At 42.2% G+C, this 60,948-nt stretch overlaps 2 protein-coding genes and 1 long non-coding RNA gene across 5 annotated transcripts; 2 read left to right on the top strand and 1 right to left on the bottom strand.

Annotated features, from left to right (window-relative positions):
• Positions 1–260: 260 nt before the first annotated feature.
• Positions 261–5,374, bottom strand: TMEM11 (transmembrane protein 11). Of its 2 annotated transcripts, XM_075179902.1 has the most exons (3): positions 5,232–5,320; positions 4,530–4,575; positions 261–1,103 (listed from the first exon to the last, which is right to left on the bottom strand). In XM_075179902.1, coding segments are annotated over exons 2-3 (519 nt in total). In that variant the 5' UTR covers positions 4,532–4,575; positions 5,232–5,320; the 3' UTR covers positions 261–586. The 2 variants fall into 2 exon arrangements, with proteins under 2 accessions (XP_075036003.1, XP_075036002.1); XM_075179901.1 differs by lacking the exon at positions 4,530–4,575 and having other exon boundaries at positions 5,232–5,374.
• Positions 5,369–43,515, top strand: LOC142097773 (uncharacterized). 2 transcript variants are annotated; one of them, XR_012678239.1, is made up of 4 exons: positions 5,369–5,475; positions 10,179–10,375; positions 41,310–41,426; positions 41,825–43,515. It is a non-coding gene; the product is annotated as an uncharacterized LOC142097773 (long non-coding RNA). The 2 variants fall into 2 exon arrangements; XR_012678238.1 differs by lacking the exons at positions 41,310–41,426; positions 41,825–43,515 and having other exon boundaries at positions 5,371–5,475; positions 10,179–10,748.
• On the top strand, positions 32,708–33,883 carry LOC142096957 (uncharacterized). Its single transcript, XM_075178583.1, has one exon. It carries the CDS (start codon positions 32,839–32,841, stop codon positions 33,754–33,756), a length of 918 nt encoding a protein of 305 aa, XP_075034684.1. The 5' UTR covers positions 32,708–32,838; the 3' UTR covers positions 33,757–33,883.
• Positions 43,516–60,948: the final 17,433 nt, after the last annotated feature.

Genomic DNA, 60,948 nt, shown 5'->3' with positions numbered 1-60,948 from the left:
ATACGTTACCATTTTAAAATATATCAATTAAGTAAAACTTATTTCTGATGTAATATACATCTCTGTATATAGTAAAAGGAACACAGATTTATACCCTTTCTGGAACTGGTGGCTACACTGAATACACCAGTCAGGCCCTATCTAGTTGCAATATATGAAAAAGCACTTTTATTATAAAAGTTAGACAACATGACACTTTTTTCATGATTATTTGCCATTTTAATTTTCTCAGTCCACAATAGGAAAGCAAGAAAAGCCAATAGGTTTGTTTATATTTTAATAGTCACATGGACTTCTGGCTGGTTAAGTATGGTACAACAAATACTCAAGTGTCTATGTTAAAAAACAAAAAATTCCCAACAAACTCCCCCATACCCCCTTGTAAAGATATTCCATGTTGTGTTATAACTTTCATCTTGGGTATACTGGCTTGACAGCAGGTCCTCATCATCCTAGTATAAAGCTCAGAAAATAATAAGTGCAGTAGCACCGAAATATTCTTTTTTTCCATTGAAGAAATTCTTTAATCTCTATCAAATTTCACAAAAAAATGTGTTATTGTTGCATCCTCAGCATTCTGTGGAAATCATACAACATAAATTTCGTACAGCTTCTTAACACAGTATGCTAGTGCAGCAAGAGCTATTGTGTTATGTAGTCTCTTTCTATGGACATCGTCCTTTCTTACAAGCACCACTGGCGTGGAGGAGGTAAGAGTGTGTAGTGGCAGTCTTGATAATTTATAGGCATCATACTCCACTTGGTATTTGCAGCAAGGATCAAACTGCCAGGAGATTCCATAAAGAGTAGAGCAGGCCAAGCTGATTATACCAGCTGGCAGAGACAAGTAGGGTGAATACTCTGAAGGCAAAATTAGAGGGGTGAGGAGGCAGACTGTACCGGAAAGTACTGCTGTCTTGTGCAGGCAGTTTCCCACGCTGATCCAGCGTGCTGTTTCATCTCCAATGCGGGTTGGTTCAATTACTATGTATTTGTACTGAGCTTCAAGTGCTTGCTCCAGTTCATACTCAAACTGGTCCTGTGCATTCTCACCATTGTAAATCTCATGCACGATGTACCACTCGCCCGTAGAAAAGGGCGCCCTAACAAAGAAAAAAAAATCTTTAGAAATCTGCAACATATGTATAATCAGGATATTGTACATTGTGTCTACTGGTTCTCTTTTTCCCCACTAGGCCTCTCTCACACCCACACAGGCACAACTAGTAAGATGCCAGCAACCTCAACATATGGCATATAGTGGAGAATTCCGTTTGCCATGTTATTGTCAACAATAACGAGACTGGCGCACCATTACTGTTAATACGGTAATTTTAACCTAGATTTCTCAGACCTGCAAGCAGTAATCGATATTAAACATTACCGTACTAAGGGTAATAATGCGCACTATTACTTTTGGCAGTAACATGGCTAGTTGAATTCCCACATACTGTAGTCTGTAAAATTTGTGTATTTAATATCTATTACAAATGTAATTTTCACCCCTAATGGGGGTACATTCAAATCAGATGACATAGCAGCTCAACACAGACAGGCAGTGGACTCAGGTTTAGTAGGGCTGAGTTCTGCAGCAGATTTTAAATCAGCTTGCACTATGGTGCTCTAACGGAGGCAAGTGTGCCTGCCTCAGATTCAGAACCACTACTCAAGAACAACTGCAGACAGTTTCTTACCAGGGATACAATTGTGTAAAAATGTGCTTTGTGGTTTTAAGGTGTAACGGAGGTTAATGAAAAAAAAATATGAAACTGAGGTTTGTCTTTGTCAGTCAAGTTGAAGGTCAACTCCATTTTCAGAAAATTCTATTGTCCAGGCAGATTTATTTATTTTCATTTCTGTTAGTTTTAACAGATCAGCTGTGTAGATACAACTGAGTAAAATGCACAATATGTTATATTCAAACACAACATAAATTAAGAAATCTTGTGGACCACAGAATTCTCTGAAGGTGCCAATTCGGTCACCCACATGGCCCAATCACCAATTTGCTAGGTGTAGGCAAATTTTAGTTGGCGATATATATTATAATTCCATTCACACAATAAGCATAGTTCTGCTTACCTAGGCTGTAAAACATCAGCTAATTAGTAAATATGACTACCACTAAAAGATGTAGCTTCCAACAATAAGACTAAAAATTAAGATGTGTAAAATGGTTTCCAAACAAAATAGATAATAGCATCCTTACTTACACGTGGAAAGGCAAATTGTTAACTTTATCCAATGTTTTGGTCTAGAAAGTAGTAGTAGAGTCAACATTGTGGGATTATATAAATATAAATGGTTTAACCGCAACACCTTATAAATGTGCTTTTATTAGTTATTGGGGCTCCTGTAATCTCACCAAATGTGTATCTTGAAGCCATTGAAATATATTTGTGGGAAATGTGTATAATATTTTAATTCTAGGTTTGTGAAACATGGTTGCTACCTGTTCATGCAATGATTAAAGTACACACTTGGTTGTAACAGTTGAGTTCAAATCATTCTCCCATTTACATTTATTTGATATAGGTATATAGTATCTCAAAAGATCAGTAAACCTCCCACATTTGGTGTAGTTTTAGAGTCTGGAACAGAGAAGACCTATAGTTTAGAATACAGACTAACACTCTGCGACACAAAATGTGGTGGCTACATTTACAGCAAAGTAGGAAAAACAGACACAGGATCATTTTTGAAGTTAGAGTCCCTTTATGTATTGTATGTAGTACAGATTTCCTTCTTTCTGTATCTTACAGCAATAAAAATAATCCTGCTTATATAAAACAAATTCACATGATTTTTATAGTGTTTGGTAAAAGTTGCAGAAGGGTAAGAAAAATGCAATGCTTTCAAGTGATATAAAAGGTGTAACCACCCCCACCCCCTTCACTCCACTTACAGACTAAGTATAATTTAATTTCCAGCCCATACCAAGGACACTTGACCAAGTGAAGTTGCCAGGAGAGTACTTTTCATGCAGCCAATTCCAAATCTCTTAAAATGCTGGTTAAAAAAAATAACTGTCTCACTATAACAAATCATCATCATCATCATCATCATTTATTTATATAGCGCCACTAATTCCGCAGCGCTGTACAGAGAACTCATTCACATCAGTCCCTGCCCCATTGGAGCTTACAGTCTAAATTCCCTACTATAGACACACACTCACACACAGAGACAGACAGACAGACAGAGAGGGAGAGACTAGGGTCAATTTTTTTGATTGCAGCCAATTACCCTACCAGTATGTTTTTGGAGTGTGGGAGGAAACCGGAGCATCCGGAGGAAACCCACGCAAACACAGGGAGAACATACAAACTCCACACAGATAAGGCCATGGTCGGGAATCGAACTCATGACCCCAGTGCTGTGAGGCAGACGTGCTAACCACTAGGCCACTGTGCTGCCCACTATAACAAATGCCTATTAAGTTGGGACAGCCACTGCCATAAATCCTAAAACCAGCACTATATCTTGTATAAAAATTGTTATATTAAAGGGGCTTTTGTTTGCTCTCTCTAGAAAAAAAAAAAAAAAAAAAGTGCAATTATAGCACTGATGAACAGAGAAGTTAGTCTCCCAAAACCCCTTCAGTTATACTGATTTCCTGGCAAACTGCAGTTTGATTGAAACAGAGGTGGTCCCCGCAACATGGATGTCAATATGTTACAAGACAGTCTACAATTTGGTAGTTGCTAAATATGCCAGTGCCTACTCCTCCATCAGCTGGTTTGTATTCACAGCCACTGAACAGAATCTCTCCCACTTCCATAGAAACTTGATTATCGTCAAAAGAGGACATTGGTAAATGTGAGTGCCAAGACCCTGCTGAATACAATGATACAGGGGAGGGGCCCTCGTTACTTTACTTATTACAGGAAAAGATAGAGGATTAAGGCAAAACAATTAAAGTGGAATGCATTTATAGAGTGCAGAAACAAAACCATACATTTTCAATCTTAATTTTTCCCCCTGATGGTATGATGAGTGTGTGACTCAGACCTGAAGTTCTGGGCAGAGAAATTGAAAAAGCAGTGTTATTTTTTCTTTTCATGGTATATTTATTAATTTTTTTCCAGTTTTCACAAAACACCCATTATCACTGCACCAAAATACATTCCTACATGGTGTTGAACACAAGCTGTAATACAAAGTTTAGCAAACAGTTGGCTGAGAACAAAATCTAATCCTTCTCACCTCTTTGTCTGTTTTACCCAGTTTGTTTATTAGTTTATTACGTTTGTCCCCAATTGTAAAGCGCTACGGAATATGTTGGCGCTATATAAATAAATGATGATGATGATGATGATGATGATGAGAACAAAATCTAATCCTGTCCATCTCACTGTATACACAGGCTGTCACTGAAAGAATATTACTATACAACTACCTGTCAATGGATGGGATGCATATAATTAGGGTATAGGTAAACTTCCTAACCTAAGGTATTAGTTACACTAGAGAAAGTACTGTGCAACAAGAAAGTTTAGATATTTAAGTTAATTTGCTATATCACATACATTAATCAGCATAATCACCTTACTGGCTGCAATTTGTTGCTGTTGGCTGAGGGAGGGGAAAGTGAAAAAAATGCTTATGTCATACAAGAGAAAAAAAAAACCAACAGCGTTACATATATGTGCACTTTATATGACAGGATGTTAATGTGCTGGTCAAGATATAAAATATATATCCTCACACAAACTTTTTAGTGTATGTTCTCCAATATGCTAAAGTTATAGGGCAGCATTATTCTGAATTTATTTTCCAGGAAAATACAGTACTCCACATTGAGTAACTTAAATATTTGTTTACACAAACTGGGCATTTTTTTAATTCATCAATCTCATTAGAACGGAATCTTAATTGCATGCATAACAACGTACATTATGTGTTGGACTAGACATTTCTACAGCACTGTAGGAAAATCCATAATCCCCAACTCAGCATTCCATACTGTATCTAGCGAGCCCTAAATTAAGCAAATAAAGAGGACGACAGTTGTTTACCATGTACCCCGGGCCAGGTGTGGTCAAACACGTGTAAAATGCCCACGACACCCTCCGCAGGCTTCTCCTGACCTCGGGCCTGTCACCGCACAGAAGCCCACACACATGTAATCTAACAGCACAGAGGACGCAGCGGCCTTCTTAGGGAATCGCGATATGTACTAACCAGGACTATTCAAATTCGAGTCACCCACCCGAGGGATCGATGCTCACCTATCTCTGCCTCCCAGCCCAGCGCGCCTCCTTCCCCAAGTGGCCATCTTGGAGACTTGGCTCACGGTAGCGGCTAAATCCCCTTCAGCTTCGGTACCTTCACACGTCCCTATGACATCACAGGGTCATGTGACCGCAGCGGTCACATGGTACACAGTGTAGGCGGGCTGCTGGAATTCTATGGCAGGCAGTGCAGGAGCTGCAGCATTTCTTTCTGTTCATGAAGTCCCTCCTGTAGAAAAAGGTAAGAGGAAAGGGTAATATGATGGGGAGCTAAACTCACACTTGTGAGTCAAATGTGTGATTGAATTTGCTTTGGCATAGGGGGGCATGTGTGATTGAAGCTCCAGGGTTTAGGGGGACATGTGTGGCCAAAGGTGCTGTGCAGAGGGGGGCATGTTTGCTACAGATGCTGGACGGAAATGGGCATGTGTGACTAAAGGTGTAGGGCAGAGATGGGGCATGTGTGACTAAAGGTGTAGGGCAGAGATGGGGCATGTGTGACTAAAGCTGCAAGGCAGAGAAGGGGCATGTGTGACTAAAGCTGCAAGGCAGAGAAGGGGCATGTGTGACTGAAGCAGCAGGGCAGAGAGGGGGCATGTGTGATTGAAGCTGCAGGGCACAGAGGGGGCATGTGTGACTGAGGCAGCAGGGCACAGAGGGGGCATGTGTGACTGAGGCAGCAGGGCACAGAGGGGGCAAGTGTGACTGAAGCTGCAGGGCAGAGAGAGGGAGCATGTGTGACTGAAGCAGCAGGGCAGAGAGAGGGAGCATGTGTGACTGAAGCTGCAGGGCAGAGAGAGGGGGCATGTGTGACTGAAGCTGCAGGGCAGAGAGAGGGGGGCATGTGTGACTGAAGCTGCAGGGCAGAGAGGGAGCATGTGGGGGAGAAGCCTCTTCCCTACATGGCCCTTCCTCAACCAACAGTACCCTGACAACACTCGCCAGCTTTTCTCTGATATTCCCTATGACAAGTGTTCATTCTCTTTTCCATCACATTCCCTGCTGCCTCAATCCTGACACCTCTCTTACTTCACAATGAAAAGAGTCACCTTTTATTTGAAAAAAGAGTAGAGCCTTACCAGCAAATGAGATAATAATACAGAGACCGTTATTGTGATAGATGTCGTGGTTTTGTTTTTTAAAAATATTGTATCTAGTCACATTTTACTCAGATGATATTCTAATTACAAGCCATTAATGTAATTGCTTTTGTCATAACACTGTAAATAATACTTTTCTCAATTATCTCACAAAAATAACTATACATCTAGTTTTATACACACTTTTTTTTTAGATGACATACTTCAGCTTTCTCGCTTATCCATAACTTTTAGATTTTGGTATTTTTCAGGCATTCATTGTTGGACACAGGAACCATTGGAGGATAGTGTTGGGACCAGGTGAGAGGGCAACTTAAAACATCCTAAAAGTTCACGGACACTTCTCCTGCTCTATACCCTCTCCTATTAGGCCTTCAGTTTAGATTAATTGCCCAGCATGGCAGGGCATATTTTTTTATTACTATGGTGGTCTCCAAAGTCTGCGACTTTATTGTCACAGCGCAGATGACTGTGTAACACTCTGAGAAGGAGATCGGAGATAATGAGGTGTGCTTCCGCTAATACTCCCACTCACAATGCTTGATTCATCTGCAGGACCTTGCCATAGTTGCTACAGGGGTTCCCAGGCAGTGATTGCAGGAATGGCAGTCACTGCGTCACAGTGCTCTGTAGGATGGCAAGACTGTGAGTGTTAACTTTTCCCACCACAGTGCTGGAAGATAGGTTTAGCAAGTTGATGTGGAACACAGGAATGGGTACCTCTTAGTTGGGGCAGGCTTCATGTTTCCTTAAGTGGCCTGGGTCAGGTGGGAGATACTTGGTATATCTCGGTATAACTAGGCACTGGACTTGTGAAGGGTATGTCCTTTTGAACAGCTACCAATGCATTTCTGGAGGAAGGTGCTTCTTTCCTTTTCCTGCACTTTCTCTCCGGTGGTCTGTCACTCCATGTGTGCAGTCACCAGAATAGCAGCCATCTTGGATCACTAGCACTCCTTTTCTCAGTTCCTTTTAAGGTGATAGGTTTTTCGAGTTTTACTAAGTGGTTAGTCCCAAAGATTTATTGGGCTCTTGTGCTGCCTTGCAGACTCACTTTTTTGTGTGTGATTGTGTGCTGCTTCTGTCTGTTCTTGCATTTTTTCTTCTATCTGTGCTTATGTCAGATTGGGGGTTGATCCTTGAGGGCTATGGCTGGGGTAACTTATATGACGAAGTTTACCTGTTCCAGCTGAAATTCTAAATGCCTGGAATAGGTCACTAGGCAACCCTGTGGCTTAGATTACTCAGCTAGTAATTTCCCTTTGGCTCTTCAGGGAGTCTGGCTTGTTCAGTGTCTGTATTGTTGGGCCAAGGTCCTGAGGGTCCTGTGGCGGCAGCCTGGTTTTGGTTTCCTCCATTTTGGAGAGGATGTTGGAATCCGCTAAGTGTAAGTGCAGGAGGGTTGTGACACCCCAACCTGAGAATGAGTTAGACTCTGACTGTTCTCCCCATAGGGAAGGCAAAGTGCTAGATATGTAGGATTCCTACTTTGGGTAGGAAGTCACCACTTACTGTCAGGGGGTGAAAAAGCTGGTACATGCTGTGCGCCATATGTTAGACATCCCAGAGATAGCAGTCCCTGAGACTGCAAAGCCTTCTCTGTTTAAGCGGAGGTCGAAAAGCACAGGTTTTTGTCCTTTTTCTTCCACTGGAGGATTTGTTGGGTGAGGTTTGTAACTTGCTGAACTGGAAGTTCCAGGTTGCCCCGAAGGTTACAGTTCTGTTTACTTCTTCCCTCTGTGGATATTTGTAAATGCGAAACACTTCCTAAGGTGGGCGCACCTGTAGCGTGGTTGTCCAGTGCAACTACCATCCCAAGTCCTAATGCAGCCATGCTTAAAAGGATGGTGCGAACCATAAGGTTGAGGGCAACCTTAAGTACTTTTGTTGCGGCAGCAGGAGCCTCCTTAAGGCCCACTTTAGCCTCTGCTTGGCTGACCAAGGTTGTGGAATGCTGGTCCGAGCAGCTTACTTAGGGCTTCTTAGCTGGCAATCTGTGATCTGAATTGCTCTTGTTGATGGAGCAGATTCAGCAAGCTGCGGAGTATCTCGGAGAGGTTGTCCTGGACAATGGATTGATTGGGGGCATGGATCTGCCTCTGTGATTTTGGCTTGTTGTACTCTCTGGCTTTAGTCCTTGTAAGCTGATATAGAGTCTAAGAAGACTCTTGAGACACTTCCTTTTTCTGTGGGTGTCCTGTTTGGGCCGTAGCTAGACAATATTATTATTTAGGCGACGGGAGGATTTCCTTCCCGTTAAGGTGCCAAAAGCTAAGGTGCCAAGGTTTCTCTCCTTTTGTTTCTCTCGTCTGCTAGGAGCCTGCTGATAAGAAATTGGCATGATGGTGTACTGCCCACCCACGATCGCTGACGTTTGAGCCTGTCTACTCCTCTTCAGGGTTAATCATAAATTTAAGGCCTATCGGGAGAGTGGTATAGAAGGGTAGAGCTACAGTGAACTTCTAGGATGTCTTAAAGTGTCCGCATGACTGGTCCCTACACTATACCCCAATGTTTCCTAGAGTCTCCTAGTGGACTAAGATAAAAGGATTTATCGGATATATAAAAATCCTATTATTGCTTCTGTGTTTTCTTTCCCTGATTACTCTTTCAGAAATAAAAGATTTTTTCTTGTACTAAAAAGCAATTTTTGTTACATACTGTCCTGACTGCTGCAACCTCCATCTTGCTGTGATGATATATTGGTCCCCTACAATCCATTCAAATGGCCGCTGCAGGAATTATTATTATTATCATTTATTTGTTGGGCGCCACAAGGTTTCCGCAGCGCCGTACACAGTACAAACAGTAGACCAAAACAGGGTGACAAAATACAGAACAATAAACACAAAGTACCAATGCTTCAGGAACTCCAGGGAGACATATGAAGTAAAGACAGAATAGAAGAACTGGTATGGAGACAGGAGGTGAGGGAGGGAGGGAGGGAGGAGCCCTGCTCATAAAAACTTACATCCTAAGGGAGGGTGAAACAAAAACAGGCACGAAAGGGAGCCAGTGAAGCAAGGGGGAGAGAAGAGTGGGGCTAGGGCTGAGGGGGAGAACAAGAAGAGTGGATGAGGCGTTAGGTGGATGGTTGGTAGACTTTAAGGAACAGGTGGGTTTTAAGTGCCTGTTTGAAGAAGCACAGGTTGGGAGAGAGACGGATGGAGTGAGGGAGGTCATTCCAGTGGGAAGAGATAATCAGAGTGGAGGAGAGGCGACGGTCATTGGCCGAGTGCATGGAGCGGGCAGGAGTGTGAATGGTGATGAGGTTGGAGATATAGGGGGCAGTAGACTGGGAGAGAGCTTTGTAAGTGGTGGTGAGGAGTTTGAAAAGGATCCTGTAGGGGAAGGGGAGCCAGTGTAAGGTGTGGTAGAGAGGGGAGGCAAAAGTGGAGCGGCGTGAGAGAAAGATGAGTCGAGCAGCCGTATTGAGAAAGGAGCGGAGGGGGGCGAGATGGGAGAGGGGGAGGCCGTTGAGGAGAAGGTTGCAGTAGTGGAGGCGGGAGATGATGAGTGAGTGGATGATTGTTTTGGTGGCATCTTGTGAGAGGAAGGGCTGGATGCAGGCGATGTTGCGCAGTTGGAAGCGACAGGCTTGGTCAAGGGATTGGACATGGGAGGCAAAGGAGAGAGAGGAGTTAAGGGTGACACCCAGGCATCTACTCTCCATCATTAATTACTGTTGTCCTACTGAAATCATCTTGTTTTCCATTTTAATTATCTTTTTCACTACAAAAGTATTTAGTGCTGTCCTATCCATTTCCACTTGTTATATCTATTATCACAATCTCTCTACATGCCAACCCTCTGCTCGCGCTGACGGGTTTTTTTTTCCTCCCAGGTTACCTCCGCTCTCAGGACTACGACCCTTCTTGAATGTTGCCCCTGGAAATCTTCAACAGAATGTCAAGTATTGTCTCTAACTGCAGGATCCTGCTGAAAACTCATCTGTTTATGGAAGAGTTTAAATACTGCTTGTGACTTGCTTCTCCCAGAGCTGCGCTCCAGAGGGTAAAAGGACACTTTCTGGAGGTGACTGTTATGGGTTTTCTTTTTTAAAGTGTCTGTTCATCAAGCAATACTAACAAAAGAAAGCAAGAAACCTAATACAGACAGTTTATTAATTATTTTATTTCTACTCTCGAACTTCATGTTATTATCCCACCTGATAATGCCTGATGTATTTAACGCGAAGAGTGATAGTTATGTTGTCACTTGTTATGATGAGGACCAGCAGGTGGAATATATTACCTGATATTGTAAATGGATGTTATCAGGCATTTGTGTGTGCTGTTACATATTAGACAGCTAAACTTAGTTATATACTGTATATTTGAATATCTTGTAGCTTTTTTTTTGTGTATTTGAGAGGTAAGGGTTGTAATAAACTAGTTATTTCTTTGACCATTAACATTACTACAGCTTTATTGTTGTTTTGCCTGCTATACTTTCTCAAAAAAAAATCTCAATTTTTAGTATATCAAGTCTGTACTTTACCTGTAATTGCTATGCCAACCAAGGTTCCCCTCCCCCCCAGCAATGGAGGACCCAGGAGTGGGTGACTGATCCGGGCAACTGGCTGCACCAGCACATTTATGGGGGTAAATTTATTAAACTACGGCTTTGAAAAGGGGAAGTGTTGCCTATAGCAACCATTTATTTAGTACATTCTACAAAATGACAGCTAGAATCTGGTTGCTAAAGGCAACATCAGGGCCATCTTTTCCATTGGGCCCGGGGGCCCCATAGGCAGGGCTCTTAATTAGAATAAATAATCCTGCAAAAGAAAAAAAAAACCTGCAAAAAAACCTTCAAGGGTCACTGAGCAAGTACACCTATCTATCTCTAACTCTATATATCTGTATCTCTATACATTATATATATATATATATATATATATATATATATATATATATATATATATATTTTATTTTATTTTTTCAAAATACAAGATACAACAGATGGCGCTTGTAACAAATCACCAATAGTCCAGTATAAAGTCTATGTTCTTCTCAATAAACACTCCCCATGTGCAGGTGGCTGCCAATCCTCCTTACCAAGCGGTGTAGCATGGAAATGACCTATAAAAGAAAAATGGAGGAGGAGGCGCACAATAGTGTAGTATGTTGGTATAATATTGGGATCACACAAGAACCCACAATAGGACCGGAAACACCAGTGGAGAAGAAACCAGGAAACAAATACTGTAATATAACACCCAATATAAAGGTGTAAAATATAAGTTGCAGCTTAGTCTCAAACAAAATCACAGTGGCTGAACTCGCAGTATTTACATATATGTAAAACACCCAGGGCACATTAGTGCAGATATATGCGTACCAGATAACAACACTTTTCAGCTTGTTTATGTAGATATCCTGCAGCTGATCGGACAGGTCACACGGCTGGATACATAACTGTCAGCCTCAGAAAATAGGGCACACAAGGGACCATAGATGTGATATTAATAGTACACTTTAATAATAAAAAATGTAACTTACAAATCAAGTAGCAAACACAGGGATCAGCTCCCAGTGCAATAGGGATAGTAGTAACAGCTTCTCAACGCATTTGGTCTGTCTCCACAGACTTCATCAGGAGAAAAAAGGACAATGCTAGCCCTCATATCGGCAGTTATATATATATATATAGTGCGCCACGCCATTTTGCGCGTGCGCACATAGACTCTAATCATAAGCCCATTGCGCATGCGTCAATCGTCGCAATATAACTTGTAAACATACAGGCAAAAGCTAATACCCTCTAACAGGCTGATTGGATGTAGCATTAGCTGTATTGGCAGCATGAGAAAACACTTTATCTCCCACAAATTAGTGACAATAAGATACACAAATGTGACACATTTGCCTATTGCGCATGTGCCAATCGGCACAATAAAACTTATAGGCACACATACACAATCTAGTGCCCTCTAACAGGCTAGTTGGATACAGCCTTAACTCTATTGGCCGCAGGACAATGTATTTCCCACATACAAAAGGCAATACATATAAAGCACTTATACATGCGCAGACACGGCTAAACCAACATCTTATTGCGCATGTCTGAAAAAGTTGAGTTAAAGTTAAGTATTTGACCTTATAGATCCCATTATAAAAATAGCGCCAATCTAAATTGCGGCACAAATTTAAAAGAACCATGATAAAAAACATATTTACAATATATAAAATATATAAAAATAATATATATACATTATACATATATAAGTCACTGTCTCAATAAACCTACACAGATTAAAGTCGGCCCATCACCAGCCGCTCATCAAGTATAGTAATAGCAAAATTACAAGCTGTAGACTAAAATTGTCAACAGTTAATCTAAAGTGCGCTCAAAATGATCTAAAAACTCAATAATAACAGGCTCAATTCTAAAACACAGACTCAATTATAAAAAAGGCGCAACCTCGAACCCCTAATTTAATCCATATGGTGACAATGTGTTCAGCGTATAAATCCAATACATTTCCCGCTGTGCAAGCTTCTTAGCCAGATCACCTCCCCTTGGACCTAGGGTCACATGTTCTATGGCTAAAAATTTAAGACAATTCAGGTCTGATTGATGTACATCCAAGAAGTGTCTAGGTACAGAATGGTTAATTAGTTTGTTTTTAATGTTCCTCACATGCACCTGTATGCGCAGCTTGAGCATTCTTTTTGTTTTGCCTACATATCTCAATCCGCAGGAGCATTCTAACAAATAAATCACTGATGACGTTGTACAGTTCATGAGGCTATTAATGGTATAGCTCTTATCAACATTGCGGTTTAAAAATGTTTTGTTGTTCTTATTCATGTATCTACATATATTACAGTGTTTACATTTTATGCTTCCTTTCGAGCTTAAAAAGGTAGAAGGGGTACTAGTATTCTCCTTAAGCATAGTAGGAGCTATCATATCTTTAAGATTGCGGCTCTTTTTAAAGATTATATCTGGTCTATCAGGTAAAATATCACTTAAAACAGGATCTCTCTTAAGAATGTTCCAATGTTTTGAAAACACTATTTAATTTTGCTTTCACCATTGCTATAACTCGTGATGAAAGAAACTCCCTCTCTATTTGTTCTTTGTTCTTTCTTAGTGTAGTTCAACAGTAATGATCTATCCACATTTTCAACCTTATTAAGAGCTCCTGCAAGTAAATTCTTTGGGTACCCTCTCTCCAGAAATCTATCTTGATATACCGCCAGTTGTTCACTACATACTGAGGAATCACTGCAGTTTCTCTTGATGCGACTATATTGTGAAAACGGTATATTTGTTTTCCATTTACGTAAATGGCAATTCTTGAAATGCAAATAACTGTTTGCATCCACTTCTTTAAAAAAGTTTTTTGTAGTGACCCTACCATTATTTTGCATTAAAATGAGGTCCAAAAATTCAACTTGTAAAGGATCAAACTTAGCTGTAAATCTTAAATTAAGATCATTATTATCAAGATAGCTTAAAAATTCTTCCAACAATGCAGTACTACCTTCCCATACCATAACTATATCGTCTATATACCTTTTGTAAAATTTTATATTATCTTTGAATTTTTCAGATTGATATATACACCTCTTCTCCCATTGTCCCAAAAATAGATTAACAAAGCTAGGGGCAAAGACAGTCCCCATAGCAGTGCCACACGTCTGCAAATAAAATTGGTCTAAAAATTTAAAATAATTATGAGTCAAGATAAAATCTATTAAGATGCAAATTAAGTCCTTATGGGCATCTGTTAGATCATTATCCCTATTCAGAAAGTATCTAGAGACCTCAATACCTTTTTGATGACCTATTGACGTGTAAAGAGCCTGGACATCAATTGTCACCCATAGATAGTCAGGATGCCATAGAAAATCTTTAAATAATTGAAGGACACTAGTAGTGTCCTTCAAATAAGACCGTAATTGTATAACGTACTTCTGTAAAAACAAATCCACATATTGTGAGGCCCGAGAGGTAATGGAATCTATTCCGGCCACTATCGGCCGACCTGGTGGATTCACCAGGTTCTTGTGAATCTTAGGCAAAAAGTAAAATATAGGCACTACTGGATAATTCGTTATTAGGAACTGATATTCATCTCTGACAATAATCCCATTATGTAATGCTACAGTGAGTATGTCCCTTAATTCTGAAACAAAGCCATCAGTAGGATCTTTAGTTAATTTATGATAAGAGGATGTGTCATTTAGAAGACGTAGGGCTTCCCCTACATAAGCCTCTCTGTTCATAATCACTAGTCCCCCTCCCTTGTCAGCTTGTTTTATAACCAAATCCTGATTAGTTTGTAGTTCCTTAAGAGCTTTTGCTTCTTGTGGTTTCAAATTATTAGAACCATAGTTACTTTTGGGACCATGCTCATTGGAATCCATATTACACAAATCCTCGACTACTAAAGTCTGGAACATTTCAATGAAGCTGCTTTTGGACTTCGAAGGTATTCTAAACCCTGATTTTGAAATCCCTTCATAATTAGTCAAAACTGCCTCATCTTTTCTTAGAAAATGCCTTTTTAACGTCAGTTTCCTGACGAATTTATTGATATCAATATATAATTCGAATTTACTAGGCCTCTTAGTTGGGGCAAAGGACAAACCTTTTCCTAAAACTGAAATTTCTGAGTTAGTAAGTACATGTGAAGAAAGATTGAAGATGCCGTGCATCTTCAAATTCACCCCTCTATCTAAGCTAACCTTCTTTTCTGAGGTTTTGCGACCCCCTCGCTTACCTCTTCGTCTATCCATCTGCGTTTTAATGGGGAAGCTCGCCTGGTATTTTCCTGTAACGGGTAATTGGGCTTTTCCCGTGCGGCTGGGTCCGGGGACAAAAAATCCTCTATATCGCTTTCAGCCCTATCCAAAGCGGAAAAACGATTCCTATATGTATTGGCATTTATTTGTCTCCTAGTTGGAATATTCCTTGGGGTAAAGGGTCTCCTTCTTTGTGGAATATTATATATAAATATATATATATATATATATATATATATATAATGTGTGTATGGGGACCTGGTGCACAGCTTTGCCCGGGGGCCCATAATGTTGTTAAGATGGCCCTGGGCAACATCTCCACTTTTTCAAGCCTGCAGTCTAGCAAATATACCCCATTGTCTTGCACTGCAACTGATCTAATTATTTCACTAATCTAGTGCTGATACCATGCCACAAGCCTCTCCGTGAAAATGGTGCACAATAATACACAATGTACAGTAACTTACACAGGTAGGACTACTGGCCACAACTTGGACAGACACACTGCTTTTTATGTAGCACATTTTCTTTTGTTTACAATCCATCAGACCTGGAAGATAAGTTTTGACTCAACCCCCCCCCCCCCCCCTCTCCGTGTATGTTAGATATTGGTATATGTCTATATGTGACCCGTGTGGAAGAGATCTTCATGCTTTACTCTTGTGTCCTAAAAGCCTGTCAAAATATCAGATAAATGCATAAAGTATACCCGCTGTACATTGTAAAACAAATAATATACTTCTATCTGTTCTTTTAATTATCTTTTTTAACAAAAGTAATGACATAATTTGCCTATATATTATGAGAACCATGTGCCGCATATTAGGATTGTTTTATTGAATGCCTAAATTTCTTTTCGTCTGACAATCATTACATATTCACAGTGGTTATGATTAAAAAATGTTCAAATTTGGGAAAAAATGCATCTAGCACCAAGTCTATTACACCACATCTGATTATATGAAGGGTCCCTGCATAATAAACTTAATTTTGCACCTATGTCAGCAAGAAGTAACTTGTAATTCGATGTGCAATTGATCCATCATAATCCCACCTGCGCTTGTATAGTGTGTCACTAACTACATCTTTTTTCAGAGCAGGTAATTTTAAGTTAGGTGTGTGTCTGAGTCTAAATTGGCTGTGCACAAATGTCTTGCACTCTAATTTTCATTGTGCATTGTGCCCACCACAATAAATCCTGAGAGGCAAAAGCTGTGGCATTAAAAGAAAGATAATTCTGCAAATAATCTTAAGAATAAAGATCCTGTTTTATTAATTACTAGCTGAAGTACCTGGCATTGCCTGGGTTTAAATCTTCAAGCTATTAAGTTATCAATGAGTTGGATATAACTGTCAACCTTTTAAAAATAATTAGCAGTTTAGCAGGTCTTCCAACAAACCCATTTGGTGACTACCCAGTGTCGTTTTTGTTTGTATATTAAATGTCATTGAAATCCATCTAGAGGAAGGCCTAGAACAGGCTCGCCAGATCTAAGTTCTGCCCAGCGTACACCAACGGGAGGTTCTACTGGGACTCTAACCCCCCTAAAACCTAGCCACGATCCAACTGGACTATCTCGGATTGGTTTCATCCCAATTGGTGCAGGGGTGTCCGAATGCATAACCGAATAGACAAGCAGACCAATGATTTTTATATATAAGATTTTATTGTGATAGGGCATCCTCAGAATCATTCTTTCTCTTGTCTGCCTTACATTGTTCAGCATTCTGCGCTCTTGTTATGATAATTGTTATACCTACTCCCAGTGTCCTTCTTGAATATGGTTCCAGTTGGATTAAGGATAGGGATGAGGTATCCAGTACATGGATAGGAGACATTGACCAGGGAGTTACCAGACCCATTGTGGGTAATAATGCCACATAAGTACCCCTTGAGCAAAATATACACCATGGGTATATCCAAGTACTTCTTAACTTAAAATGTTAACACTAAAATCTGTACATATTCTGGAGGGGTGGTTAAGTGTATGAACGGAGCGGGGAATTGTGTCACTTTGACACCGCCCCCAACGATGCATTTATGCAGCAGCGTCAATATGATCCAGGAGGTAAAGCCTATATTACGCAGTTTGCAGTAACTCGTGTCATGGAGGACCCCATCCTGCCCATTTCACTAGAAAGTGGCAGGATGCGGGAAAGCCAACTGCTTTCCTGGGAGTGTGGGATATCTATGCAAAATTAGGGAGTCTCCCAGACAAAATGGGAGAGTGGGCAAGTATGATTAAAACATGTAGATTTGCTTACAAGAGTTGACTATTATACTTGTATGCTTTGTAGTGGATGCTTTAGGTTAATAGGCAACCACAAGTGAAATTAACTCTTAAAAGGTTGTCCCCAATATGTACATTTTGTCAATAAAAAATAAATGGCTTAATAAATATTATTTTTTGGGGTGACTTGGAAACAGATTGACAAAATTCACATATTATACTTTGCATTTTCACGTTATTTAGTTCTGATACTACAATCACCAAAAACAACCTCAGTAATATAAGACAAGTGTGGCTAAGAGCTAGCTAAATCCTATTTCCCATGCAGTGAATGTAATAGGTACCTACACTGAAGGGGATTTAGACACATCACTGTGAGCTGGCTAAATCCCCTTCCAATTCAGGAACAGCCAACAAGGAGTCAAAAAGGTACCTTCAGTGAAGGGGATTAGCTGACTCACACTAGGGGCTAGATTTACTAAGCTGCGGGTTTGAAAAAGTGGGGATGTTGCCTATAGCAACCAATCAGATTCTAGCTTTCAGTTATTTAGTACCTTCTACAAAATGACAGCTAGGATCTGATTGGTTGCTATAGGCAAAATCCCCACTTTTTCAAACCTGCAGCTTAGTAAATCTAGCCCTAGGTGTGCTATTTCCCATGCAGTGTATGTACCAGGTACCTACGCTGAAGAAAAACTAGAGACATAAGTCCAAGCTGGCTCAATCCCATCACTCAGAATGACCTGTGCTTTGTTGTAAAATAGCACAATTTAAATTAATAAGTCATTATGGAGGTAATTTTAGTGTGAGGTAACTAAATCCCATCACTAAAAATGACTGTAGGTGTCTGAGGCAAACTGATATAAATGGAAAAGGTGATTCTAGAAGTAAGGAAATAGCCATTTTCATGTGGGCTGGCTAAATCCCTTTAACACACAATTATGTCAGCACTCTGGGGTACATTGGTACAATATAAATGTAAAAGATGAGTTTGTATTGTCCTATTCAGAGACATTATTCATGTTTACAGTACCGACCCCCTAGAGCCCGGCGCACTAGGCACTGTCTCACTTCCTAATGATAGCTTTATTAATATTTGGATATAAAGAATTCAGGCACCACTCATGTATGAGGTTTAATATATCCTGTGGTGTTGTTGCACTGCAATCTGGGACGATGGAACCTGCTTGAAGTTTGAAACTTTCGATCTCTGTCACTATTTCAATGGCATTGAGTACTTTAGTGCTAGGTCAGTAACACACTTCTTCATATCATTCAGTGGCATTTTTAAGATGAAGGGGTAGATAGAATATTAAATGTCAGGTCCCCAAATAAAATATTAAATTGATAAAAGGAAATGAACATGTTTTCTTTTAAAGCAATTGGTCAATTAGCTCAGTGGGGGGTAATTAGGTTCAGCAGACATTATGTCAGAAAACTAATTAAGATATGCAGATCACAGCCATGTATTGCCTTTTGATCCTGTATTTCCTATTTAGAGGAGATGGTCAAATAAGGCATTGTAAGAAACAAAGTACCCCTTAGGTGTGAGGGGTAAATCAGGGGAAAGCTAGGTGTGACAGGATGGACTGCCTACTCCACCCTGTCTGTTGCTGCTGGGAAGCGGCTGGGCTTAATTTGCCACCGTTCCCTTTCGTTATCCCAAATGCCCCCATCTTGCTGCAGTAGGAAGGGCTTACAAATGCTGCCACCACTGGACTCCTTACCAGCATCCAGATCCAGGTTTCTTCTGGGCGACAGACGCTGCGAGTGTACCCTGTTACTGGTGTACCTGGGCTGGTACTCCTGACCTCTTCTTATAGATCAGGGTTGCTGTGGATGGATCCTCCCTGGTCTATCACACTGACCAGGGTTGCAGGGTAGCAGACAGAGCGGCGGTACCGGAAAAGCTGGTTCCAACCTCAGAAACAGCCGGAGAACGGATTAGATTTAGGGTCTAATCTGCAGGTCACATGAATACAACAATATTGAAGATGTTTTCAAGCAAGTTTTTGAACCAAGTGATTTTTATTTGCTCTCACACTGGTTGGAGGTACCAGTGCTAAGGTCAGATGAAATCAGAAGAACAACTTTTTCAATACAAGCCAGTGCCTTTTATACAGTTTGGACACAGGCTATTTTTAGAATCAGGAAGTAATGTGTTTACACAAACATGGATTTACATGCATTGCAAAGCCAACAATATTTACACTTATCTATGAAATTCTAGAGACACTGTGATGTCCTGCATCACATGCTGTTTACAATGTTCAGAAAGGTTTGAACACTCTGACAAAAGGCCACACAGTAACGACCCCCTGCTGAACACTTCATCAAAAAACTTAGTTAGCAATTCCTGTTATCAGGCTCCCTCCCCATATGCCTAATTGGAGGTTTCCACTAGCAACCTTACAAACCCCAAAAAATGACACGTCCATACAAAACACATCCCAATACACAAAGGCTCTGTCAGGCACCGCCTGTGAGATCGGGACGGATGTCCCGCTGTGACGCTCAGCTAGGCAACCAGACGCGTCACTTCCGCCCCCGCTCGACCGCCCGGCTACAAGTTCAGAAAGCATTCCCGTTGCTAGGCAACGGAACGCTGCATGTAGGAAGCGCTGCGGCGCTAGTGTTATGACGGCGCTGAGCCTTATTGGCTACCAGAAGTATTTAAGCCTCTCTGGATCCCACCTCCGGTGCCAGAGTTACAGGTCCTCCTGTCCTCCAGCGTTTCCAGTGTATTCCTGTGATAACCTATCTCCTGACCTTTTGCCTGCCTCCTGATTATTGCCGTTTGCCTGTGACCCTTGTGACCCGAATTGCCTTGACTATCCTTTTGGATCTCCCTTTTGTACCTCGCTGCCAGAACGCTACCGACCCGGCTTGACTCACCAACCCTTCGGATTCTCCTTGTGTACCTGCATTGCCCGCACCATTGCTGAACCGGCCAGTCTGACATTTCTCTCATGCTTCACTATCTGACTCGTGGAAGGACCGCGACCTGCGTGTTCCCTGCAGCTGAGTCCATACCTCCTTGCGGATGGTCCCTGGTGAACACCAGGGGCACGTTAGACTCCGCACCTTCCTCCGAGTAGTGCCAACGATAGCAGGTATGCTATACTCAGACGTGACAGGCTCATTTTATCAGATATATAAATCAGAAATAAGGCATTTCTTTTAGAAAGGTTAAAACAGAAAAACAAATTTTCTACCCTGGTCTCTGAAATAACGATTTCCTATCTCAAAATATACACAATATCAAAAAAAAGGGCATGTGCAATTATATAAATTAGCGCCCTGTGCTATTTCCTTTAAATAAATTTATACCAGAAGTTATTTATCAGTGATCCAGTCACACTATGTGATAGAGGAACTGTTTAGTCCAATACAAAATATAGAAATATATAAACTTAAAGTAAAATGCCTTCATATTTTATATTTGGGAAATCAGTATACACTCTGTGCTCGGGGGCAAAAACCACACAAGAGTTGTTGTCACTCACCGGACTGTGAGTGCTTCTTCCCGGACATTTAGGAACCGTGGACGTCCTCTATCCTGAGGGACTGCGCATGCGCAGCCCTTTCCAAACCTTCAGTGTATGTTCCTTTAACTTAATTGGCAGATCAGGCAACCTCCCTATATTAAGCACCTGTGGTCAACACCACGTTGCCTGATCTTGGAGTCTCATTCCCCATGAGTCTCTGAAGGTGTTCCTGTGTTTCCTTGTTTATTCAGCTCTGCTGATTCCTGTGGTTTCCAAACCACTTCTACCTCTGTGGTTTCCAAACCACTTCTGCTACTGTGGTTCCCATACCACTTCTACCATCTACTGAATCATCGTGACTGTGAGCTGATTCCTATCCGCTGCCTCCGTGCACTACAGTCTTCTAATCACTTCAACTCTACCATGTATCATTGGGACTGTTAGCTGATGCCTATCCGCTGCCTCCGTGCATTACAGGCTTCAACCACATCCACTCACCTGTTCATGATTGTGACTGCCAGCTGATTCCTATCCGCTGCCTCCGTGCACTACAGGCTTCAACCTGCAACTCGTCTGTGTTTCATCATCGTGACTGCTAGCTGATTCCTATCCGCTGCCTCCGTGCACTACAGTCTTCAACCTGCAACCCGTCTGTGTTTCATCGTGACTGTTTGGCTGATTCCTATCCGCTGCCTCTGTGCGCTTCAGTCTTCAGTCCTTGTCAACGCTCCCGTGTTTTCTTGAGTCTGCCTCCACTATTGCTACCCGCTATTCTCCGTGATCAACAGTGCCTGTTCAACTCTGCTCTCCCGTGTCCCATCGTTACTGCACCTGCTGGTTGCTATTGGCTACCTCCGTGTTCCCGCAGAGACCCGCTGCTGCTACTCCTCAGCACTACTCATCCATCTACTGCTGATCCGCTCTCCACGCTTTCCTGTGTTCCCTGCTGGTCTACCTTCCCGTGCGCTGCACCTACTAGACCACCGCTTCACCCATCCAGGGACTTCGCATCCTGCCGGCCTCCTGCCGTTCAGGTATCTCTGCACTCCTGTCTGACTGCCTCCTGAACCACGGTATGCATACTTCTCATTGACTGTGCTGTGTATTGCATACCTTGCTGGACTGTGTTGGTTCTCCTCTGGAGTGTGCTATCCGCTGAGTCTATTGCCATCATTGACTGTGTTATCTTATGCTGGACTACTTCAAGAGACTTTCTATATTGGCAGTATTGTTCAGTCATTTATACATTTATATTGTGCATATTACTGTGGATCAAAGTCAAGGTGCCCTGTATATATTGTGTTGCAGTCTCTCCTCGTGCACCTCCTCACATATATATTCAGTAGTACAACTTGCTAGTGGCAGACCACTGACTCCTGTTTACAGTTTCACCTGTTCCAGTATCCTCTCACATAGCAGTGGTACAACTTGCTAACGCAGACCACTGACTCCCCGGATATCTCCACTTGGATTCCATTCCTTCACTCAGACAGCGGTACAACTTGCTATCCGCAGACCGCTGACTCTCATCACCTCCTCGTTTCTGTTGGACATTCCTCCTCACTATAGCAGTGGTACAACTTGCTACCGCAGACCACTGACTACCTTCACGTGTCCTTTGTCCATACAGTTCCTCGTGTATTACTACCTCCATATTGCCAGTGCTGCTAGTCATAGACTTTCCTGAGCATCTCATCATCTGCTATTTCCTGTTCCGTGATCACCCTGCTACCAGAGTACCATATTACCACCTATACTGCTCTGGTAAGCCTATCACCTGGTGATCCCTGGGTAAAGACTCCTAGTGCCCGTGACAGTAAGATCAGGCCATGACAGACCCAGATACGGAACCTACTGCTAAAGAGATGCTGCAGCATCTGGTCAGCCGTGTGGAGCAACAGGATGCTCGCCAACAGCTGTTACTTCAATGTTACCAATCTTTAACCTCCCAAGGAACATCTGGACAGACTGTTACAGCTAGTATTGAAGCTCCTGTGCTTTCCTCCGTTTCCCCAGTGCCATCCCAGGTGTCTACAGCTCCTACGCTTCACCTGCCTACTCCGTCAAAATATGACGGGGACCCCAAAACTTGTAGAGGTTTCCTTAACCAATGTTCAGTCCATTTTGAACTCCAACCTCAAAATTTTTCTACCCATCGTTCCAGAGTGGCCTATCTTATCTCATTGTTTTCTGGACAAGCCCTGGCTTGGGCCTCCCCTCTGTGGGAAAGAAACGATCCAATTCTACAAGATAGTGCCAAATTCATTTCCACGTTCCGAAGTGTGTTCGATGAACCAGGTCGTGTGACCTCCGCTGCTTCCAGCATTCTTCGTTTGCGACAAGGCTCCCATACAGTAGGACAGTATGTCATTCAATTTAGGATCTTAGCCTCTGAACTTCAGTGGAACACTGAAGCATTAGTTGCCGCCTTCTGGCAGGGGCTCTCCGATAAAATTAAAGATGCACTGACTACCCAAGAGCTTCCTTCGTCACTAGAAGATTTGATCTCTCTTTGCCATCGTGTAGACATGAGATTTCGTGAAAGAGAATCTGAGAAAACTACTTCTGCTAAAGCACCTCTTCGTTTAAACCCTCAATTTCGTCCAGTTTCACCTTCTGTGATTCCCATGGAGATAGGACGTTCCAAATTATCTTTAGAAGAGAGGAAACGAAGAGTAAAGAATAGACTCTGTATCTATTGTGCTGATTCCACACATATGCTCAGTTCTTGCCCTAAGAAATCGGGAAATGCCAGGCCCTAACTAGTTCTGGAGAGGTGAAGTTAGGGTCCCTGGAGTCCTCTCCATTGTCTATGAAATCTAAAGTCTGCGCTTTCGATGTTACGATTTCCTTTGCTACTAAATCCTTTGAGTCACAGGCATTGATTGATTCCGGAGCAGCAGGAAATTTCATTTCTAAATCACTAGTGAATCAATGGTCCCTACCAGTGATCACTTTAAAAACACCCATTACTGTGACGGCTATAGATGGATCACGTCTCATCAATGGTCTCATCACCCAGAGTACGTCTCCAGTAACCCTTCAGATTGGTGTACTACACCATGAAGAAATTTCGTTTTTAATTCTTCCTGTTACGACAAGTCCGATTGTCTTAGGCCTTCCATGGCTTCAATGTCACTCTCCCCAGATTGACTGGCGCACCCCTCAAGTTACGTCTTGGGGGCCTGAATGTCACCATCGTTGTCTCTCTCAAGTTATTCCTCTTAAAGTACAGCAATCTTCCATCTCATCTTCCTCCCCGGGACTCCCTCCTCAGTATGCTTCATTTGCCGATGTGTTTGATAAAGCTCAGTCTGAACGTCTTCCTCCTCATCGTTCTTGGGATTGTCCGATCGACCTTCTACCTGGCAAGACTCCTCCCAGGGGTCGGGTCTATCCTCTCTCGTTACCTGAAACTCAAGCCACATCTGAGTACATACAGGAGAATCTCCAGCGTGGGTTCATTCGACCTTCCACCTCTCCCGCTGGAGCTGGGTTCTTCTTCGTCAAAAAGAAGGATGGATCATTACGCCCTTGTATAGATTTTCGTGGACTCAACGCCATTACTATCAAGAATCGGTATCCCATTCCGCTGATCACTGAGCTATTTGATCGCATCAAGGGAGCTCGGATATTTACTAAGTTGGATCTTCGTGGTGCCTACAATTTAATTAGAATCCGTTCCGGTGACGAATGGAAGACCGCGTTTAACACCAGAGATGGGCATTACGAATATTTAGTAATGCCCTTCGGGCTGTGTAATGCCCCCGCGGTTTTCCAGGGTTTCATCAATGAGATCTTTCGGGACTTATTATATGTATGTGTCGTTGTCTACCTGGACGACATATTGATCTTCTCACAGGACCTGCCTTCTCATCACCAACATGTGGCAGAGGTCCTCTCCAGACTACGGAAAAACTCATTGTTCTGTAAATTGGAAAAATGTTCATTCGAGTTACCCCAGATTCCATTCTTGGGGTATATAGTTTCCGGAGTTGGCCTGAAGATGGATCCAGACAAAGTAAATGCTGTACTACATTGGCCTCAGCCAACTACTCTTCGTGCCATCCAGCGTTTTTTAGGTTTTGCCAATTACTATAGACGCTTCATTCAAGACTTCTCATCCATTGCATCTCCCATTGTGGCCTTAACTCGGAAAGGGGCTAATACTAAGCAATGGTCATCTGAGGCTCTCCAAGCCTTTCAAATCCTCAAAGAGTCCTTCTCGTCTGCTCCCATTCTGCGACAACCTGATGTGACACTCCCCTTCTTCCTAGAAGTAGATGCCTCTAATGTGGGCTTAGGAGCTATTCTCTCCCAACGCTCGGAGCAACAAAAATTACATCCTTGTGCCTTCTACTCTCGGGGTCTTCTGCCCGCAGAGAAAAACTATACTATCGGGGACAAGGAGTTGCTGGCCATCAAAGCTGCATTAGAGGAATGGAGATACTTGTTGGAAGGAGCTCGCCATCCGGTGACGATCTTCACGGATCATAAGAACTTGTCATATTTGCAATCTGCTCAATGCTTGAACCCTCGTCAAGCAAGATGGTCTCTTTTCTTTTCCCGTTTTGAATTAATTATAACCTTCAAACCAGCTGCTAAGAACAAGAAAGCTGACGCTCTATCTCGAGCTTTTGTGACGTCCTCTGATGTAGAAGAGGTTCCCAACCATGCTATTCTAGACCCCAAATGTATTTCTCTGGCTGCTTCATCCACCAAAATGCTACCATTTGGGAAGACCCTCGTGCCTCCTACTCTGAGGAGGAAAATCCTTTCGTGGTTCCATGCCTCTCGTTTTTCTGGACACGCCGGTGAACATAAGACCTTTGAGATTCTCTCTCGTAGTTACTGGTGGCCTTCAATGAGGAGAGACGTCAAAGAGTTTATTGCTTCCTGTGATTTATGTTCTCAGTTCAAATCCTCCCGCAGAACTCCAGCAGGGTTGCTGCGACCACTACCCATTCCGTCCAAGCCTTGGACCCATATTAGTATGGATTTCGTTACTGATTTGCCACCAAGTAAGAATCACAATACTATTTGGGTAGTGGTAGACAGATTTTCGAAGATGGCTCATTTCGTCCCTCTGTCCGGTTTACCTTCCTCGTCTACTCTGGCTGAACATTTCATTAAAGAAATCTTCCGCATCCATGGATGTCCGTCTGAGATTGTGTCAGATAGAGGAGTACAATTCGTTTCCAGATTCTGGCGGGCCCTTTGTAAAACCTTGGGCATACGATTAGCACTCTCATCGTCTTACCATCCGCAATCTAACGGACAAACGGAACGAGTCAATCAAGATCTTGAGACTTTTATTAGGATGTTCTCTTCAGCCAACCAAGACAACTGGGTAGAATTGCTCCCTTGGGCTGAATTCGCCCATAACAACATGTACCATGAGTCATCATCCAAAACTCCATTCTTTGTGGTCTACGGTCACCATCCGTCTTTTCCGGAATTTCCTGCCCTCCCGCCCACCCAAGTTCCTGCTGTGGAGACTGCTTGTCAGACCTTCAAAAATATCTGGTCTCAGGTCAAAACCTGTTTAAAGAAGACATCTAACAAATATAAGTCTTTCGCAGATAAGAAGAGGCGGGCTATTCCACCACTAAAAATTGGAGATCGTGTCTGGTTATCTACCAAAAATATTCGTTTGAAGGTTCCATCTATGAAATTCGCCCCTCGTTTTATTGGTCCATATAGGATCATTCAAGTTATCAATCCAGTATGTGTTAAACTTCTTCTTCCTAAGAATCTTCGGATCTCCAATGCCTTCCATGTGTCCTTGCTCAAACCTCTCATCATCAACCGTTTCTCGACTCCTTCCTCAGCACCGCAGCCAGTTCAAGTTCATCAGGAGGAGGATTTCGAGATTACTGAGGTATTGGATGCAAAAATTTCGCGAGGAGTCCTCCGTTTCCTCGTTCATTGGAAGGGCTTTGGTCCTGAAGAGCGTTCATGGATCAAAGCTGAAGATCTTAATGCTCCTGCCCTTCTGAAGAAGTTTTATTCCAAAAATCCGGACAAGCCCGGTTCCAGGCGTTCTGTGCCCACCTTTAAAAGGGGGGGTACTGTCACTCACCGGACTGTGAGTGCTTCTTCCCGGACATTTAGGAACCGTGGACGTCCTCTATCCTGAGGGACTGCGCATGCGCAGCCCTTTCCAAACCTTCAGTGTATGTTCCTTTAACTTAATTGGCAGATCAGGCAACCTCCCTATATTAAGCACCTGTGGTCAACACCACGTTGCCTGATCTTGGAGTCTCATTCCCCATGAGTCTCTGAAGGTGTTCCTGTGTTTCCTTGTTTATTCAGCTCTGCTGATTCCTGTGGTTTCCAAACCACTTCTACCTCTGTGGTTTCCAAACCACTTCTGCTACTGTGGTTCCCATACCACTTCTACCATCTACTGAATCATCGTGACTGTGAGCTGATTCCTATCCGCTGCCTCCGTGCACTACAGTCTTCTAATCACTTCAACTCTACCATGTATCATTGGGACTGTTAGCTGATGCCTATCCGCTGCCTCCGTGCATTACAGGCTTCAACCACATCCACTCACCTGTTCATGATTGTGACTGCCAGCTGATTCCTATCCGCTGCCTCCGTGCACTACAGGCTTCAACCTGCAACTCGTCTGTGTTTCATCATCGTGACTGCTAGCTGATTCCTATCCGCTGCCTCCGTGCACTACAGTCTTCAACCTGCAACCCGTCTGTGTTTCATCGTGACTGTTTGGCTGATTCCTATCCGCTGCCTCTGTGCGCTTCAGTCTTCAGTCCTTGTCAACGCTCCCGTGTTTTCTTGAGTCTGCCTCCACTATTGCTACCCGCTATTCTCCGTGATCAACAGTGCCTGTTCAACTCTGCTCTCCCGTGTCCCATCGTTACTGCACCTGCTGGTTGCTATTGGCTACCTCCGTGTTCCCGCAGAGACCCGCTGCTGCTACTCCTCAGCACTACTCATCCATCTACTGCTGATCCGCTCTCCACGCTTTCCTGTGTTCCCTGCTGGTCTACCTTCCCGTGCGCTGCACCTACTAGACCACCGCTTCACCCATCCAGGGACTTCGCATCCTGCCGGCCTCCTGCCGTTCAGGTATCTCTGCACTCCTGTCTGACTGCCTCCTGAACCACGGTATGCATACTTCTCATTGACTGTGCTGTGTATTGCATACCTTGCTGGACTGTGTTGGTTCTCCTCTGGAGTGTGCTATCCGCTGAGTCTATTGCCATCATTGACTGTGTTATCTTATGCTGGACTACTTCAAGAGACTTTCTATATTGGCAGTATTGTTCAGTCATTTATACATTTATATTGTGCATATTACTGTGGATCAAAGTCAAGGTGCCCTGTATATATTGTGTTGCAGTCTCTCCTCGTGCACCTCCTCACATATATATTCAGTAGTACAACTTGCTAGTGGCAGACCACTGACTCCTGTTTACAGTTTCACCTGTTCCAGTATCCTCTCACATAGCAGTGGTACAACTTGCTAACGCAGACCACTGACTCCCCGGATATCTCCACTTGGATTCCATTCCTTCACTCAGACAGCGGTACAACTTGCTATCCGCAGACCGCTGACTCTCATCACCTCCTCGTTTCTGTTGGACATTCCTCCTCACTATAGCAGTGGTACAACTTGCTACCGCAGACCACTGACTACCTTCACGTGTCCTTTGTCCATACAGTTCCTCGTGTATTACTACCTCCATATTGCCAGTGCTGCTAGTCATAGACTTTCCTGAGCATCTCATCATCTGCTATTTCCTGTTCCGTGATCACCCTGCTACCAGAGTACCATATTACCACCTATACTGCTCTGGTAAGCCTATCACCTGGTGATCCCTGGGTAAAGACTCCTAGTGCCCGTGACAGTTGTGAAGCATAGATACAAACTATACAGGGAACAGCCGTAGCTACATGTCTTTCGGAATGAGATCTGATATTGTTGTTTAAATGTGCAGGAGATTATGACCGTTTTCTTTAAATTGTGGCTCTGGAATATATCTGGGAAAAGTTAAGAAACGTCAAAACTTTAGGAATATTTTTGAGCAAACCATAGTTGACACCCAGGGGATATTTTTGCCCCTACATTAGCATCTCTTTACACACGCCGCTCACCCACGGCTGCCACCCGGTAACCTGAGCATCATTCAATACTCATTCTCTGCTTCTTCCCGGCTGTCAGGCCGGCAATCGACTCTGCACATGCGCAGGTAATCATCTCACTTGTCCCATTCATCCATTGGTTACCTCTCGTTTATAAGGCTCCTCCCAGCTCCTTTTAGTGCTGGTTCTTCTCGTCGGACTCCTGGCCTGGAAGCCGCTCATGCACTCTGCTGCAATCACCTACTACCTGCTCCACTCGTTAGTGGTAACTCCTGCAGTTCATCGCTGTCATCTCCAAGCGTGCTACTGCAATCACCTACTACCTGCTCCACTCGTTAGTGGTAACTCCTGCAGATCATTGCTGTCATCTCTCCAAGCGTACTACTGCAATCTCCTACTGTCTGCTCCACTCGTTAGTGGTAACTCCTGCAGATCATCGCTACCATCTCTACTTGTACTGCTGCAAATTACCTATTACCTGCTCCAATCGTTAGTGGTAGCTACTGCAGATTATCGCTACCATCTCTTCAAGACTGCTGCTGCAAATCACCTATTACCTGCTCCACTCGTTAGTGGTCATTACTGCAGATTATCGCTATCATCTCTCCAAGTGTACTGCTGCAAATTATCTATTATCTCTCTGTGGACTATCGCTGAGCATCACTCAGTACTCCTGCTCATTTGTGGCTATCTAGTGCCTACATTCTTCTCCGTACTCGGTTATCACTGTGATCTCCCCTAGAGGACCGCGACCTGCAGGGTGGAAGCTGCCAAGCCCAAATTCCCTTGCGGGAATCTCTGATGAAAGCCTACCACTTTGTTAGATTCCGTGCCTCTGGGTGAAGTACCACCAATCCCAGGCAGAACAGAAGGATCCCACTCATTCTAGTGAATCCTGACAGTAAGAACCAGTCATGACGGATACCGATACAGAACCTTCAGCTAAAGGTCTAATCCAACATCTCATTGGAAGGTTAGAATGGCAAGATACTATACAAGTGCAAGTATTATAATTTTTGCAATCTCTGGCCACCCACTTGGACGCCCTTCAAGTAACTCCTCCACCTCCAGTCACAGTTCAAGTTCCGATTCGGCCTCTCGTATTCGAGGCATCTCCTTCTTCCTCCATGTTACGCCGCCCCACTCCTTCCAAATTTGATGGGGACCCCAAATTCTGTAGGGGATTCTTGAAGCAATGTTCAATTCAATTTGAGCTCCTTCCGCAGACATTTCCTACCTCTAGGTCCAAGGTCGCCTACATCATATCCCTGTTATCTGGACAAGCGTTGGCCTGGGCTTCTCCTCTTTGGGAGCGGAACGATAACCTCCTCAATGACTCCTCCGCCTTTATCATGACTTTTCGGAAGATCTTTGAAGAACCTGGTCGAGTTAGTTCCGCAGCTTCTAGTATTCTCCGGCCAGGGCATACGTTCTGTGTCGCAATATGTTATTGATTTCCGAACCTTGTCTTCAGAACTTCAGTGGAACAAAGAGGCCTTGGTAACCACCTTCTGGCAGGGCCTTTCTGATAAAGTGAAGGATGCCCTCTCCCAGGAATTACCCACTACTCTTGATTCGTTAATTTCTCTGTGTAACAGGGAAGACCTGCGGTTCCGAGAAAGATCTTCTGAGAAAGAGTTTCCCAGACGTCCACCTCTCCGACTGGCGCCTCGGTTTCTACCTCCCACTTCTTCCGATGAACCCATGCAGTTGGGCCACTCTCGCCTTACCCCGGAAGAAAGAAAAAGGAGAATTAAGAATAAATTATGCGTTTATTGCGGAGACCCCGGACACCTTCTCAAATCCCGCCTTAAACGATCGGGAAACGACAGACCTTAGCTTGCTCAGGGGAGGTCAGGCTAAGGACATTTAACGCCTCCAGATTTTTCTTTTAACCAAACGTGGTCCTTTCCGGTCACTCTACATTGGTCCTCTGGGTCTCTTCAGTCCTGTGCTCTACTAGACTCTGATGCTGCCAGGAATTTAATTTCACTGTCCTTAGTGAAACAACTGTCTCTGCCTTCCGTGCCTTTTAAGAAACCGATTATCACTACCTCCTCATCGGGCATGAGATTGCCCCATTGATCTATTACCTGGGAAAATCTCTCCTAGAGACAGAGTCTACCCTCTTTCTTTGCCTGAAACCGAGGCCACCGCCTTATACATCAAGGAGAATTTACAACAGGGTTTTATTAAGCCCTCCACTTCTCCAGCTGGAGTCGGCTTCTTCTTTGTGAAGAAAAAAGATGGTACCCTGCGCCCTTGCATTGACTACAGAGGCCTAAATTTCATTACCATCAAAAACCGATATCCCATTCCACTAATAACCGAGTTATTTGATCGTATCAAAGGTGCCCAAATTTTCACCAAATTGGAACTTCTTGGGGTCTATAACCTCATCAGGATACGAGCCGGGGACCAGTGGAAAACAGCGTTCAACATGCGGGATAACCACTATGAATACTTAATGATGCCTTTCGGACTCCAATGCTCCAGCAATGTTTCAGAGCTACGTCAATGAGATCTTCAACAATCTATTGTATTCCTTCATGGTGGTGTAACTTGACGACATCTTAATCTTCTCAGGGGATCTCCAGTCTCATCGCCTGCATGTTGCCGTCGTCCTCTCTCGACTTCGTAAGAACCAGTTGCATTACAAACTGGAGAAATGTTCTTTCGAAGCTCCCAGGCTACCCTTTCTTGGGTACATTGTATCTGGATCAGGACTTCAGATGGATCCTGAGAAGGTTCGGGCTATCCTGGAATGGCCTCACCCTAACACCCTTAAGACCATTCAAAAATTTCTTGGATTTGCCAACTACTAGAGGCGCTTTATCTCGGAGTATTCTAAAATCGTGGCCCCTTTAATTGCTCCCACTAGGAAAGGAGCCGAAATCCATCATTGGTCACCATAGGCTGTCGAGGCCTTCTCCTTCCTCAAGGAAGCCTTTTTCTCTGCTCCTATCCTAAAACAATCTGATCTGTCCCTCCCTTTTCTTCTTGAAGTCGATGCTTCTACCATTGGAGTTGGAGCAGTCCTGTCTCAGAAGACCAGTCATGGCAAATGTCATCCTTTTGCTTTCTATTCTCAGAAATTTCTACCTGCTGAGAGGAACTACACCATAGGTGACAAGAATCTGCTAGCTATTAAATTAGCTTTATGCGAATGGCGCTATCTTCTGGAGGGGGCTCCTCACCTTGTCACAGTATTTACAGATCATAAAAACCTTCTCTTCCTCCAGTCTGCTCAGTGCCTAAATCCCCGTCAAGCACGGTTGTCATTGTTGTTCTCACGTTTCGATCTTCATGTGACCTTCAAACCGGGGCTTAAAAATAAAAAAGCTGATGCCTTGTCTCGAGCCTTTGAGAATGCTGAACCTGAGGATTTCCTTGAACGTCCCATCTTGGACCTTAAATGTCTCCAAGCGACTACGCTGTCTACTCCTCCTCCGGGGAAAACCTTTTCCCCTCCCTATTCGCGGAAAAAACTTCTCACATGGTTCCATGCTTCAGGTTTTTCTGGACATCTAGGGACTCGTAAGACCTGTGAATTGATTTCTCGACAGTACTGGTGGCCTAAATACCAGTCTGAACGTAAAGGCTTTGTAGCCGCTTGCTCTGTGTGTGCCCAACACAAATCTCCTTGTCAGCCTCCACTGGGTCTTCTCCATCCTCTTCAGTTGCCCACTAAACCATGGACTCATATATCCATGGATCCTTTTTTGTTGATCTAATGTCAGCGTTGGAACTTAGGAGCTGCTGTTAGCAATGTGAGGACTGAAGGCAGGGAACACGGTTAATGGTGGAGACTTAGTACAGACTACAGTAGTTTGTATAATACGTTAAGAGCCTGCACTCCTGCTTGTAACACGTAGGTAACTAGAATATCTAATTCATCCTACCGTCTGGACATGAGCACACAGTATAGCATCCTTTACAAGCAAGAGCAAGCCCATAACGATGCCATATGGTCCGTAGCTTGGGGGAAGAACACAAATGATGGGTCAGAGACTGTGATTAGCGGCTCTTTGGATGATTTGGTGAAGGTGTGGAAATGGGCTGACGAACAACTAGAACTGCAATGGACATTTGAGGGCCACCAACTAGGGGTTGTATCTGTGGATGTGAGTCTCTCTGGTAACATAGCAGCTTCTAGTTCTTTGGATGCTCATATTCGCTTCTGGGACCTTGACTCTGGCAAGCCAATGAGCTCCATAGATGCTGGTCCAGTGAATGCTTGGTCTATTGCCTTTTCACCGGACTCCCAACATTTGGCTACAGGAAGTCATGTAGGAAAAGTGAACATCTTTGGCGTGGAGACTGGAAAGAAGGAATTCTCACTGGACACCAGAGGCAAATTTATCCTTAGTATTGCTTATAGTCAAGATGGGAAATATTTGGCCAGCGGTGCCATTAATGGGATTATTAATATCTTTGATATTGCAACTGGGAAACTCTTCCACACGTTGGAAAGACATGCTATGCCTATTAGATCACTAACATTCTCCCCAGACTCTCAGCTACTAGTCACAGACTCTGATGATGGATATATCAGGATCTATGATGTGCAACACGCCAGTATGGCTGGTACACTCAGTGGACATGGTTCCTGGGTGCTGAATGTGGCTTTCTCCCCTGACGATGCTCATTTTGTCTCTAGCTCATCTGACAAAAGTTTCAAGGTATGGGATGTTGCCAGCAGAAAATGTGTTCATATATTCTTTGATCACCAAGAACAGGTGTGGGGAGTACAGTACAATAGAAATGGATCTAAAATTGTGTCTGCTGGAGATGACCAGGAAATCCATGTTTACGACTGTCCTATATAACATCTTCTCCTCATGTGGAAAGGGACTGGCAGAGAAATCATTCCAACTTGTTTGCTGCTAATATAAACTGTCGTCTGACAAGACCTGTCAATATCCTGTATCAGTATGTGATACTATAAATGAGGGAGTGTATCCCAATTGTAAAGAGCTACGGAATTTGCTGGCGCTATATAAATAAATGTTGATGATGATGGATTTCATCACAGATGTACCCACTAGCAAAAAATGTAACACCATCTGGGTGATTGTGGACTAATTTCTCAGATGGCAAATTTCGTCATCTTGGTTGGCTTACCCTCTTCGGCAGTATTGGCACAATATTTTGTTAAAGAAATTTTTCGCTTGCATGGCTGCCACATGGAGATCGTCTCTGACCACGGAGTCCAATTTGTATCAAAATTCTTGAGATCGTGTCATCTCCTGGGCATCCGCCTAAAATTTTCCTCCTCCTACCATCCTCAAACCAACGGCCAAACCGAGAGGGTTAATCAAGATCTGGAAACATTTCTCAGGATCTTCTCCTCCACTAATCGGGACAATTGGGTTTATATGTTGCCATGGGCTGAATTTGTACACAATAACGCCTTTCATGAATCCACCACTGCCACTCCGTTCTTTATTGCATATGGAGGACACCCTCTCATTCCGGAATTCTCAGCCCTACCACCAACCCAGGTCCCTGCAGTTAACTATCTACGTAAGGACTTTCTTTCTACATGGTCTCAGGTGCGAAGGGCGTTAAAGAATTCCTCTAGTCGCTATAAGCTTTTTGCTGATAAGCACAGGGCTGTTCCTCCACTGAAAGTTGGAGCCCGAGTATGGCTTTCTGCCAAGAACATCCGGCTGAAAGCACCATGTAGGCATAAGTGAAATTGTGTGCAGGTATGGTGTCCCTGAGGTAATTGAATCTGATAGGGGAACACAATTTACTGGCAAAATAATGCAACATATCATGACTGACACACCATATAGGCCACAGGCTAATGGTAGGGTGTAAAGACTAAATGGTACTTTAAAACTGAAAATTCAGAAAATTATGGAAGAGACAAAAAAGTCCTGGCCTGAGTGTCTCCCTATAGCCTTGTTCAGTGTTAGAACAGTCACAGGGTTAGTAAATTATCTCCATATGAAATACTGTTTGGTGTAATCCCCATAATAGGGTGTTACTATCCTCAAGAACTCCAACATAAACATGGAGATTTGACAAGTTATATGAAAGCATTGACTGCCCATCTAAAACATTTGCATGTTTTAGTGTTTTCTTCACTTCAAGATCCTGATTCAGATTTGCAGCCGCACAAGTTAAAGCCTGGAGACTGGGTGTATGTTAAAAGGCATGTGAGGAAAGCTCTGGATCCTAGATTTGACGAGCCTTATCAAGTTTTGTTAACAACACCCATCTCAGTGAAACTGCAGAATCGAGACGTCTGGGTACATGCTTCACATTGCAAGAAAACATCTGTAACCATTGAAGCAGCACCATGAACCAATATATCCTTTTCATGTTATTGTTGGGGGTCCTATCAGATGGGTGGACTCCCGGACAGATTTTAAACAAATTACACAAACCAAATTGCTTAGCCAGTCAGGAGATGTATATATACACTTGTTTAACTTGACAAAAAAATTGTGGCCAGATACAGATAAGATGAAAATAAGTTGCTCTAATCAAATATGTTTTGGAACATTAGAAGTGTGTAATATAACCTGAAAACACAACAATATGCAAATACTAGATATTGCCAGTTCCTTTGTATACCCAGAGCAAAGGAGTACAATTGTGGACCCCAACTATGAAGGGTAATTATATTGAAAAAGAAAATAATCAGACTCATGAGATATCCTTGTGTGCTGAAACCGATGTAGGGATAGTTTGTAATCGCCATTTAGCAGTTTATAAGCCATGTCAGTTGCAGCACCCTACTAGTGCTTGTATATGGACGCTCCATAATTCAGATAAAGATATGTTTATAGAAATAGCTACACAAACTGTGTGTATAATCAACATGATTTAGCTTGATTAGGAAGGTCCATTCTCGGGATGCTTATATAATGTTACACTGTTAGAGTGGCAAAACCACACATACATATTTTTACCAGAGACAACTAAACAAGTAAACCTTTTTGGAATCGGAATATTTGTTAATGGCTCCTATTCTATGAAAAAAAGCAATGAAATTTTTAATTCACCCATTGTTATTGATTTTGCTTGCATTAACCATTATGATTATATATTGCTGTCTGTCGTGTAAATTTAGAAAATCATTACTCAGATTGTGATGCACCCAGGAGGAGAATTTATTACTAAGGTAGAGATGACCCTGCTGTGAGTGGTGAATGGCATAGCCCTTGCAGCCCTAGAAATAGGTTAATGTTCAAAAGTAGCTGCTGACATGTACTCATGAGAAATTGTACTCATGATTATTCATGTGGGAAAGGAAAATGATATCCAAATAAGGACTGGGGGCTTTAATGAAATATGTTACACTGTAGCTAGCAGCAACGTATATTATATCCTTAAAAGACTTGAGAGGAATAATTAATGTAGTGACGCAATAAGCTCTATAAAAAAGGTAATTCAAAATAAATGAGCTCAGCTCAGTATCTTAAAGAATATATACGTGTGTGTGTCTTGATTACTGGACTCCCAGTTAACTGGTTGTCATGAACTTATCTGTTCCCCGCTCCGCTGCTCTGTCAGCGATGTCTGCAGCCGTCTTCCCCGGCGGGTCTGCGCTTCCTCTGTTCGCTTCCATGCACTTCCGGGTCCTCTCAGCGGCAGGTCATGTGACTCCTGGGCGGGGAATTCAAAACCTATATCTTCCCTGCTCTGACACACTATCTGTGTCAGAGCAATGTGTTTCCTGGTTCTGGCTCCCTCTCCCTGCGTACCTGATTCCTGTGTTCCTGCTTCCTGTGTGCTCCTGCATTCTTCCAGACTCCTGTGTACCGACTCGGCAGTGTTTCTGGCTATCCTCTGGACTCTTCCCTGGCACCGCATATTGGATCATCTCCTGTGTACCGACCCGGCTGTGTACCTGACTACTCTTGGATCATCCCCAGTACTACGCATACGACAGATACCGTGCACCGAACCGGCTTCTGTTCCAGACCACCATTCCCTGGATTTCACGGTTAGTGTGCTTAATTTGCTTGCACCCACCTGTCATATTTTTCCCTGTCTATCCATCATTTAGTACCTTTTCCTTACGTCAGTAGGCTCACCTGGGGGCCGCGACCCTCGGTTCTCCGGCAGCAAAACCCATCCTACCTTGCGGTGGTTCTTGGTGAAGACCGGGAGGCCGTTAGACTCCGCGCCCTAGGTAAGCCTGCGAAAATACTGACTAAGGTACCTGAACCGTAACACTGGTTTATAATAAATCACAGACAAGCTGAAGGACGTTGATACTTGAAAGAAGTACCTTAACATGTTCTTAGAGAAAATAAGGAGGGCATCCATGGTTTTGTGCAGTCTTTCTACTCTGATCTCTTGTCTAAGAGAAATCACTTGAAAGAGAGAAGATGGATCATTTCCTGAGGGAGACGCCTGGTCTTGAGGATCTGAGCAGTCCGCTTGAGTCTTTGGGCAGCGAAATAACGGTGGATGAAGTCAGAATGGCCACAGACGAATTGTCTAAAAAGAAATCTCCAGACCCGGATTTAACCTCAGAGTTCTTTAAAATCTTTGTGGACATTCTGGCTCCGCACCTCGCGGAGGTCTTTATTGAGATATAGCAATACTATATCCACACAAAGGAGGATATCTCTATGCGCTGATTTAAATCAACCAAAAATTAACCCTTATAATAATATCATAAATCATATAAAATATGTAAAATTTTCGGCCACCATTATATTAACGGGGCAAAGAACTTGCGTAATCAATCTTATTGGAAAATAAATAAACTAGAGAACAGAAGCGCAAAAAATATATATTCTCGACAATTATATACCACCAACACAAAATTCTATTAAAACATTTTATTAAAAAACAATTATATATAACCATAAATCAAATTATGGCGAACTCATAGGATAATGGAGGAACAAGCAGTAATTAAATTCAGAGCTCAAATGCACAAAAGAGAAAAGTAAAGCAAGTATTAAACATAACAGTCTCTGATTGTAAAAGTAGATGGTGCACATGAGATAAAAAAGTCTATTACCACGGTAAACAGTTGATAGTAAAGAGGTTTCTTTAACTTTATCAGGAGTCCAATAGAGATTAACTCTCAGTCTGTGCCATATAACAATTTATAAATCATTGACAAAACGAAAGATTCCAATAATTGTGGAACTATAAGTCCCTCCTACAGTTGTATGTGTGAGCTGACCATCTGGAATTAGCAGTCCACAGATTGTCTCCTATTTAGGATTATACTCACTAAGACAGCTGTCTTATTACCCAGCTCTGTGGGTGACGTATCTTCCGAGCTCACTTCCAAGGGAGACAGCGGTTGGCTATAATCTTTCCTCAGTCTACAGCACCTGGTATTACCAAGTGGTCTCCCATCCAAGTACTAACCAGACTCAACCCTGCTTAGCTTTCAAGATCAGACGAGATAGGGCTTGCTCAGTTAGGTGTGGATGTAGGTGGTTATAAAAGGTATATGATGAAAGCCTCAATCAGATGTCCATAGCATAAGTAGTTGATCTTAATAGGGCACACGAATATTGGATGGGCCATGGATGGGAGAACTGGTGCCCCATAGCCCGTCTTAATTCCGACAAAAAGATTTTGGCAAAGGTGCATTTTAATAGACTGATGCAGATTTCCGGTCAAATGCTTTCCCCCTTACAGCATTGCACTGTGAAAGGTCGAAGTACCTTCAGTGCTGTCCTAGGGGTTTTGGAGGCCGTTTAGCATTGTCTGGTTGAGAAGTGGGGAAAGTATCTTTTAGCTCTTGATCAGTCGAAGGCCTTTGACACGAGTACCTGTGGACTTTACTTCTGAGGTATGGTCTTCCAGTGCGGGTGGTGAATTGGCTTCGTACTATTTACAAACAGGCCGAGAGCTTCCCTCTTGTGAATGGTTGGGTGGGTCCGTCCTTTGTGGTGAACTCTGGAGTAAGGCAGGGTTGCCCCCTGAACCGCCTCTTGTATGTCTTTGCAATAGATCCTTTCATTTGAAGGATTGAAGGCGGCTTGATAGGAGGGGTGCTGTTGGGTCCGGAGTGTCCTTTGAAGGTGGTGGCCTACGCAGACGATGTCACTGTCGTCTTGTCGAGTCCTGCGTAAGCAATGAAGGTAGCAACTCTGGTCTGCAGGTACTCCGCAGCCAGTGGCTCGAAAGTAAACCAGGAAAAGCGTGAATTTTTCTGGATGGGGGAGGAAGGTTGTCAGTTTGACCTTCCGAAAAGCCTTCCCCGGGCCAGTAGTACGATCAAAATTTTAGGAATTCAATTCGGACCTGTGATTATGTCAAGCAAAACTGGGTGATAAAACTGGAGGAAGCTTCTTTGAAAGTGGAGAGCCCGAGGAGGTGAAAGCTTTCTCTTAGGGTAGAGTAGACCTTGTGAAGACTTACCTGATCCCGCAGATTCTGTACATTAGCTACATGTGCCTTTTGTCACAGTCTTTATGGTCTAGGGTATATGCAGATTTTTTTCTTTTGCTTTGGGGGAATAGGCTGAATCTGATCAAGCGAACTGTGACCTACAGATTGAGAAGGGATGGTGGCCTGGGTATGGTTAACCCAATGCTGTCCTTTCTCACAACTTTTTAAAGTTGCACCTCAGTAGTCTCTTTCTTGAGAAACTTTTCTACAAGGGAGTTGAAGAAGAGAATTCTGCTCTCACTTGTGGGTTCAGCTGTTACTGTGGGACTGTCCAGGTGATGTATGTTCCGAGGGGTCTTTCCTTCGGTTAATTCCAGGAGAATTTCTGAAGTTTTGCTTCTCTTTCCATGGGAGACTCTATGTGAGAGGAAATCTGAGGTATAAAGTGCAGATGATCGTGGTTTTCCACGGGAGGAGTGTCAAGGGAAGGAGGAGACCATGCCACTTCTTGCTTGAGTGCCCCTTTAACATAGACATTTCCAGGAGAGTTTCCAGGTCCTTGGGCATCCTTTGCCTTTTGGGGCTCAGTTACCTTGAATGGGTCTATGGTGCATTCAAGGATAGGTGGCGGGATTTTGATTTTGGCACCCTTTTTTTAGTTAGTTTAGATACTAGATACTTCACTTGGTGTCAGGTTTCCATCCTGTGAAGTGGTGTTGGGTGACATTCTCCACAAGGTGTGGAAGTTAAGGGATATGGAGAAGCGCCGGATAACCAATGCAAACTGGGTCAGACTCTGGCGAGGTCTGAGACCTTCGTAGGGTGGCCAAGGTCCGGTATGTCTTCCCATCTGTGCCAAAGACCCGGCGTATATGACACACACTTATAAATCTAGTGTTTGAAATTTTGAATAGCAGAGTACTATTTCCATTGGACTGCTCTCTGTGTGCTAGGATACGAGGGATGAATGATAAGCTGACATTTTGCAAAGAGATCCACGAGTGACGTAAGCACGCCCACACGTGCTCTGAGAACCAATCACATAGTTGATTACTTGAATACTTTAATATTTTTGGTCGAAGCAAAATGAGGTCTGCTAGTTTTGCGTGTAGGGAGCTGGATGCATTGGTGGAGGCCATGGGTACCATGCCCAGAGGTAGATATATTTTGAATGAAATGAAGCTAACGGCTTACAGAATGGTCCGTGATTATTCTGGCTGCGATTCCACTGCCGCAGGTCTGTATTCCAACTGCAGCGGAAGTGGAGTGATTTACGGTGGCGCCAACCACAGCTCTTGGAGGAGCTCAGGGAAGAGATCAGGAGACGTGAGTTCTCTAGTGATTTAAAAAAAAAACTTGTTTCATGTTTAAAATGACTTTCAAAGTTTATCGTGGACATGCCCTACTCCAAATATAAATCTGTCTCCAGATTACAAATGTAACTCACCCTAAAATGCAACATGCTTTTAGGGCTGATTTTATTTTACATATTTTTATTTTGGCATCCTAGTTCATTTTGTGTCGGAGGCCAAATCTCCAGACCGATAAGGCATGTTTGGGATTCAAACTCCTGACCCCAGTGCTTGGAGGCAGAAGTGCAAAACCACTAAGGCAACGTGGTGATGTTCACTTCCAGACATTTCTAATCTAACTATGCCAGATGAATTATATTGCAAATATTTGTACTGGGGAATTTTGGGGACAACGCTCACTGTTGCCCTATGCTGATTAAACCATATTACCAGTCCTTACCCAAATTCCTCCTGTAATATGTAGTATCTAAAATTATTTCTCCGGAAAAATATAATATTAATGTAGTACTTGTTGATACATTTTAAAATGTCCCCTAAGCCAAATCAAAGATTTGTTACAGGCCATCTGAAAGTGTTGTGTGTCTCTAATTTTGTTGTTTTTTGTTTAAAGACATTCAATTGTCTCAGTTGCTGAATGCATGTTTCACAATGTCAGCTCACATTATTTTATGAGTACATGTAGGTAACTGTAAAACAGGGAGAACATATTTAAATAAACTAATACGTTATACTTATTCCAACAGGCTGTCAGAGTGCCCCAGCGGACAGGGTTGAGGAGCAGGAGGCACTGGAGGAGGTGGCCCTGGAGGAGGAGGAGGTCAATGCCACACAGGCGGTGTTGCAGGTGGCAATGGCTGAATGTAAGTATTGAAATTAAACCCATTCCCGAATTGTATTCCTTTAGCGGAATATGGTAGTTTGTATAAAATCTTCATTACCCACATGCCATTTTCTAAATACCTAGTTATCCATTCCACAGTTTACAAACATGATGGCAATAATATTTATTTTGAGTTTCAAGTAAAACCCATTCCCCCGCCACTACACAAATGTGTATATATAAATACATCTGACGCCCAAAATTATTAATCCTCTGCCTAGTACTGTGTTTAGCATACCATTCAAACAATGTTAAGTTATGTAACACTTCATGCCTCTACTGATCCCATCAAATGTGGTTAACAAAGTACACCCTTTTGAAGTAATATGTTTGAACAATGAGCTAAGCATTTTGTGTTTTTGGCTTTTTTTTCAACAGCTCAAGAAGACACCCAGGCTGTGGTGGAAATCCCTGAAGCAAAAGAAGCCATTTACCATGACATTTTCAAATATAGGAGGAAAATAAAAAAGTATTTCAAATTAATTTTACAAAAATGGCACTACTGCAACAAAATTATTACTTTATTAATATTTAGATAATGTGTTATGTGCCAAAATTACGTTGTTCAAAATTGTTTAACAAAAAAAAGTTGGTTGTGTCTTTTGTAATTTAATTTCCAGAAATGTTTTGAGGTTATTGGAGCCAATAATGGATGGCCAGTTATAACATGCCTTAAAATTTGGTTGACATTGGTCCCTTTGCATTACATAATATTTTATACATTTTAGATTTAATTGATTTGTTAAAGGTGACCTTAGCTAAATTAAAAATCTTTCCCCGTACTACCACATGAAATCACACGAAAACTGCACTTATTATTTTAGTATTAGCTACAATTAACCAGGTGCATAATGACCATTATTGTATTCATCCCCCTACACAGTTGGGTTCCCAACCATGTACATTTTAAAATATCTCCCTTCATTAAGCAGTGTGTGTGTTTGTGTTGCAAAACATGAAATCCTCATTAAACTTCACGCTGGTGCAGTGTTGTTCCAAGGATGCCCAGGTTTAAACTAAGTAGCAACAGTACTACTAGGTTAAGAATATTCCCTGTCTGCATGGCCATGCTGTGACCTAGAGGAACTGAGTGATAAAGGAAAGGACTACCAAGCTGACAATGTGAAACTTTGAACAATCATGTCACCAATCAAGTCACTGCAACACTAATCTTTCGAAAAATAAATACAAAGTAACCCAAAAAAAGTAGGCCATCCAAAGCACAAAACCATAATAAGCTCAGTTATATTAGGATAAGCCCTAACCCTACTTTCAAGCTTCCCTGAATTAACTAATTGTTTGATTAAAAAAACTAAACTTCATTTAGCAGCTTCATTACATTAGACATATATCTCCCACTGGCCATGCTATCCATCCTCTGCCAATACATGCAGCTCCCTACGGGCAAAAGTAGCAGACCACATTTTTCTTCTAGCTCTACCTCTTAACACTGCAAGTGGAGCAAATGAGTACTCTCTTGTTTATAAATTACAGTATGTATTTTTTGCACAATTCATGTAATTTTTAAAGCATTGGCACATCACATAGTAAATTGAAAGTGCACTACAATGCAACATGTTTGGCCTAAACTGCATAATCAAGCATTTCTTCCCTTAATTTGCAGCATAAGGACACCAAAACAACCCTGTACCTACAACACAGACCACAGGACAATAAAAACTTTGCTTGTTCTACATTAACAGGTACACACATACTTATGGACTTCGCAATAAGGAACAGACAGCTCAAAATTTAAATGTAATTTTATAAAAAGCAAAAGTTAAGCATCCATGCTTATCACTATACACAAATCAAGTGTACACTGACGTTACACACTTGTCCTTGTGCCTCAAACAATGTTAGCTTACAAAACTAGTATTTTCATTTTTGTACCTTGGTTTATGATGGGTTTAAAATATTGGTAGGGGGGATATGCTTGTGTATGTGTTTGTAAACAATCACCAACAACTTGTCCACAAACAACATTTGTATGCCACTTTGGAAACACATTGCTGGGCCATTTGTATAGTAAACAGTACTGTTCTGGTTTGCCTATTAGTGTTTTAAGTTATGTGGAGACAGTGTACTATTTTTACATTGTAATTACAATCAACAATATGTTGCTTTTTCCCATATCTGCAGTTTAAAACAAAAAAATACAATAAAAATTAACAAAAGAACAGTCTAATTTTAATATCATTATACATTGTCCATAGAAGGTAAAGCAAAAAAAAAACAAAACATCAAAAACATATAATCATTTTTTTCTTCTTTTTTTTCTCTCTTGGAGGCTGTAAGATGGCTTTGACTTCTAGTGACCCAAGATGTTGAGGGCTCAGAGGAAGCATCAGAACTCTCTTGGTCAGTAGGGTGTGACCGACAATGTTATGAAGGGACAGGGGGGTGGGTACGGGGGTAGGCAAAGGCCTGGCCAAGGGGGTATGTGAGGGGTGCCGAAGGGTGTGAATGGGCAGAAGGCTGAGAAGAGAAAGAAGGCAGAGAAATGGATAATGGAGAATAATTTGAAATAGTGACCTGAGGGCCTGGAGTAGGTGAACGAGTGACATTTAGTGGAGAGTGTTGTGAAGTTTGCAGATTCTGGCCATTTTGGGACAAGAGAGTGCACATATTATTGAGGGTTGCATTTAAAGTGGTCATGTGCTCATCAAATTTGTGCTCTAGATGGGTGAGGGTATTGGACATATTTTGAAAGTTAAAATCAATGGACTCAGTGGCCAATTCAAAGAGTTGGCTTATGTGCGATAATGTCTGCTGCCTCAAGAGTTGTGCATGCTCCCTCCGAGGGGCCTTAACATCGCGGGCAGCTGCCTCCACTTGCTCTCCCTCGAGGTTGCCAGCCACACTTTGCTTCTCCTCCTGCCGCTCTGTGGAAATGAAAAAAAAACCCCAAAGAATAGGTGTCAAGTGTAACAAAATCTAACAGTATCAAATTTCTAATTGTGATGCATCCATTAAGATTCATCTGAATTTAGGTTTGGGCTTAAATTGTATCAAAATAAATACACATTTGATAATCAACACAGAAATTACAGTCATTATGATGTGATAGAGGTGCCACATGTTTGTAAACAAAACACAAATATTAACATACACCCATAGAAGATAGTCCAAATGTACCTAGAGGAGATAATGACCATGCTAGGGGTGGGTCGGTGCCGGTATCAATTCAGCCCACCCCAACCAGAGACTCTTCAGAAATTGCGTTACTCGCTCTCTCCTCCAATGGCAATAATATTATGTCCTGTGCTGGTCCACCACCCGTTCCTTGAGCATGCCTCCTTTGCTCTGTTAGAGTTTGTTTAAAGTCTGACCACCTGTACAAAATATAAGAATATATTAATTGAAAATATTGTATCAAATTAACCATGGAACATAACATTGCAATGTTTACATTTCGACAGCAAAAAACACACACATACACACACAGCTACATATGTGTTCATTGTCCTGGCTGGATAATTGTCTGAAAGTGACATGCACATTTGGACAACTACTCTTTGACACTACAATGCACATTATTTAGGCACAAATGCCCTTCAAAACCACATGGCTTACACTGGAAAAATATGTGTCAAGGTAATACTTAACACCCTTTTACTATGTTTACACTTTACACAAATAATTTACGGATTGGTTCAACCTATTATTTTTACCTTTTTTCACTACATTGATCGTTCGCCGATAAGGAGCAATGGCATTCACTTGTTGCGTGATCTGTTCCCACTGTCTGTTTTTTCAAACGGCCGACATACGCGTCTGGTGTGTATGGAATTTCTCTACACACAATTCCACCAAAATCTCCACCCCTCTCCCTGTAAAATTTAATTGCCGCATGCTTTTAGCCCACTCAGTGCTTGGCACAGCATCAGACATTTTGTTTGGAAAGCTAAAGAGAGATGAAAAAAGGAAAGACCAAAAACAAATGTAAAACATTTATATTTCTTAACACCATCACCCCCCCCAAAAATTATTTCATGCTTAACAAGAGCAATGCATTCCTCATGATCCTACATAGTTTGCAACTACATGAACATTAGAATATAAATGGTGGTGCATTTCAATTTTAAAACGTGTAGCGTGTACAGAAGTGGACGGCAAAAAGTCAGAAACTCACCATTTTACTAGGGTCAAATATGAACTTAAAAAAAACCTTACAATGTAAGCCACCCCAAGGAAGCTTTATAAAACAAAACATAGATATTGGCAAAAGCAAAATCTCCAAACTGGTAATGAGTGAATAACCTGATACATTACATGTTTACATATGAGACAGCATCAGAACAAACTTCAAACTCAAAAAGAATGTAAACATTATTTAAAAAAGGTGTATGTAATTGCAAATCGGGCTAGTCACTTCTCAACCCACAGTGACAGCCCTCAACCCCCTTCTGAGGGCAGGATAAATGACAGTAAAGTGGACTGATTCCATTCCTCTAGCTACTTCATCGGCCTAGTTTACGGCACAGACTACTCACCAAAATGCAAATCCTGGACCAGACCACCAAGCAAAAATGTGAAAATTTCAGAAACAACGCCAAAGAATCTAAGGAGAGGGCAAAAGCAAAACATAAAGACTATTGATATTAGAGTGTTTTTTTAAAACAAATTTGGCACGTTAAAGATATTGCTTAAATAAATTACAATTATTCAGGACACCAATGCTATAGTGTACTTACACCTGGGTTTAGTGTGGAAAACCCAGTAGCAGAGTGTAGCTCAAAACGTGTCACTTTTCACCAGCATATACAAGAATACATGGCTCATGTAAAATGACAAATTGCACTAAAACTGCTTTATATATAAACAGTGAATTACCTTCTTGAAAACAGCTATGTAATCTATCTTAATATATATCAAAGTGTACTCACTGCAATAATGTCTTCCAAGTGTCCCACAAACAAATGTATCTCACTGAAATCATTGAAAAAAAGAGTAGTACTGAAGGAAGAGCACAGCTGCATCTAAATACCCATTGAATTGCGAATCCAGGTGTACATGTCTCACACGATTTGCGAAGCGCAGTGTACACGTCTCAATGCAAAATGAGAACAACCCGACCCCCGCATCAAGGAAACCATGGTTGAATGACAGGCAGACATTTTACTCACAGGTGTAGAAATGATCCGTGAGTGACGTGAGCTTGCACTCACCTGTTCTGCTAACCAGAGAGCAGAGAATTGGAGAGTAGATTGTAAAGATGGCAATGCTGAGATCGATGACATTCTCAAGGAAAGAGCTGAGGGTGCTGAAAGAGGGCTTGGATAGCACGCCCTCTGGTCGGTATATAAGCAATAAAGCCAAACTGCGTGCGTACCAGAAGGTACGCCGCTACATTTAGCTGCGTTTTAACCGCCAGTACACAATAGTGTAGCTGCACCGGCGCTGGAGTGACCTACACCGGCGTCAGCCACAGCTTTTGGTGGAGCTTAGGGAGGAAATAGTAAGATGTGAGTTCTGTATTAATCGCATAAAATACTGTAATGCAAACACTTGCTTTAATTTTATGAATAGTTTCAAACTTTAGTTTCAAAGTTTGCCAAGGAGGTGGCCTACCCCAAATAGAAATCTGTCTCCAGATTATAAATGTGAGTCCCCCTCCAATGCCACATACTTAGGCCCCTGTTTCTTAATTTTAGGGTGGTACATTTTCTTTCCTTAATGATTAAGGCCCAAACTCCAGACCAATTGTTACAAGCCGCGGCGGTGCCCAGCCGCCGCGACTCCCCTACCTCAGTCCCGGCCGTCGCTTTGGTGACCGGGACGTCACTTCCGGGGGCTCGGCCCGACCGTTGCCTAGGAAAGCTGTGTGTTAGAGCGCCGTGTCCCAGCAAGGGGAACTGCTGGGCGCGTGCGCACATAGATAGCCTGTGGGCTAATTAAATATGGGCAGTATTCTGGCAGAGCTAGGCTCTGATTGGTTGGGGTTAGTATTTAAGGCAATGAGGTCTGCTACCTCATTGCCGGTTATAGCTTCTGTGCTCCAGTCTGCTGACCTGCTTGTTCCTGCTCTTGTCTTCTGAGACCACTTCTGATTTACCGTGTATGACCTTTGACTTTGAACTGACTCCGCTTGTGTATCCTGTGACCCTGATCCCTGGCCTGTTTACCGTTTCTGCTATCCGCCTGTGACCCCTGACTTCAGCTTGTTTACTGATACCGCTGTCTGCTGCCGGCCCTTGACCTCTGCGTGGACCTTACTCCGCTTGCCTGGGTTCTCCCCAGCTGGTACACACTTCACGACCCTCTGTCAGTCTGCAGCCCAGTCTGTCCCCACCATCAGGGGCTCCAATGAACACCTGACTGGCAGAGTAGATTCCGGGTTGTGTTGTGCCGGCTGGAGGGGTTCCTAACACCAATAAGCCATGTTTGGGATTCAAACTCATGACCAAGTGCTACCCACTAAGGCAACGTGCTGACATTATCTTTCAGACATTTATTTATAATAGTAAAGTGGCAGATGTGTTATATTGCCATTTTTTAAACAATGCGCAGAGTGGGCCTAAGATGATTGTCACATATTAGCAGGCCAAACACAAATAATTTCAGTGTACAAATAAGCTATCAAGTATTTTTGTGCTACATGAAAAAACAGTCAGTATTTAACTTATGTGCAAAACAGAAAACTAATTTGCACCCCTTGCATTGTAACATTGTTTTGTCCAGCAGACTTATATAAGAAGTCTCTTATGTTAAGATCCTTAATGAATCAGGCCCTAAAACTGAGATAGTCCACACCCCTAAGCCAAAAGCAAACATTTGTTACAGGTCATGTGAAAGTGGTGTGTGTCTGTCATGTTTATATCCTTTTAGAAAACTTAAGTCTTTATCTGTGGTGCAAAAAAAAATGTTTCACAATGTCAAATCACATTATTATCGGACTACATCTATATAATTGTTAAGCAGGTTAATCTTTTAACAATACACTTATATGTTATTTTTATTCAAACAGACCATAGACGTCGTGAAGGATGCCAGGCAGAGGAGGAGGCGGTTGGGGAGCCTCAGGTGGAGTAGGTGGAGGCGGTTGGGGAGTCTCAGGTGGAGGATGTAGATGTGGAGGCGGATGGGGAGCCTCAGGAGGAGGAGACAGAGGATGAGGAGGAGGTTCTCACAGAGGTGGTGAAGATGGTGGTGGAGGTGGAGGTCGCAGAGGCAGTGGAGGTGGCCAGCCAAGAGGCGGAGGCCTTGGTAGATGGTAAGTATTTACATTAAAGCCTTTACATAATTTTATAACATTTAGATGTTCCTTGTAATGGAAATAAATCCATGATGTCACACATGTTCAATTAAAGTTGACATGAATGTCACAGGTATCTATTATGATGGGCCTACAAAGTATTTTTTGAAAATACACTCTCCACCAACCCTCCCCTGGCTACAACAGAATTGTATATATATATATATATATATATATATATAAAACTGCAACACAAAACCTTAGTCCTCTAGCTCCAACTGTATTTTGCATCCCATTAGACATTGCTGTCAGTTTAAAGTTATGTGATAGTACATGTCTCTGCTAACTCCTGTCTGTTTTCAAAATTCGGTGGCCATGGATTTATGTTTTTTTACATTTTCTTTTATTACTCCCGAATACGCCTCAATAAAGCCTAGAAACCCCCCTTTGGTGGCCGAAAACTCTGCAAACATACAGAGATATTTTTAAAAAAATAGCAAACAACAAACCAAATTATTGAACAACATTTATGGTTAATATTTTTTGTTTTATTAATGTACATATGTTTTCATTTTTCTACATTTGTTACATAATATTATATAATCAAAAACAATACTTGGTGTGTGTGCCTTTATTAATATATTACAATTGCACAACATGTGGGTATAAGGACAATAAAGAATTGAGCTTTCAATAAAACAATAATAACATTTATATAGCACCACTAATTCTGCCTCAGTGTACAGAGAAGGCAATCTGTCCCAAAAAAGCTTACACTGTAAAAGCTGGAACACAGACAGACTCGGGTCAATTTGTTAGCAGCAAATGAAGATACTAGTATGTCTTTGGATTTTGCAATGAAATTGACTCTAACATGGGGAGAACATACTAACTCTACAAAGATAATGGTTAGGAATAAAACTCATGACACCAGTACTGGTAGGCAGAGGTGCTAGACACTAATCCACCATGTTGACCCAGTGTTGGCTGCAGTATTTTTCTATACAAGATAGATAAATAACTTACAAGCCGTAAATGAGGAAAAAAAGGTTTGCAGTTGCAAGTTGATTTCACGAAAAGGAACCTGTGCCCTCAAACAACAATCCCCTCCTCCAAGATGTAGCCCATCCATAGTAATAGAATGCACATAATGTGCCCTGGGGGCCAGAATCATTAAGGAAGGTATGTGCCAAATGCCATTCAAAATTAACACCTTCCCAAAACCATGTTGCATTGGAGTGGGAGGTAAATGTTAAATCTGGGTGAGATTTTAAATTTGAGAAAAAGCATATCGTACATCAACTTAGAATGTCAGAGTAAACCCACACAAACATGGAAGAGAACATACAAACTCTACACAGATAAGGCCATTGTTGAGAATTGAACTTATGACCTCAGTGCTGTAAGGCACCAGTGCTAGCAACTAAACCACCATGCTGCTCAACTGTGGTCTGCGATGGTGTTTTGTAAAGCAGAGTACATAACATATAAGCCGTAGATGTTGCATTTAACTCCAAGGAGCGTGTCCCCTCAAAATCAAAACACCCCCTCTCTGAGTCTTAGGCCATTCATAGATGTCAGCATGCACATAATAATATGAATGTGACCTGTGGGGCATCATCATTTTTGAAAGTTGAAACATTGTCGTAAATAAAAAATGCAACTTGCCCTAAGAAAGTTGCATTTGAGGGGGAGATACATCTAAAATATGAGGGCAGATTTGTCATTGTGGTTGAGCATGTAGTAGATCACGTTTGAACGACAAAGTAAAAAACAAGCAAACAAGTATTTGTGTGCTACATGATAACAAATCATTACTTTCCTTATTAGCTAAATACTATCCAAATACTAGTCCTTGCAAAAACAAAACATGGGATGGTTTGGCCAAAGTTCATGTTGTGCTTCTTTCATTAATGAATAAAAGCTACAAGCTGCACACAGATGCTACAGCCATGCTTGGTATTCGAACTGTCAAAGTCGTATAATTGGATGAACGAAAAGTATATACACGTGGCATACGGCGATCGCAAGGTAAAATACGCACATACATAATCGCATTACAACATTTAGTTATTTATGTAATTCATATTCATATTGGTTCCGTTACACAGTAATTTATGAGCAGATAGTATTTAGTTTAATATTAGTTTATATGCTATGATTATATGTACACCTCAGTGTTATTTAAGGTTCAGGTTAAAGGAAATGTGTCATGTCTGATATCATATTAATCCCCTTTACATCAGCAGCTGTCCGGTGCATTCGTTGAAGAGATCGCACATTGCATACTCTAGTTATTGATGTTAGGGAATAAACCTTTAAAATGATACTGACCATAAAATGCTAATAGACTAATTGTAACTGGAGAGTCAGGCGGGAAGAAAGGAGCACATCCCCTGGAGAGATGACCCCCACCTTTGGATTCTTTAGTTTGAACTAGCCTATGACCTGTTTACCCTGGACCCACCCGAAGTCTGGACCTATAGAAGCAAGTCACGTCATCTACATTGTTCTCTCTGTAACACTGAATGTATATATAATCATAGCTGCGCTCCCAGTCTTCAGTCTACTCTGACCACAGTATTCTAAACAGATATACTGTCCACTGGGACCCGTGGGAGCGCAGCGAATGCATGCGATAGCAGCGGTTTGTATTTATCTTTTGGTATTGGCTGTACTGTACTGTATCTTAATATAATAATGTATTGAACTGTTAACTATTTAAATCTACTAAAATAAATCACTTTGTGCGTTGGAAACACAATAGAATCGCCTATGCAATGCTTATTTGAAAACAATAGAATTACTTTAATAGAACTCATGACGCCAGTTTTGTGAGACAGAAGTGCTAACCACCAAAGTACCTGTGTGGATCGTAACTGGCATATATTTTTGGATAATAAGTAAGAGTACTATTATCTAGCTCTTACATCAGTTGCATACATGCTGTATTGTTGTTAGAGATGCTCAGGCTCGGTTCCCCGAGAACCGAACACACCCGAACTTAGCAGATCCAAGAACCGAGCCGAGCCGGCTCAGTACTTTCGCGCGCCTTCGGAATTGAAAACCAGGCAAAACGTCATTGTTACGTTGTCGGATCTCGCGATTTTTGGATTCTATAAGTACCCCCCTCCACAGCCATCCAGCACCATTTCACAGAGGGACACAGAAGGGGTAGCACAGTTCTTGGTAGTCTGTAGAGCAGTTGGGCAGCATCATAAGTAGAATAGAAAGAGTAGGGGGTAGCAGTGTCTACAGTGACATTCAGGAGAGCTCCATTGCTAATTGTCATTGCTGAAATACAAATACTATGGCTGGCAGGCTTGGTCTTCTGAATTTGCAGTCAAATTGTATGGTGTTATATAGGTTACACACAAAGAGGAGAGCTCCATTGCTCAATTGCTAATTGTCATTGCTGAAATAGAAATACTAGGGCTGGCAGGCTTGGTCTTCTGAATTTGCAGTCAAATTGTACAATGTTATATAGGTTGCACAAAAAGAGGAAAGCTCCATTGCTACTGCCGAAGTTGTATAATTGGATAAACGAAAGTATATTGGTTAATATTGTTTTACCGTGCGATTGCGATCAGTAGGCCACGTAAGACGTGGCCTGGCGCGATCATGCTGTAAAATACTTGCACTCTCACATTTAGTTATTTATATATTTCATATTATAATGGTTCCATTCCCCTGTGATTTATGAGCAGATGGTATTTAGTTTATAGTTATATATATATTTTAAGGTTATATGTACACTTTAGTGATATTTAAGGTTCAGGTTGCGTGAACTATGTCATGTTTAGTATCATTTAATCCCCTATCCATCAGCAGTTGTCCGGTTTATTCGCCGAAGAGAATTGCACATTGCATACTCTAGTTAGCGATGTTAGTGAATAAATGTTTAAAATGTTACTGACTGTGTGTTGTGAATAGACTAACTCAAACTGGTTTCTGGGCTGGAGAATCATCTGGAATGTTGACCCTCACCCTTGGAGGGGGTTGTTTGAACTGGCCTATAACCTGTTTACACTGGACCCTCCTGAAGTCTGGACCTATAGAAGCAAACCACGTCATCTGTATTGTTTTCTCTGTAACACTGAGTGTATATATACAAACTCCCTGGGACCAGCTAGCCAGTCATTCTCTGACCACAGTACTGTTCTAGCTGGATCCAGTAGAGTGCGCAGCGATCGCTGCGGTATGTATGTATCTTTTGGTATCGGCTGCACTGTATTATAATTATGTATTGAACTGCTAAATTTTGCATCTGCTAAATAAATTATTTTGTGCTTTGGAAACACAAATCGCTTAGACAATGGGGTCTCTTAGCGGAGGTTACGCTACCGGACGATAAGCAACGCATACGGATTTCGGTTCCTCAACAAAGGGTGGAAGATGCATCACATACGGGAAAGAACGCAATGTGTTCAAAACCTGTTGTTCATTCTGTGTTGTGAAACCGAACGTCTGTTCTTGCATAATCTAAAGGAGCGCTAGGAGAGCTTGAATCTAGGGACAAGAAAGAAAACTGTTTCTTTTTATTGTCATTTTTGCGTTTCAAAATGTATCCGCATTGCATAGCGTATGTGTACTTCCTGCATTGAGTATGTGTACTTCCGATATTGTTTGCCACATGTTTAAACAGTCGCTTGTATAGTTTGTTATATGTATAGTATAATGACTTGCTAAAGCCTCTGAAAAGATATTACTGTTGTTTGGAAAGTTGATTTTCTGCGCAGAAAAGGTGTATGTTGTGTGATTTTGTGACTTAAATACACTAAGGTTTGATCTATTGTTGAATAGAGTGTCAGTTGCTGTCTGACGAGGCAGGTGCCCAACTGGTGAACGGTATATTAGGCAGGTATACCGGTGGCAAAAACAAAGGAGGTTTTCGCAAAGCGCGCCCAATAGTAATCGCAACGTTTACTGATAATTAGTATCTTTAAGCAGTGCGATCAGACTGCACGGTAAGGCCATGATTGTGACTTAGAAGAGCAGCTTGGAGGAATTATGTTGGCAAGGCTTGTAATTGATTTTGCCAGATGCTGCCAGTTTTAATAAACTCAACAGATTTGCTGGAAAGGCATTGTATCGAGGAGCTGATAGCCTTGTGGTCCGCATTGATATTTCTGTGTTAGTGGTCCTCGTTTGGTGCGAGAGGAAGCGAGTGGACGCGGCTTGAGAAAATACTTCCACGGCCATTAAAGATCTCTAGCGGTAGATTGCTTGTAGCAAAGGGTTAAAGTGTTTGCTGGAAGGGACAGAGTACTGCGGTATTTTCTGTGGTCCGCATAGATATCAGTATTGTTTGCTGGAAGGGACAGAGTACTGCATTATTATCTGTGGTCCGCATAGATATTGATATTGTTCAACATGGGTTCTAAGCAGACGCTAGAGATGGTCTATGTACTGCCTAAAGAACGGCGTATTGGTTCAGCGAGTCTTCTTATGTATAAGAAATATGGTGCATACGCAACGGCATATTGCGACACATGGGTCAAGATGACCAAAGATTGTGTTAGGCTTTTCCCAACGATAGGTAGTTTCAAATCAGAGGTACTGAATAATGTTAGAGATAAAGTGAGGTTGATCAAATCAACAAAAACGAGAATTGAACATTGTCGTGAATATAGAGAGCTTGCAGTTATTTAAAAGGGATAATTCATAACTGCAGTGTAAATAGGTGATATCAAATGAATCCATTGATAAGTTAACGGGTAAAAATTTGCAGTCAGAGAGTCTGTTGTAAATTTATTGGATGGCTTTGCACACTCCAGTGTAAGCAGATAGAAGTGTCACCTGGAGGGCAGTTCAAAGGACCCCCGGGGTGAGATCTAGACTATTTGTGACACTTGAATAGACTTTTAGGTACTGCTCAGCATGTGGTCTGGCTCAATGAGGCCATGTGCTGACATAGCCTATATGTAATACTGTATAGACAAAAAGAATTCAGTTTTAAAATATGCCACTTAAAATCAATAAAAGTAGTGATCAACCACATATTCCTCAATAGCATGATGAAGGGCAGATCATATGTTAAATTAAGAATTCGGTCTCACAGAGAAATGAAGAAAAGGAGTGTAAGCTCTGCAAATGCACTGTACTTAGGCGTGTTTGATATCAAAAGATGGATAAAGTCATAGGGGATTTAATAAAATTAGATCGATGTAACGCTGTCCAGAAAAAATATATCACATAGTAGAATTGGTTAGTAAATCAGGCAACATGTAAATTTGGTTTGAAAAAGTGTCCCAGGACACAACACCCGATTAGCATTAAACGCTGCCCCTGTGAAGACCATCCCATTTCATGTTGCTTAAAAACCTGTGTTCTAAAGGAAAAAACTGTCAGCTTCTGGGGGATCAATCTAATTGAAGGACTGTCCATCTTTTCTGCCTGCCCCAGGCATACAGATTATTATTTGTAAGTAATGCTCTGTACTTTCATCCCATTTGTTTTTATAACTGTTTGCAATTTTTTATTTGTATGTCAAATCTTTATCTAATTGTTTTTATTATATGTAAGCATTGTACTTTTTGTATATTAAATCTAAAATTTAATAGTTCTGTCCTTTTTGCTCTATACGAATCCATTGCCTGTTTAGAAGAGATAAATTGCTTGGCGGGATTAATTCTTTAGATACCAGAGTGAGAAGAGTTAACTATTTAGCTACCGGTGCACAGAGTGTACGCAATTTGGTGATTAAGTCATAGGCTTGCTACTGTCACGGGCACTAGGAGTCTTTGCCCAGGATATCACCAGATGATGGACTTACCAGAGTAATATAACTGGTACTATGGTTCTCTGGTAGCAGGGTGACAACGGAACAGGAGAATCAGCAGATGGTGAGAGAATGCTCAAGGAAAGTCTATGACTAGCAGCAACTGGTAATGAGTAGATGTATGTACACGAGGAACCAGATGGACAAGTAAACGTGAGGAAAGTCAGTGGTCTGCGTATAGCAAGTTGTACCACTGCTATAGTGAGGAGGAATGTCCAGGAGTAGCGAGGAGGTAGTGAGAGTCAGCGGTCTGCGTATAGCAAGTTGTACCGCTGTCTATAGTGAAGGAATGGAGTCCAGGTGAAAGTAGGTAACGGGGAAGTCAGTGGTCTGCGTATAGCAAGTTGTACCACTGCTTATGTGAGAGGATACTTGAAACTGGTGTCACAGGGAACAGGAGTCAGTGGTCTGCGTCAGCAAGTTGTACCACTGCTATATATATGTGAGGAGGGGCACGAGGAGATGAATGTAAAGCAGAGTATACACGGGGCACACAGAACTTGATCCCACGATGATATCCACAATACAACAATAACTGACAAGCGCTGCTTGAAGTATACAAAGTCACAATAGCTATCCAGGCAATAGGAAACAAAGTCAATGGTAACAATAGCTTCAGTGGATAGGAGGCTCCGGAGGAGAACACAACTCAGTCCAGATGGATATGCAATACAAAAGCAAAGTCAATGGAAAGTATGCATACCGCGGTTCAGGAGAGCAGGCTGTCAGAGAGACGTGCAGGGATACCTGAACGGCTGAAGGCCGGCAGGAGGAGAGACCACTGGAGGGTGGAAGCGGTAATCAGGTTGGTGCAGCGCACGGCAGGTAATCCAGAATCAACGAAGCAATACTCAAGAAGCAGTAGTAAGTGAAACTGGAAACATGATGAACACGGGAGAGTTGAGGCTGTCTGGTATCCAGTAGTAGTGGTGGAGGCAGCGGAGAGAAGGCACGCTGAACACGGGAGAGTAGAGGCGGTCTGGAACCCTGTAGTAGTAACGGAGGCAGCGGAGAGCTGACACGATAAACACAGGAGAGTTGAGACGATCTGGAACTCTGTAGTAGTAACGGAGGCAGCGGAGAGCAGACACGCTGAACACAGGAGAGTTGAGATGAACTGGAGTCCGGTAGTAGTAGCAGATAGGAATCAGCTGAATGCAGGCACGATGAACACAGGAGAGTTGAAACGAACTGGAGTCCGATAGTAGCAGCAGATAGGAATCAGCTGAGTGCAGGCACGATGAACACAGTAGAGTTGAAGTGGTCTGGAAACTACAATAGCAGTAAACAGGAATCAGCAGGAGCTGAATACACGAGAAAACACAGGAACACCTTCAGAGGCTCATGGGGAATGAGACTCCAAGATCAGGCAACCAGGTAATGATCACAGGTGGTTTAAATAGGGAGGGTTGCCTGATCATCCAATCAATTAAAAGCAACAGGTACTGAAGGTTTGATAAGGGTTGCACATGCGCAGACCCTCAGGATGGCAGACGGCCACGGTTCCTGAACACACGGGAAATGGCACTCACAGTCCGGTGAGTGACAGCTACGGGCCTTATACGTAGCTGGTGGCAGTTGCTGAGAGGGGTGAAGCCTGCGTTTGTGTTGGTACCGGACCAGCGAAATCTGTAGCCCTAGAGAAAGAGGTGAGTGTGAGAGTTGGGGCTGGAATCCTGTGTTCCCTTACCGTAAGCTTCCAAGTCACAAGTGTGACTGATAAAGGGGTTCAGGAGCGGTTTCCTGACAGAATAGAGGTGATATATTGTATGAAGGTTGGAATATAAAATAAGATATCTAATCAGGGAATAGCTAGAGGGGCTCATCCCTGACAAACATGATGACTGTTTAAAACTGTTGCAACAGGAAGATAACAACACGTGGCAGGGTACATGCGTACCTGAAATAAGCATTCCGGAAATAAGCGTTCCGGAAGTGTGCGTTGCAAAGCGTGGAGAACTGAGCGCAAGTGCGCCCCCGACAAATGCGGTCGGGGCGGTAAGTACAGCAGATACCAAAAATGTAAAAACTGTAACCAGTAACTTGTATGTTGTATTAAGTCATGTTAAAAGTAATGTTTTAGAAGAAGGAAATGTACCCACCATCAGTTCGGCCATTGCCCATGCTGGTAATGTGAAAGCGGCACCACACTGACAGGGAAAAGGAACGGTCCCACCAGCAAGAGCAGCGGCTGAAAGTGGTGAGAATAATGTAGAGGTTAACAGAGGGGGGGATATCCATTATACTGCAACCGCAATTCCAGCAACTAGTTCAGATTAGATTAGTGATTTGGTAGGCTTGCATCCTGTCCGCATTATAGCAGTTCCCAATGGGAAGGCGGACAGAGACGGTAAAGTTCCCTTAAATCATGTAGCAAAGTATGATCCATGAACTAGGTGTGAAATGTTTTCAATTATGTCTGATTTTCCTGATCCTAGAAAAGATTTGGCCAAGTGTCAGAAGTTTATTAGATATTATGGTAATGTGTACGAGCCAACTAATAACGATTGGCGAGTAGTGTTGAAGGCCTGTCTTCCTCTCAATACTGATATACAAAACTTTATTAAGGATTGTATGTTGGAGGAGGATAGACTCTCAACAGAGGGTGACAACCACAAAAATATTAAACGCATAATCTCTCAGTTGGCCTTATACTTTCCTGTGGTAGTGGACTGGGGTAAAATGTTTACTATCAAACAAAAGTATAGTGAAAATGTAACAGATTATTTTCACAGAGCTCTGACAGCAATGGCCAAATACATTGGGGTAACAGACATAAAAGATAATGTACACTACAGGGAGGTCGCTGTTTCAGTCTTAATGGATGGCCTCAGGGAAAATTTGAAAAGCCGGGTGCAAACTTCATTACCAAACTGTAAAGGAAACACTAAATGCTCTCAGGGAGTCAGCTATAGGACACGATAGACAAATAAATAAACAAACAGAAAGAGGCACTAAGTGATAGGGTAATGATGGCAAGTATCCCAGCACTAGAGGTACTGCACACACGACCACAGTATAATAGCACCTGGTTTAAAGAACAGAAACAACATGAGTTGAGGAAGTGTTTTAGATGCACTAAAACAGGATACCAAGCAATGGACTGTACAATGACAAGAGCGGAAGCAAAGAGACTTAGGCCACCTAAGGGGGAATCATATAGACACCCCCAAAGAAGGCGCACACAAGTCTCAGAGGTTTCCCAACAGTTGCCTGCACACCTCATAGCAGCAAATGTTTTGAGGAAGAACTATAGTCAACTCTAGACGTCAGGTCATACCTGTAGTCCTACTACTAGGCGGGATAAATGTTAAACTGTGGTAAGAATTAGTGTGCAGATTTAGAAAGAAACTGATTTAAAAGTATATTTTGTTGTTAGTGCTTGTTTGTTTTATGTTGTCTTGTGTTTGCTTTCCTGATCACTGGCCAATGGTAAGGAATGAAAATGTTTGTTTCCTTTGTTGTTTGAAAATAACTATCTTGTCTTTTCTTTCTCACAGATAAGGGTAAACAAAAGAAATATAGTGTGACAAAACGAGTGTGATAGCCCTGTGACCATTCTGGTTGTCTTTTCTCACATAATGTGGATTATAGTACTTTTTATAGCCCTTGCTTTTGTTCCTCAGCTCACCAGACTACAACTGTATTGTTCAATTACATGTGGTTAAGGGGACATTGTAGTTCAATGTAAATATGTATATTGTGTATTATATATTGATGACTTGCAGTAATGTTATTCATTGTCCTTAAACTGAAGCCAGGAGGGTTATGGGTAAAGATCAGGTGGTGTCCAGGATACAGGTAAGAGGGCTGGAGCTACATTCATTCTCCCCCCTCCTTCCTCTACAGGAAGCATGGAACATCTGGGGACCCTGTGACAAAGTTATCTAAGGGGTTAATTTTAAGAGGGGCTCACTGCTACCTTATCCTTGAAAGTAGGGAAAGCCAATTAGTATCAATTGTTCTCCTTAGGACTAGTCCATTCTGTCTGCATCCCAGCAGGGGGCTTCTGTGGAAGTACAGCTCATCTTCACTGCCCTCTCCAACCCCCCCTAGTCCTGCACTGACCAGTGGTTAAGAAGAATAGACCCAGGGGTTTGCCTAGGGAGGAGAAAGACTGTGGAAATTAGAACTGAGATATAAGGAGCGACTCCAGGGGGGGATGGTGTTCATTCTGGGATTTCATTTATGAAGACTGCAAGATCTAGTTTTTGAGTGGTCGTTCTCTACTAGTCTATATATGCAGCTGAGAGAGATCCATGGGTCGTGCAGTCTGGACAGCCAGGTGACTATAACTCCTGAAGCTAGTGGGGTAAGAGATAGATGATGTGGTAAACCTGCCTGGCATTTATTTACTGTGTGTACATAATATTCTAGTGTTGTTTGCATGACAATAAATATACTGTTGTATTTTTATAAATGCATTTGCCTGAGTGACTATACGAATCCTAGAAGGTACTGGGCAGACTTCCCTGGCATAGGAAGGCACCCGTGGGTGGCCAGCCAGCGTGAAGTGGGTAGCATTAGGCCAGATAAACCCGGTATCTTCACATATAGGCTTAGTGATTAAAGGGTGGTATGGAGAAGTGGAAAAATTACTCTTGAAAGACTAATTAACAATGGATCATTGTAACACTCTTTGTTTTAGGCTGCAGTGGCTCATGAAAATTTGTTTGACTGAGAGTCATTATAAAAAAAAATGAAGTATGTAAATACTTTGCTCTAAAATGTCGTTGTATGTATTTCAGATAGAAACACACGTGAGATACTAAGTATGAGTCACTAAGAGTTAATTTTTCACTTCTCTATTATAAGCTAGGAAGCCTGTCACAAAGATATATAGTTATGGTGATATTGAGTTCCATATGAGCTAACGACGGACAACACTGAACTGCACGGCTGATGTAAGACCCCCTAGTTAAGTATGGGGAGGGGTCATAGTTTAGCGAATAGCTAAGGGGATTAGTGGAATAAATACAGCCATTCTCCCATAGTGTCCAATCCAGCTGTCATGTTTGCTGTAAAATCTCCCTTTCTGCCTTTCTGTTTGTTTTCAAATCCTTGTATTCTTATTATTCGTTGCTCTCCTATTTCTCATTTCTTTACATCTCTGTTAGTATCTCTATTGTATAGAGATACAAAAAGACGTAGACACGGTCTCATTCATGGGGCTAAGACGTTTGTGACACTTTTGTTATTCAACGTGATAGCCCTAGAGTTATAATAGATGATAGGGGTATTCATGTTATTGTTGATAAATGTATAATGTATGAGCAGTGACATACTTTTTGATTAGCCACAAACCAGTGTGAAAAATAAAGTATCCGTACTAGTTAGAAAGAATTAAATAGAATGAGGGTTGAAACTTGATTGGAGTGGCTTGTAGCTTTGGCCACTAGTCCTCCCCACTATCCACTCCTAAGCTGCCTCTTAACCTGTTGACTTTTGAAATGTTTTTGACTTTTCTTGTGATGAGTTTGTAACAGAGACTGGTTTAGACCTTGAGAGGAAAGGTAAATAGTG

The sequence above is a fragment of the Mixophyes fleayi genome, chromosome 7 (genome assembly GCF_038048845.1).
Source record: "Mixophyes fleayi isolate aMixFle1 chromosome 7, aMixFle1.hap1, whole genome shotgun sequence".
Lineage (NCBI taxonomy): Eukaryota > Metazoa > Chordata > Amphibia > Anura > Limnodynastidae > Mixophyes > Mixophyes fleayi.
Note: the sequence above shows the minus strand (reverse complement) of the source record. Positions and strands in the feature narration are given on the sequence as shown.

Bases quoted from the DNA above. Each gene is read 5' to 3' on its own strand.
- TMEM11 (XM_075179901.1), bottom strand. From the start codon at position 5,278: ATGGCCACTTGGGGAAGGAGGCGCGCTGGGCTGGGAGGCAGAGATAG. The intron at 1,104-5,231 runs GTGAGCATCGAT...TTTCTTTGTTAG, and splicing joins GGGCTGGGAGGCAGAGATAG to GGCGCCCTTTTCTACGGGCG.
- LOC142096957 (XM_075178583.1), top strand. From the start codon at position 32,839: ATGAGCACACAGTATAGCATCCTTTACAAGCAAGAGCAAGCCCATAAC.